Source organism: Lactuca sativa, chromosome 2, assembly GCF_002870075.4.
Source record: "Lactuca sativa cultivar Salinas chromosome 2, Lsat_Salinas_v11, whole genome shotgun sequence".
NCBI lineage: Eukaryota > Viridiplantae > Streptophyta > Magnoliopsida > Asterales > Asteraceae > Lactuca > Lactuca sativa.
Window position 1 is genome coordinate 2,828,672 of NC_056624.2, and position 72,089 is coordinate 2,900,760.

At 38.1% G+C, this 72,089-nt stretch overlaps 3 protein-coding genes and 1 long non-coding RNA gene across 4 annotated transcripts; 2 read left to right on the forward strand and 2 right to left on the reverse strand.

Annotated features, from left to right (window-relative positions):
• Positions 1-21,073: 21,073 nt before the first annotated feature.
• LOC111887476 (uncharacterized) lies at positions 21,074-22,524 on the reverse strand. Its single transcript, XR_002848781.3, has 4 exons — positions 22,436-22,524; positions 21,733-22,244; positions 21,537-21,595; positions 21,074-21,233 (listed from the first exon to the last, which is right to left on the reverse strand). It is a non-coding gene; the product is annotated as an uncharacterized LOC111887476 (long non-coding RNA).
• Positions 22,525-22,772: 248 nt separating this feature from the next.
• Positions 22,773-24,396, reverse strand: LOC111887481 (uncharacterized). Its single transcript, XM_023883655.3, has 6 exons — positions 24,382-24,396; positions 24,193-24,303; positions 23,773-23,891; positions 23,560-23,661; positions 23,431-23,449; positions 22,773-22,964 (listed from the first exon to the last, which is right to left on the reverse strand). Exons 1-6 carry the CDS (start codon positions 24,394-24,396, stop codon positions 22,773-22,775), a joined length of 558 nt encoding a protein of 185 aa, XP_023739423.3.
• Positions 24,397-52,416: 28,020 nt separating this feature from the next.
• Positions 52,417-53,391, forward strand: LOC111887466 (uncharacterized). The gene is made up of 2 exons (XM_023883644.3): positions 52,417-52,559; positions 52,651-53,391. The coding sequence occupies exons 1-2, from the start codon at positions 52,465-52,467 to the stop codon at positions 52,919-52,921; spliced, it is 366 nt and encodes a 121-aa protein (XP_023739412.1). The 5' UTR covers positions 52,417-52,464; the 3' UTR covers positions 52,922-53,391.
• A 1,190-nt stretch (positions 53,392-54,581) lies between these two features.
• Positions 54,582-70,718, forward strand: LOC128132138 (uncharacterized). The gene is made up of 2 exons (XM_052768202.1): positions 54,582-55,205; positions 70,497-70,718. The coding sequence occupies exons 1-2, from the start codon at positions 54,582-54,584 to the stop codon at positions 70,716-70,718; spliced, it is 846 nt and encodes a 281-aa protein (XP_052624162.1).
• The last annotated feature ends 1,371 nt before the right edge of the window (positions 70,719-72,089 follow it).

Genomic DNA, 72,089 nt, shown 5'->3' on the forward strand with positions numbered 1-72,089 from the left:
TCCAAGCATGTACACTATCTTTTTCTAAACACCAGTCATGCCATACACCAAGTATGTATACTATGTTTGTCTATTATTTTTACTTTGTGAAATAGATCAATTGAACATAACTCCAATGATTCTCATTTCACAGTCCCAAATCTTACTACAAATGCAAGAATTCCAAATTCATGCCATTTACTGAAATCTGTTAGATTCTAAACTTATATGCATTGATCCTCTTGTAATGATTATGCACAAATTCACAAATACTTGGCAACAATCATTACAGAGTATTCCAAAGGAGATCAACTCCTTGGAAACATTCTTCTTGCATTAAGTTTCCTAATCATACAGATTGAATACTTTCTAACTTTGAAGCATTTCCATATTCCATTTTGACTATCACTTCTGAACAAGAGTTGCCTCCTTACAGATTATGTCAATATGGTCCTTCCAGAATTAATACTATACTTCCAACTATCCTTGAGCAACCAATCTTTGGTAAACCTTAGATTATCCTCAACAATTGCTTAATCATTTTAGTCATATCAATTTCTAGACCTTTTTCCCTTCTTCATGCCCTAGGCATTTGGAAAAACTTAGAAAGAGTAAATATAGCACATGTAATCGATCCTATATCCGAAGCATATGGGACACGATTCATGATGTCTCACATAAAGACTAAACCAGTCTTTTGCTATAATATTTCCATTTTTATTTGCCAAGTTCTCATAATTCAGATTATGAAAAGGGATGTCGTAATCATAATTGAATTTTAGAACGCAAATAATGAACCCATATATAGAATTTCAATATGTTGAGTCATCCCAACATGAAATTCATATATATTCTTGACTAAATACGATTAAGACCTCAATCTAAGCTTTTAGATTTGAGATGAAGTATAATTTCCTCTCCGTTAATTATAGCAAAACGACTTTTTCAACCCCTGCAACCTCACGAATTGAAACTTTTTGTTTTCTATAATTAACATTGCTGACTTGCAATACTTATCATAATTATCATGCTCCTACTAACATCATGATTATTAGCATAACACTTATGCTCCCACTAGCTTTGACATGTACCCAAAAATCAACTGAACTTCTAGAAATCAATACTTTATTGACTTTCTTACCAAAGTTTAGATTTCTGATACTAGATTGCCTTGATAAGACTTTATCAATATCATACACCTCTCTTAGATAGCTCACATGTGTGTCTAAACAATTATGAAGAGGGATGCCACAATCATAATGTTTAGACCTTTTGTCATCACCACAATTGCTATCTACTCAAAATCTACTTAGTGAAAGAGATTCCTTACCATCATTTTCATGAATCGAAGAGAAACTTTATGACACTTATATTTAATGGTGTATGTGTTCTTATCCATGTGAATTGTCAAAACCATAGTCACAAGACAAGGATAATGAAAAATCCAAATTCATATGGATTGAACTTGTGCAATCTTAACTTCTTGCCACCTGGCAGCTCAAGGGCCTGTCATTGCTTCCAAGTAGTTATACAAACAATTGAGGACATGTAGAACTCAAATGTATATCCAACTTAACTAGAATGGGCACAGAAATGTCAGAATGATAGGTTATAAACCCCTACTTGTGTGCTAGCGATGAAATACAAGTTTTATTCTTGATTACTTCTTGAAACCTTTTTCAGGATCTTTTACACTCCCACTGTCTCCTTGACCTATATGACTTTCTTGCCAAATATTCAAGAGATAGTGTGGATTATAATCAAGACAGACACTTAACACAATTAGCCTTAGTTGGTCTTTGTTTTATCCAAAACATCACAACTTACCAATTTCAAATGTACAAGAGTAGAAAACTTTTACTGTTACATTTGAAAATTGTTTTAAACCTTCTTTAAGACATGTCACTCAAGTTACAATCTTAGAGTATAACTCTATGAATTGTTTTGGAATGAAGTATGAATCATCTTCTTGATTTAACCACTTCAAAAATTCATAACTCCCCTTCTTAACTATCAGAATGTACTTAGAGGATGAATTGTGATAAGGTATCAAAATCATTTAGATGACCTTAAAACATGATACTAATGTACTCTCCAATCTTTTCAGATTTGAGAAACTTTTATCCTTCTGCCTAATTTGATTCTTCTTATTCGTTCTGTCATACATTGAAAATTTTCCAATGTTTCAGAATTATACTTAAGCTTGTAAGTATAATCATATTTACTAAACCTTAGTAAATCATGATGAATAGTCTTATCTATCTTTTGTGGTGGACTTTGACAAGTGCACAAGAAAGTGAACTTGATCCCTTACTCCTTCTCTTGACTCATACATCCATGTGAACAAGTAGTTAGTCTTAATTTTTCAATGCTCGAAAGTTCTCATTCATCATACTATACAACTTGAATGATTCCAAGTTTCGGTCCAATTGAAACTTGGGTGATGAGAATCTTTCCTTATTTGGTAAATTTAGACACTACCACAAATGAACGAATCAAATTTATATTTCCAATATTTCTATAAACATACAAACATCAAGTTTTCATGAATGCCATTGTAAGGAGATAAAAATAAAGTGAAACAAACTTTTATTTATTTTCAAATGCGGAAAAAACTTTTTTTCTTACAATGTAACTTGAAATGAAAACTATGTTATTACTTGTTTCCTAGCAATCTATCGTAACTCCTAAGAGTAGCTCAAGAATCCAATCTTCAATCAAGCAATAGAAATCCATCTTCGCGATCAGATTCAACATACTCTTTCTTTAAGTTTCCTTCACTTTTCCTTTGATTCTTAAACATCAACATGTGACCCAGTCACATCTTGTAATAAGAATCTCAGAATAGAAACTTAACCGAGTTAGATAGTGGACCTTACTTGAAATAGAGTCAAACTTATTGACTTTACTAGCCTTATGATCTTTTAGGTAAACTTGACAGCTTCGCAACCAATGTCCTATCCTTTTGGCAATAGGACCATATGGACCCTTAGGTAATAGTACATAGGACTATCTTAGACTTAGCCTTTCTCTTTACCATTTGGTCAACCGATTTGACTATGGCCGATCCCTTTCCATTGGGAGGAGAATGCTTTTCTGGATTTCCTGTGTTACTATTGTCCCTGTCCATAAAGTTTTGGGAAGTTGATCTCCAAATCAAATTTTCTTTACTAGTACACTAAAACATTTCTGATTTAGTATCACCAAGCAAATAGATAAGATCATTAAGGGTCTTGTCATAGTCTGTTTCATAGGAGTCCCAAGGAACTCACTATGTGACTTAGAAAGTGATTGAACCACTAACTTTCTTAAGACTTTGAAACCCAACTCTCTCGGCTTGTCAGTATGTGACTTCATCTCCAAGATGTGATCACACCTAAACCTTGCCTTGCTAATAGGTTTTGAGTGACCTTGAACTTGTGGGTTAGGGAGAATAATTGGAGGAGGTGGAGGAAGTGAAGTTCCAAGATATTTGGGAAGATCATATATGTCTGAAATAGACATCTTTTGGGAGATATTCAAGATAGTTGATTTAAAGCCCTTAATATAACACCCAATATGAAATATTAACGCTAGGACCCAACAAACTATTTTATAACTTGGAAGATGGATGCCGTAATCCAAGCTATAGAATATTTGAAGGTAGGTGAATGACGATTCACCAATTTCCACCATGAAAAACAAAATAATTTATTAGGTTTTAATTGGATTTGAACCTCCTAGATCTTTTGAGATTCATTGAACTTTTCAATGGCATGTTTCAATCTTGAGTGTACCCTTCAGGTTTTGTGACTGGGATGCCGAGGATCACAAAACAAGGTGTGAAGTAACCATGCAAATTACCTGGCACCCTTAAGTGTTTACCCCTCAATCGATGTGTCGGTTAACCACACACGCTTCATCGATACCATGATAAACATTAAGTTACCCTTTGCCTACCTTGTTAAATACGTGTTAGTGTGCCGGTTAACCACACACGCTCCACTAACCGACTTAAACAAAGTGCAAAGTGTAATTTCATGGATTAGCACCTTAATCACATTTTCCTAAGTAACTAAGATTGGGTATTTATAAAAGGTTTAGTTACTTAGTATTTATCATTAATACTTTTAATGAAGGGATAATTATAGTCCTTGTCCTACCCGTTCGGCTAACGACCCTCCACCGGTCAAGGATGCGGTGGGTGAGAGTGGACACCCATTAAACTACCATTTTATAGGCAGTAACCTTATACCCCCTTATAGACCGGCTTCGTGAATGAGGCCTACTAACGGTAAGACTGACTTTACTCTTACACATATATATATATATATAAATATTATTAACTTATAATATTATAAACTATAAGGGTTGAATTTTAACTTTTAAAATTCTAAGGTCTAGTTTGGAATTAAAGTATACATGGGGGGTAACTTTACAAATTCCAAAACTTGAGGACAAGTTTTGAAACCTTTCAAAACTATTGGCTTTTTCATAACATATGAGTTTAATTAAGGTTTAATGAAAAAAAATTCAAGTTCCATAACTTGAGGACAAGTTATGGAAGACATTAAATCATTTAATGATGACATTGAAAATAGAGACTCTTCTATTTTCATAACCTATGAGACTTAATGACACTTTGAAAAGAAAAACTCTTCACTTTCCATAACTTGAGGACAAGTTATGGAGTTCATAAAAACCATTAAGATCAAATATTCCAATTAACACAATAATCAAATAATTTTTTTATGATCTAGATTAAACTCATAAGTAAAGATAATTCACATCAACAATTTTCAAGAAATTAGATAATCATATAAACTAATAAAAATCTTGGAACTTTGACAATTATCCTTTGAAGACTCTTGGACTTCATTACCTAAAGAGTTAATAAATGACACATTTCACATCCATAACTTATGGAAGTTTCAAAACTCTTAAGATCATAACTTTTAAAACAAATAAAATAATCATATCATTCTATCTTTTAGTAAATTGACTTAATTCAACTCTTGTAGTAAAGTGACTCAAATTTTACAAATAATTAGTTTTTCATAAAATCAAGTAATTATAATAAAATTTGAAAAACTTAATGTTTTTTCTTCTTTTTTTTCATCAACTTGAAAAAAATACATTTGCATCAAATATAGTAGAAAACAACCCATGGCTCTGATACCACTGTTGGGTTTTGGTATAATACAACATCCTATGGTGCACATACAACCCTAAATACCTTGGATCTATGTTTTTACTAATTATACATGCAAATGGTTTCCAAGGCATTAAACCTATAACTAGCATGCATTTGACATAAACCATATAATATACTAGTTAGGGAAACATACCTTTTATGTGGCTTGAAGTCTTGATGTATTTGGCCTTAAGAGCTTAGCACCAATAGTATGAAATGCTCAAATGGAATCACAACACACCTAGGACAAAGGTGGCTCTTGAGAGAGAATTCCATGCACCAAAACACTTCCATATTTCTCTAAGAAAAGAAGTGGTGACTATTTATATGTAGGATTCCAAGGGTCATGGGTATAACCCATAATCCATACCCATGGGATTTATGATCCATGGTTCATGTGGCCCAACTCTTTATGTATCCATACATAAACTTGGTCCAACATGGGTCATACGCCCAACACATATAAATATAACTAATTATCATAATTAGTCCCCATAGATTTAATTAATCTCTTTTGATCACAAATTCACAAATTATGCACAAATTCACAAATTCACAAATACTTGGCAACAATCATTAATTTGAAGGTAAGTGAATGATGATTCACTAATTTCCACCATGAAAAAAGAAACAAAATTAAGTTTTAAATCTATTGAAAAATTCCTAGATCTTTTGAGATTCATTGAACTTTTCAATGGCATGTTTAAATCTCGATATGCCCCTCGATTTGTGACTGGGATACCGAGGATCACAAAACAGGGTGTAAATAACCATGCAAACTTACATGGTGCCCCCACATGCTATAGTCACCTATTCGATGTGCCGGTTAACCACACATGCTCCACCGAACTATGAAAAACATTGAGTCACCCTTTTCTACCTTTGCTTAGAACCATTTAGTGTGTCGGTTAACCACACACACTCCACTAACGTCTTCGTTAGGGTACAAAGTGCAATTTCATGGAATTGCATCAATTCACTTTTGCCTAAAGTAACTAAGATTGGGAATTTGTAAAAACATTTAGTTACGTTTGTACTTCATTATACTTATAATGGAAGGTTTCTGTCATATCCTACCCGTTCGGCTAACGACCCTCCACTAGTCAAGAGTGCGGTGGGTAAGAGTGGATATACATTCAATCACCATTTTATAGGCAATTTCCTTAAACACCCCTTATAGACCAGCTTCGTGAACGAGGGCTACTAAAGATAAGACTGACTTTTACTCATACATATATATAATGTTAGAATTTTAATGTTATATATAGTATAGGGTGTATTTTACACTTTTAAAATACTAGGTGGTCTAATTTAATAAATTACACTTTTAATTTAACTAAATGTGAACCTAAACTTTGTGGATTTATTAAATCTCCTTTAATTATACACCTTAATTAATTAATAAAACCATAAGGGTGTGATTTGAACTTTTCAAAACTATACTAGGGTTTTAGAATTTAACATTTCTAAATTAAACTTTCAATCAACTTTTAAATTCCAAAACTTGAGGGCAAGTTTTGAAACATTTCAAAACATTAGGGTTTTACCTATTTAAATTTCAAAACAAAACTTTTAAGTTTTAATTTAAACTATAAAACTTACATGGGCATAATTGAAACTTTTTGACAACATAAGGATCAAATAACAAATATTAAAAATTAAACAATTAATTTTTTCATTATCTATATTTGATCTAATTTCAATTTCTTGCAAGATAAGTTACCCAATTAATACAAATAATCAATCTTTAATCATATAAGGAAGTTATTATCTAATCAATTGGTAATTATCTTGTGTTTTGGCAAGGATAATCTTTTAGAAACATTAAAAATCGTATATTATCAATTTAAAATAAATATGGTAATTATCCTTAAGCAAAACAACAAGTAAATCCGAAATTTCCTGTTTGACGCTCCGACTCACCGAGTCACACATTGGAACTCGCCGAGTAGGGCAGACTCACCGAGTCCATGTACTGACTCGCCGAGTCAGTTCGAATAGAAGGCCAAAATTCAATTTTCTGTAAATAATTCAACATAGCATCACATACAACAGAAACCAATTAAGGCTCTGATACCATTGATGGGTTTTAGACATAAGAACAATCCTATGTGCTCATACAAACCCTAATGCTTGGATCTAGGTTTCTCTATTGTACATGCAATGTATCCAAGACTTACAATCTTAGATCTAACATATTATAAACTGAAATTAGGGTTTAGAGAATTACCTTTGATTGTTATGTAGCAATAACAATCTCAATTCCTCCTTACAATGACTTTAGAAAGCTTAGAGTCACAATTGTCACTCCTCTAATGGCTCACAAACACCAAGAGCAAGAGGATGAAGAATAAGGAGAGAGGAGGCTACCCAAAACCATCCAAAACCCTAAGGAGGTACTTCCACACGTTTTTGGTGCTCTAGGGATCTTTAAATAGTGAGGCTATTAGGGTTATCTAACAAGGAAACCCTAATTTGGATGCTTAGGCCCTAAGCAACCCATGGACTCCTTCCATAAAGGCCTAGGACGATTTCTACTGGGTTTCCCCATAGAATTCATCCACCCCTCTAATATGGAGTCTATTAGCTCAATATTCAACTATCATAAAATTGAAAATTCTAGTGCCTTAAGTTTAATTAATGTCCTTTAGCTACAAAATTAATTCCTAATTAATTATTGACTAATATTAAACAATATGATTTCTCCTTTAATATATTATTCTCATAATATATTAATAAATCATAATTAATCCTTTCTCTCCATAATTCATCCTATCAAGTTGCTTTGGTGAAGGCAACCCAAAAGGACCATGCACCATCAGGTCAAGTACATACCAAAATAGTTATGGACTTAGACACTAATCCAACAAAACTAAATCAGACATAGTTTATATTATTGACTTTGAACGAAGTTTGAATCCATAAAACAAGTAACGACGATCCCAAATAATTACCATAATAATTTGAATGATTTGGTAAGTTATAATTGGAATGATTTGATAAGTTCCCACATTTTTTGAAAACTATGTAATTACATTCCGAAAATCTCCCTTATGCTCCGCATATTACAAAAGGGATTAAGTATTTAAAAGTTTGTCAGTAAATCGTATAATTACATTAGTTTTAAGTTTCGAAAACATTTATGATTTACTTGTATTCTCCCCTGAAAACATGAAAAACTCAGAAAAGTGTAGGGGTATGAACTCACCAGACGAGAAATGTGCCGGTTAGGATGCTAAGTATCAGTTTAAGGCATGAACACGCGATGTGACAACCCGAAATTTCCATTCGGTCAAACCCTAAAAGTCAACCACTTCGTATCATAAATTAATGTAATTATTTCTTATTTTTAAGAAATATAAAGTTCGTTTGATTATTTTAATATTATTTTTAAACGAACGGGTGAAAGAAAGTGTCATCTCGGGTTTTGAAATTTAAAAACCGCAAACACTTCGCATCTTAGAAACACCCGACCAAACTTTTATATTTGGGTTGAAAGTTCACCCAAAAACCGTGAACTCATACCTATGTATGAGTTTACTCTCCCAGAAGTCTAGTTATTGTGTTTACTCCCCAAATGTCAAATGAGTAAACTCCAAAAACTCTCTCAAGTATCATCCTAGATTTAATTCCAAATCTTCAAAGTTGTAAGTGTTCTAACCATTTCAAGTTAGTAAAACACTTAATCTAGTGTTTGTACATCTATTCATCCATTCATATTTGTATTTTGACTAGATTTCCAAAACACCAAGAACACACACTAAGTGTTCTTGGCCTTTTAGCTCAAATCAAGCCTTCTAATAGTAAGTGCTTCCATCCTTGAGTGACTGTAAGCTAGTATTTCATTTGAACATCAAGAAAATGGGTCAAGAACACATGGTTAAAGGTGTTCACGGTCCAAGAATGTTCTTAGTCCGTAAACACCATAAATGGCACCAAAGTGTGCCTAAGTCCCTTGTTTAGCCCTAGTTTGATGTTTAAGCCTTCCATGAATTGATTAAACCTTCCTTTGATGTATCTAAGCCTTGAAAAACACCAAAATCCAACATTTATAAGTGTTTACGGTTTGGGGATCTCCCAAAACCGTAAACACCCTAAAGTGTGTCTAAATGGGTTATTTTCCTTCCTTAGGCTTAGAAACTAGCACATACACTTACCTATATGTGTTAGGGACTTGAAAACATGGCTATACACTCCTCCATATGGGTTTACGGTTTTGAACCAAAAGGAAAATGCCATGAGGCCGTAAACTCCTCAAAGGAGGTGTTTTGTTGCCCTAGTTCATTCCAAAGGCCAAACCACTTAGTAGAAATGCTTCAAAGGGCATGTTAAACCACAAAAAAACACTTCGTCATTGGGACTAGAGTTTACTGCCGTAAACTCCTTGAGTTATGACCATCAAAATCGTAAACTCCAAGGGAGTTTACCCTTGAACACCAAACACCCTAGCCTTGCCCTACTAACACTTGGATGCAATCCTTGTGATCTTTAACACTTGAAACAAAGTGTTTTCATGTTCTAGGGTGCCCCAACTTAATTTATTAGTTATAAATTGGCTAATTAGTTATATATATCTTCATTATATGATAACTAGGCTCGTACGTGTGTACAAGTCTTTATTTGTCACCTAGCACCGTACCCGACACTTCAATCCAATCCACTCACCACAAGTGAGTTCATACCCATTTAATTAACCTTTTAAATACTTTTAAATGTTTTAAATGCTTTTATGGGGGGAGGGGGGAATAAAAGTTGAATACTTACGGTTATTACATCAATCACATGTGATTAATAACTACAAAACCAATGATTTTACTACTATTCAAACTGTTTATCAAAGCTGTTTTACAAACTGTTTTACTTATCCAATGCTTTTACTTAACCCTTGTTATACTTATTATAAATTGCATGCCCGTATATGTATAGTTATATAATGTTTAAAAGACTTAGGAAGGCCGTCCGCCCTATTTCCTTTTCCTCGATTTGGATGTGGTCTGGTGGATTATCGGGTAGCCGTCCAAAGGTCATTTCAATATTAATTATATATCATGTGTACATATATAGTCATAAAAGTTCTTCCATATTTATATGTACTAGTTAGATCATTAGTAAGTTACCATCCGGGTAACACAGAATCATACTTATACTATTGCTAAATCATTGAGTTAGTTCATTCATGAGTCAATACTTATTACTATGAGAACATATACAACTATACTAGAAAGAGAACATATAAAACTATACCAGAAAAGATAACATATACAACTATACTAGAAGGAGAACATATACAACTATACTAGAAGGAGAACATATACAACTATACTAGAAAGCGAACATATACAACGATACTAGAACGAGTAACATTACATTACATATACATGAATACATTAACCATTGTGATCCGTATCGGAGCATGACTTCAATGTCATGGTCCGTGTTGTAGCCAGAGTCTCTTGAAGGGAGAGCGTGAGTTTGCATATAGATCTATACTGGATTGACTATCCTACACCTTGCTGCTAGCTACAGCCGGACCTGCAGGTCTGTGGGTGCCAAACGTCATTTCGTTTTACGACCTACATTTGTCGTTGTTTATCCAGTCGATAGTATTGTACAATTAATCACACTATACCTTAATATAAATCCGGTTTAAGGTATTTAGTACAGCAGTAGTTCCTATAATACAACACTACAGTACTACATTAATTTACCCTTTACATATTTAGTGATCTTTTCACTTAAACATTAATGTACAAACTATATTTTGAGAATGATAGTTACACTTGGGAAAATTGCACACTTTTACAGTAAACGAACATACAAAATAGTTACGCCTTGGTAGAAGGCTACTTTTAAAAGAAGATATAGGTTTTTCTAGGAGATTCAAGCATTTACAAACACTTACAAAGGTTTACATTGGTGATCATGCATACTTGATGCCTAAACCTTGGTGATCATGCAGACTTGGTGCCTAAACCTTGGCGATCTTGCAGACTTGATGCCTAAACCCTGGCGACTATGTAGACTTAGTGCCCATTGTGTAAACATTGTCGATCATGCAGACTTGATGCCTAACCCATAGTAACTATGCAGACTTGGTGCCTGTTGTGTAAACCGTGGCAACAATTGAATTCATGACGATTCCTTAGGAATAAATGAACGAGGAATAGTTGATTCTTAGGGTAGATCCTTAAGAGTAAACACAAAAAATGGGGATGGTTAATTGGGTTAATTGTTTGATGTTTAAACATAATAATTATATTATTGTGGGTTGAAAATCCTATGTACTCACCAGGTTTCCCAACCTGACCTACTCAGTTTATTTATATCATAGGTGACGATGTGAAGTTACCTTACACTGAGAGATTAAGGAGATATAGATCACTAGTGATAATGAATGTATGTTCTGTTTATGCTTATGTTTCTATATTGACGATGACATCCCAAATGTTTTAAAACGAATTATAAATACTTTTCTTCGGAAATGCTTTGATAACGTATTTATCATGTTTTACTGGGAACAAATTCCGCAACATTTTTATTAAAAGAGGTACTCTGATTTTCATAAAGCATAAATAAAATCGGTCTTTTCTGGACGTGAAAATGGGGATGTCACAGTTGGTATCAGAGCAATAGTTTAAGCGAACTAGGAATAAGGATTTATTTCTAGACTTAAACCTAGAATGCTAAGAGATAATTGTGAGATGAGTGTCTGCTATAATTTAGACACGAGCACTAGTTTATTTTTGGAAAATGCCTAAAATATTTTATGTGCTAAATGATTTATGTTATAGCTATAAAAATGCCTTATATGCTGTTATTTGTTTGGATCTATGGTATGTTGCTGACCGGATCTTTAAACCTTATGTGTTCAGGATTCTAAATGTATGATTACGTTATTAGAACTAGCATGTAACGTTGCAGAGTAATAAGGAGATTTATACATATATCATAAATAAAATCTTTCCTATCTTAAATTCTCGTCTCGGTACACCGAACGTCTGCTTGGGTGTACAAAACAAGAGGAAGATGACAACCTGAGCCTAAGAATGTGATGGATCATACATCGGTCGTTACGCCTGCACCCGAACCTATCACAATGGCAGAAGTTCGAGAAGTGATGCGAACCATGATAGACTGGGAAAATAGAGGAAATGATATGGCTTACGATATTGAATGATACATATCGGAAGATATCATAAGAGATGTATATTGCCTTTAGAATACGTCTGATAAAATAGCAGTACGTCTATACAAGTAAGGTACATCTGAATGTACACATTTGATTGGCGGGATGATAGAACGATTGGTGTAATTCCTAAAATTTTCCTATCATTTGGAATGTCCATCACCAACCGAGTTGAAGCATAATTTATGATTGAACATATGCATGGAAGAAGTCCTAGTCGAGTCTAGGGAAATTTTTATGATTATTTGGACACACTGGTATGTGTTAAATTGTTTTGTGATTTTAGGACTTGGGGACTACGAAACAATACTTGGGACGAGTATGAGTCGGTGTGAAAGGTAGTAGATGCATATACTACCGGAAGCACATGACTTACGCTTGGATCGGGGAAAGTCACAAGGTTACCAAGAAGCTAGTAATTGATTCCGTTTTGTTCATGTATATCATTACCATCGTTTTGGTAGTGACTAAGAAGATGATTATTATTCCGACCCTAGTGGTCATATCAATTTAGGTCCGACTACGCCGAGTATGTTATGTGGTTTAGAGGATCAAGTTCAAGGTATCATCTGAGTTAAGACGGAAGATTGAAATAAAAAGCGATCAGTAGAGGTATCACGAAAATTTTCTTGTAGCTAGAAATGATACATTTTAAGATGTGGTTAGAACATGATGGAAGGTATAGTCTGTTCTGGAATTCGACTCTCAAAGACCTGAGTCCAAGCAATGCATCATACGATGAAAGGTCATTAGAACATGACCCATCAGTCTATTATGGTAATCGAAGGAAGAAACTTATCTCAAGTTTGTTAAAAAAGGAGTCTCCAATAAATATCGAGATCGTGACATGAAGATCTTGATTGGAAGTCTAACATGAGATAGAGAGTGGGTCCAAGATCGGGCACTACCTGCAGTCAGGAAGTCTCAAAGTTAGATACTCATTTGAAGAAACATCAAAGTTATGGTTATTACTTAGGATAAAGAGATAATGTATGGAGTCATCATGTGAGTCCTGTTTCGTTGATGATTCCGAGACGTAATCATCCTAAGGCGGAGATAATTGTAACGCTCGTAGATCCGGGCTAGTAAATTTAGAGATAATAGTGGTCGAAAATGACTTTTTTAGATAAGATTATTTAGAATAAATAATCTTAACCAAGTTGTAGGATATGTCTCAAGGTTTCCTTACATATAAAGAACTTCGAAATCCGAGTTATAACGAAGAAGTTATGACTCGTCCAAGTTTAGCGACGGAACCGGCACTGCACCTCAAAGACGTAAATAGTGAATTTATGATAGGGCTTGTTTTAGCCTTAGTAATCTAAATGAAATTCGTAGAATATGTTAACCTGAGAGCGTCCATAAAAAGAACACCCAAATTTGACTTCTTATGAGGAAGTTATGATTTTTCGAAGTTTCGGCTTAGTGGTGTACAACCCGAAGTTCGAGTATTAGATCGAGTGGTTTTTAGCCGACACAACCCAAATGAGAATTGAAGATCTCGTTATTATTAGCGTAACAATAAAAAGACAGACGATAATGGACATCGGATGAAGAAGTTATGAGATTTTAACAGACCAATCCTATCCCAGTCTGTTAAAAATATAACTTTAAAAATAAAGTCAAAATTAGTCGACGGAGTCTAAACGATAGTTGTAGATTACATCTCCACCTATGCATGGATATAAATAACATCAAAAATGGAGTTTGTTTGAACAAGTTACAAATTATAATATCATATTTACGTATTAAAATAAACTATAAATCATATATACGTACACACACACACACACACACACACACATATATATATATATATATATATATATATATATATACACACACACACACACACACACACACACATCTGTATATATCATTAGAAAGGTGTCGACGATGCGGTCATTATTAGACTAATGTTGAGTTCTTTCGACATTAGTTTAGTACAAATATCATTAAATCCATTTAAAATAGTATTATAGAGGGGTGTTTAGTTGTTTATATAACTAAAAGGTCATTAAGTAATTATGGAGGGTAGTTTTTGAAAATTCAATTAGTATAAATAAGAGCCTTGGGCTCTCATATTTCTTGCACCATTCTCTTGATTCAAGAGTCTTTCTCTCCTTATCCCCCGAGCATTTCGGTCCCTCGTGATTCGACTTCTCTTTCTGTAGTTTTTAGTATAGTAAGGTGAGCGCTGAAGCGCTGCACGAATCTTTCTTAGAAAGATTCAGCGACGAAGTTCTGCCCCTGCAGAGCCTGACTCCTAGCTAAAATCCCCTTGTAAGTTTTGCTAATCCTATTTTAAATATAGTTTATATTTAAAATTAGTATTGTTATTATAAATTTATAATAAATATTTGAGCTATTATTATGACTTATATAAGTGTCGTTATAATATCTTTTTAACTACTCGTGGTACGGGGAATCTAGTTTAAAGGGCCGCATAGGGTTGTTGGATTTCAGAAGTGCCATATGCCAAAATGGTCTTGCCCTCCGGTGTTTTATGTCTGGCCTCTGTCTATACAGAGTGGTTGGAAAGTATTTTTTAAACGCTTATATAATAATAATAATAAGACTAATAATTAGTCACGGTAAATATTAGACTAAAATCTAGTGGTAATAATACTAGGTTTCGTCAAAGGAAATTATTTTAAAGTAAACGAAGCGTTGTCCGAGTACTGAATCACCACCTTCTCAAGTGAGAGCATAGTTACTTTCATATTACACATAGATATGAAGTATTTTATATAAAGTATGTGTTGTGAGTGCATAGTTACTTTCATCTTACACATAGTTATGAAGTATTTTATATAAATTACGTGCTATGTGTGCATATTATCTGAATACTTGCTATCTATGCTAGATGAACGATTTTATACATGTTTTTAATGATTTAAACTGTAGATGTATTTTATATCTACGACAATATTGGGGTAAAACATGGATAGATGTAATAGATGGAGTATGAGTTCGATGATGAGTTGAGAGGTGAAATAGACTGTGAGGTGAGGATGAGAGGTGGACGATGTGAGAAGCCTTTTTCCCAAATGATGGCCCGTCATTCAGCAGAGTATGGATGACAACCACAGACTATTCTAGACAGTCCAGTGGAACACTAGCAGGATCGCAACCTGTAGGTGTTGTGAACGATGTGTTCACCCTGTGTATCTAAACCCTGGCGTCCATGCAGACTTGGTGCCTAAACCTTGGTGATCATGCATACTTGATGCCTAAACCTTGGTGATCATATAGAGTTGGTGCCTAAACCTTGGCGATCATGCAGACTTGATGCCTAAACCCTGGCGACTATGTAGACTTTGTGCCTTTTGTATAAACCTTGGCGATCATGTAGACTTGATGCCTAACCCCTGGTGAGTATACAGATTTAGTGTCTGTTGTGTAAACCGTGGCAACGATGGACTTCGTGACGATTCCTTAGGATGATCCTTAGGACTAAATGAACAAGGAATAATTGATTCTTAGGGTAGATCCTTAAGAGTAAACACGATAACGGTGTCACACCCCCGAACCAGACGGCGGAAACGTCCGGGGGCTGTCGTGACTCAATTGTATACCATAACATTGAATATATATGAAACATAACAACATTCATCACCATTCATTAATATAGTACAACCAGTAGCGTTTACATGAGATACACTGTTTAAATATTACATTCCCAAAAAAATAAATTGTTCGACTAGTACATAAACAAACTGCAAGCCATCACTGAATATGATTTCCTTTGATTCAAGGGTTTCCTGAGAATACAAGTATTTTGAAAAACGTCAACATATGGTATGTTGGTGAGTTCATAAGTTGTATTTGAAAAACAATATTTCGTATCGTTTGAAAACCACCAGAAAATCCGATCTTGTCTGAAAAGAGAAGCTTTTGAAAACGTTTGTGAAGATCCATAAGTATGCTTGTTTGTTTCTATACTTGTAGCAATTGTTCACTAAAATTGTATGCATTTCGAATCCGATATGTATTGAAAAACCTAGGAAAACCCGATGTTTTCCTAATCCTTTGAAATCCATTAAGTTGCGTTGAAACCATTACAAAAATAGTAGTCTCATTCCCAGGCGACGTTGGATTATTTTTGAGCATGATTAATTACTACAAACCCGCATTACACAAACGCCCAGTTTATAGCAATACTAACGATCCCGAAGGCGTCGTCCGTACTAATCACGTTATCCAGCCGCCCTGACTACGAGTCGTCCCACATCCGAAGAGAAAGAGGACACGAAGGCCTCGATGACTCTATTAGCCGGTTGGGGATAATATGTGTACGAGGGGTCCCCGACCCGCCTCGCAAAAATATGTAGACTTTACTAGCAATACCAAAGGACCCTTGGGGACCAGTGGTATACGAGCCATTGAAAGTCCCTCTACGTTGTGCCAAGTCGGTGAAACCCAACACTTCGTAGAAAAATATGTCTTCGGGCCTTAAGATCAGGTCATTGGGCTAGCTAGGCCCAACAAACAAGATTTTACACTTTTGGGGCCCAAAGATGGTGCGTAGACGTCTGTGTACACTCATATGTAAGTTAAGTTCCCAAACGTTATTTGTATGTATCGTAGTGTCGCCATGTTAGTAGTTTCGGATTTTCATTGGTTCGAGACCGAACCAATTCGTTTTACAACGATTTTGGTATTGTAGTGTATTGTGTTTCGTCGATAGTCGCGGTACCATTATTTGGTCAAATTGCATGCATTGAATTAGTCTTGAAAATTTTCTGTTTTCAGCCCCTCCTTGTTGGTAAAATTTACTTTTTCAACCCTTTACTTAAATACTTTCCGGTTTGGTCCTTAAATCAATTTTCTTGACATTTTAACACCAAAAATTATTGAAATTAATATTTTTCAGCACATATTTCATAGAAAACAGTTTAAGTCCCTGAAAATGCAATTTTCTCGGTTATAACCCTTCTTTTTCGCAACTTTGACAATTTTGGCCCAAATTGTAAGATTTTTGCAATTTTGGTCCTTTTTAAATTTAAAAGCATTTTAAACCTTTGAAAAGGACTTGGAACAATTATAGTCCACTGTTTTACAGAAAAATACAGTTCTGACCCTCCAAAACAGGAAATCTCGCATAATGGGCCTCATTGGGCCGAAAATGTCATTTTTAGCCCATTAAGCTTGAAATTTATGTTTTTAATCCTCTAAATGAGTAAATTTCCAGAAATTGTTTTATTGAAACTGTTTTGGCACACCTCATCCATCAGAATTCGTGGTATGTCAATTTGGGCCCTTAATTTTGTATTTTTCACATTTTAGGCCCAAAATTTGTGTTTTTAACCCAAAGAAAATTGTTACTAAACCACTTAACCATTTTTCTTGAAACACTTTGTATTTAGAAATATATTTGAAGCTAAAATCATTTAACACAAGATATATCTCGGTTTTGAGGGGTTTAATGGCTAGATCCAACATTATAACACACAAATGCATACATATAAGCATGGAAATCATACAAGGCATACAAAACACATATAGATCTACACTTTCACTTGTATTCCCCCCCCCCCCCCCCACAAAACTCATAAAAACAGAAAATAAGGGGTATGAAGCTCACCTTGGGTGTAGTTTCGGTTTTGAAGAAAAGATGAAAGAAAACTTGGTGATTTTTGGCCTTAGCACCTTTCCTTGGTAGATCTCGAGTTTGGTATGCTTCTAAGAGGTAAGATCACGATTTTTGCATGGATTAGGAAAGGATTTTGATAACAAAAAGAATCTAAGTCATAGATCCAAGCATAATCTTACCTTAGATGAAGAATTTTGTGGAAATTTCCTCTTGAATGCTTCCTAAAACTCGAGATTTTTGAGTGGAGAGGGAGGGATGTTCTTGAGTGTTCTTGAGAGGGTTTTGAGAGATTTTTGTGGTGTGTGTGTGTGTGCTTGTGGCCGAGAGTGAGAGAGAAGAGAAGAAGAAATGACTTTTGAAGTGATATGCATGGAGATATGGACTAAGGTGCATGGAAACATGTTGGGTAATAATGAGGTGGCAAGCAAATAGTCAACTCTTCCATTTCTCCTTGGGATTGGGCCTTGGGCCGAGAATTTGAAAAGGAAAAGAAAATTTTGGGCTTTTCTCCCTTAAGCCCAAAATTAGAGTTAGTTAGGGTGTGTTTTATACCTAAAAGAATGTAGTATGATTTTTCCATTTTTGTTGAACTAGTTTAGGGTATTCATGGATCAAAGCTTTCAATTCATTTCATTCTAGGCCCAATATGGCCCAAAATGTTGAAATAAATTAGATGTGGGTCCAATTAGAGCCCATTTAGGGTTCTAAACCCAAGATAGTCAAATTGGAAGTTTATTGGTCCATTAGGTCCAATAAGGAAGTTCTAGTCCAAAATGGACCTAAATAAGAACTTCTAGTGTTCCCAATTGTTTGATGACTATTTGTAGTACTTGTATGATGTATTTGATTGAAGTTTTTGATGTCATAATCATAGGAGTTACACATGTTCTTAAGTTTTTGCTTCACATTAGCTTGGATGTATAGATTACATGACACAAAATTTCCAGTTGTGACAAACGGGGTTGGGTAATTAGGTTGATTGTTTGATGTTTAAACATAATAATTATATTATTGTGGGTTGAAAACCCTATGTACTCACCACGTTTCCCAACCTGACACCACTACTAGAAAAAAGGCCTTTTACGACGCTCATTGTGCGTCGTAAAACGCTCAGACGACGCGCAAATGCGCGTCAAGGAAGGCCCTGTCATAAAGAGAGACGACGCGCTTTTGTGTGTCATCTATAGACGACGCGCATTTACGACGCTCATTTATGACGCGCATTTACGACGCGCGGTTATGACACGCATTGCGTATCAAGGAAGGCCCTGTCATAAATGAAGACGACACGCATTTGCGTGTCGTAACCTTACGACGCGCGTGTTTATGACACGCAATGCGTATCAAGGAAGCCCCTGTCAAGAAAGGCCATGTCATAAATGAAGATGACACACATTTTTGCGTATCATAATTTTAAATGTTCTAAAAAAAATATATTTATATATTTATTAATTTTTAAATTAAATTTGCATTTAATGTCTGATAACAAGAAAATAAAATACCATATATAAAAAATACAAATAACAAACTGTATTTTATATTCATACATATGATTACATTATTCATTAAAAAAACATATACATACATCTTCCCCTAAAATGTTATTACATGCTGTTGGCCACTTCATTGATGGATCACCAAGAGGAAAAACAACAACTAACCTAAATGTTCCATGATGTGCCGATACTCATGTCCTGTAACTTTAAATATTAAAGAAAGTAAAATACCTCCTAAAAATAAAAATGCACAAGAAACAACACATCATAATGAGAAATTACTAACATGAATTGGAAGAAGTATACTATAAATTTGTTTTACCAAGAGTGGCATGGACGATCAGGTGCTACAAAGTTTGTCCAAGCTGCCAAACAAAGACTGCATGCAAACCAAAACATACATACACTATAAATTTAATTACCATACAAATCATATTCATACATACGAGTTTGTTTTACCTTTTTTCCTCATATCTTTATCTTTTTTATTCTTATTAGCCATGGAGTGTTGGTGTTTTCTTTTCTCTCATTCAATCAACCCTTTGTTTTACTTTGAAAAATTAACAATTTCCCTACCAATTGACTCTGCATCAAACAGAAAAAAGTAAGTCAATCAATAGTCAATGGTGAATACCAACTACAAGTTTTTATTGAAGTAACCTGACACCATAAATACTTTGGTTTAATAAACAGGAACATGTATGTATAAAAATAGCAATTGAAGTACTTTGGTCAAATACGTCCATTTCTAGTAAGTGTCCAATCATTGTTTGTGAAGGTTGAAGACCTTCAAACAAAAAACTCCCAGCAATGTCATTAATGTGCATCTTAAGAACAGGAAACTATTGTAGTTCATGCACTAGACAACTATGGGTGATCTGAAATATTTCCCAAATATTTATTTATTCTGAATTATAAAAAAAGAAAAAGAAAAAGAAAAAAAGATAATACCTTTACTAATTCATTGTATACAAGTCTAACACATTGAAGACAATGATCCAACAACCGAGCTATTTGTCTTCGAACCAAAACTTGAAGTGGAACCTATATATATATATATATATATATATATATATATATATATATATATATATATATATATATATATATATATATATATATATATATATATATATATATATATATATATATATATATATATATATATATATGTCATTATGCCTTCACAACATTAACATTAAGAATAATAAATTAAATTAGAAAAAAAGTAAGAATGGTGATATATACTTGATGCAGTTCTCATGAACACCACCATGAGATTTATCATTGCTGGTTCCTTGTTTTGAGTTTCCATATACACCAAACCCAATGCAATTGCTATGAACAAGATAACATCAAACCCTACTTTCGGTTCACTAAGAATTTGACTCAGTTTGTCATGGATCTGAAAACGAAAAAACACAACTGTCAGCAATGTTTGTGTGTGTGTGAATTGTCAACAATAAGGAGGACCTACCTGTTCATTCTGGGTACCCGCATATGCAAGGCCCAGACCAGTTATGGCTCCAATTCTAATGGAAGCATTTTCTTTATCCAGATAATCAACAAAAATTGTCGACGCCTGAAACAACCCAACCCAAAATAAAATCACAACCAACAACCAACAACTACAGGTCAGAAAAAAAAAAATTAAGCACTCATAGGGTCACAATCATTCATGATACCACAGTTTACAACCCCAACTCCTAACAATGCACCAGCAATCACATGATTATCATTGCTATGAAAGTACTTGTCAATTTGAGCAAGCCCAGCATCAATATCCCAAAGGAGGATCATTCCCTAAAATCAGATCACAACCAACCAATTTCCTTTCTTCATACAACAACATTCAACTTTAATCATTTATATCAATAACAAATCGCTACAAATGAGCAGTTTTTCAAAGAAGAGCTAAATGCAACTTCCAATTATGATATTATAGTTTGAAAAACCAACCCAATCACAACAATGAAACTTGGGTAGATTTCCTGTTTATGTAAACCATAGACAGAATTTCAAACACATGATGATATATGGAATAGAAATCCAAACAATTTCCAATATCAATATTTTATTCAACACTTTATCAAAATTAATACATACAATGTAGATGAACCTTAAGAATAGCTTTCCCAGTTCTATTTAATTGCTTTTTCTACACCCTGAAAAAGACAAACCAAAAAAAAAAAAGCAAACTATACCCTTGTTAAACTATAACATAACGTTAGGTGCTTGAGGAATAAGCAAAACCACTGAAACAATTTGTAAGAGAATTAAGACAAAATAAACATGATTTTACCCTAATGTGGCCCACTCGATTGCGGTCAAAAAACCTGAAAGCCTGTCATGAATAGGAGATATTTTTTTAAATTTAACAAAAGAATTTATAAAAATTCACAAGAATTACACATTTTAAAGATGAAATACCTGCAAGAGTTCCTTGTTAATGGTAACTGGAGCTTCTTTTTTCTTATTCGTGTCCACCTTTTTGTTTTCCTTTTTCTCCTCAACCTGCAACTTGGTGTCTGGATTCACAGTTACTTTAGTAGCAACAACATTCTCTTCTTCAACTTTCACTTTTTCTTCTACATTTTCAGACTTAACATCCATGTCAACTTTTTCTCATCCTCTCCTTTCTCCTATAAAAAGTACCGTAAAATATGAGACTTCACCAATTTTAAAAGCAATTAAATAAAACGCATCAAATTCAGAAAATAAAATTCACTCGTCTCGTTTTTAGGACTTGCATCTGCCATTTCTTCATCATCTTCTTCGGGATCTTCTTCTTTTTCTGATTCGTCTTATGCATATCTGTCGAATTACACATTGCTCAATCAATAAAATTATGAAAGTGTGTTGTGCTTTTCTTTATTTTACATAGATACTAAAACCGATAATTGGAGGAAATAGTTTTTTTTAGACAGACAAAAGGGTATAATGGTTTGCTTACTGAAAAATATTTAAAACACTTTGGAAAAGGGTAGAAATATAATTTTTTTTACCTAAGATGTATTTCTCGTTGAAAAACCTAGCTCCACAAGGATTATAACCACATGTAATCTTTGTAGGGTTTCTACAGCCACATGTAAACTAAGAAAATTTGTAAGTAACAGAGATGGATATTAAGAATAAATATGAATTATATTTTATTAAGTAATAGAGAGAAGCTAATCTCCCCCCTTTCAATTTTAATACTTTTTGTAAATTGTAATAATATTTAACAAGTTAATCATTTATGACATTTAAGAAAATTAGAAATTGCCATAATTATTGGATTAATGTTCCACGAAAAGCTCATAAGCTTTAAGAACTTACTTGGATTAATGTTCAATGAAAAGCTCATAAGCTTTCCAGCATGTTTGTCACCAGAGGCGGTGGTAGTGGCGGCTCAGATGTTTCAATTGTCTGTGCGTGGGAAATCACAGGTGGTGTTAGTTGTTCCAAAGTCTCAGTTGTCTTTCTGCTTGTAACAAGAAGTGAGGTTGAATTCTCTAAAGTTTCAGTTGTCTGTATCTCCATTATTGCATACACCTAGAAAAAATGGTCACAATCATCATTGGGGAACATCTTAACAACATATATAGAACATTCATGTACAAAATGGTCAAAATGGAGAGGAGAGGAATTAAGAACAAAAAAGTATTGCAAGTCAACCCAACCAAATCAGTTGATATAAATGTAAAATGACCTACCTACCTCTAAAACTCAAATAAAACAAAAAGGGAACTGACTGACTTACCAAGTTCCTTATGGATACATAATTGTGTTGAATGTCATTTCTGATCATACCATTCTCTATAACATTTATTCTTTTAGCAGCTTCTGCTCGTGACTCATTAATTCCATCTTCATAAGGAGCATTCACATTTCCAAACAATGAAAATAGTAACTCATATGCTGTAATATTTCCATCTTCAAAACTGTGAACTTGTATGGTGACATATGTTGGACCATCTACCTATCCAGTTCTTAGTTGTTTGATTCCATGCATGCTTACATCAGCAAATATGTTATATCTGAGATCCAAAAAAAACATTTGAGAGGCTTGAAATCTTTGTCTAGGAAAGGACTATTAAATAAAAATAAATTTTCAATAAAATTGATGGCTTAGATACAACAAATATACCTTCTGAGATTAAAATGTTGCACACCCAGGTCTTCATCCCAAAGAAATATATAATCATAAATAGACACTACAGCTGGATGCAGAAATCGATTTGCAAACCACCTGAAATAACTTTGCTATTTAATATATAATTACATACCATAACAACACCCTAATGACCAGATGAGACAGAAAATGAATAATTTGAAACAGAGTCAAATGTAAACTCCTTACCATTTTGTTTGGTTTTGAGCTACAACGTGTATGGCATTATTGCTCCACTCAAGATCTTGCCAACCATCCAACATTCCATCATAATGGAACAACACAATTGTAAAATTTTCTTGAAGAAACTGAAATTATCAGCGTTAGGCTCTGCTATTATTCACAAATTATCAATGTTAGGCTCTGCTATTATTCACAAATTAAATATAACATTTATGTATTATATAACTTTTTATTCATCATTGTACCTTTTAAACAATTGTATTCACATTACGCTTCTATTTCAAACCCACTGGAATTGCCGGTAAGTTATGTGTAGTGGAAATATTCGCCTGTAAGCATAAATTTTACTTTATTTTTACACCTAACCACAATGTACTCATATATTTTTTTACCCAAAACATAAATATACTTAGCTTATTGTCTAACCTCTGACTTTGAACTACTTGTTGACCATGAAGGTTTTAATTCCAAGTCTGATTTAGCTTCAATAATACCATGAGGTAAACCCTTCAAGCTTGTGGAAGCTGACACAGTTTCCTAAACCACACACACCAAAAACCACATTAACACAAATCAAAGAACAAATAAACAAAAACCATGCTTATATTTTTAAACAGATTCGGACACCATAATAGTTTTTGGAAGTAATAAAAAAGAAATACTATATATGGAACAGAAGGAAATACTAATCAAGTGCAAAACTCAAGCATCTGTTGTGCTTTCAGAATCTCAAGCACCGATCCATTCTAAAGAAGGTTCCCAATTGATGACTTTAGCATGAATGCTTCTGAAGGTGATCGGTACCCAGGACTCCCACTCAGATGAAATTGCAAAGAGAGAGAGAGAGAGAGAGAGAGAGAGAGAGAGAGAAGATTTACCAGATGGGCTAATTTTCGTGATCTAGTTCTTTTCTAAGAATATCATCAGAATGAAAGAAGATCAACTTCAGTAGATAGCAGAATGAGTGTGGACGGGTCCGATTTATCATCATCAACAAGCTCTAATATTTATGATACTATAGAATCTCCAGTCTCTTCTAAAAAAACCCTAAAAAGACAAATCACAATCGATCAAATAATCGGTGATTTTGACCCAGGAGGGTTTTAATATTGATGATACAGAGGTGTAGAAAACAGCTTCAAATGCGTCTTCATCTTCAGGGTGCAAAGAGAATTTGGACTCGATTTAACTAGGATTTGAGTTGTATAAATTAATAGGAGAAGAAAAGGACATAGACACCACCGATTGTGCTTGGACAGATGATCATTTGGTAGGAGGATGGTCGATGGGGAAGGACCAGTGGCCAACGACAAAGGTGAGGAACGAGATGTTTGATGAGAACGATAAGAAGGAGGTCAGGAGTAGTAGAGAAGCGGATTGGAGAGGAGATTGAGATGATGAAAGATAGAAAAAAGGTAGAAGGCGGGTTTTCAAAATTTTGGGGATTTTGTTTCCCCCTGTCTAAATGCGCGTTTCATTAAAATTATAAAATTATAAAGCGACATCCATAGAGGACGCGCGTTTAAGATAAAGCGCCCTCCGTGTTTTTAATTTTTTTTTCTTTAGACACTAAGTTAAGGGCACGCAAAAATGCGTGACATAAATCCTTAAATATTTTAAAGAGATGACACTATTTTAAGGTCACTCTCCTTTGCGTAACATAAATCAGTGAGTGTCGTGGCTTGCGCGTCATTAAAGGCATTTATTCTAGTAGTGCACACTGAGTTTATTTATATTTATTTATATTACAGGTGACGATGTGAAGTTACCTTACACTGAGAGATTAAGGAGATATAGATCACTAGTGGTAATGAATGTAAGTTCTGTCTATGCTTATGTTTATGTATTGATGATGACATCCCAAATGTTTTAAAACGAATTAAAAATACTTTCCTTTGGAAATGCTTTGATAACATATTTATCATGTTTTACTGGGAACAAATACCACATCATTTTTATTAAAAGAGGTACTCTGATTTTCATAAAGCATAAACAAAATCGGTCTTTTCTGTCCGTGAAAATGGGGATGTCACAAGAAGACAACTGAATACTTACATTTTCTAATTACTTTCATATTGTGACAGTTCCACCTGAAAGTTAATGCAGACTATTTTCGAGTTAAGATAGTTATAAACTAGGGAAAACTTACATCTTTTCAAATGACAAATAGAACAGTCGAGTCTACTACATTCAGTAGAAAGGGACCAATAATGCTAACTTTATGATTCCATATTGTACACACCAGGGACATATATTAATCAGATCCGACAGGTAGTAGGATGTGTGCTTTTTGTTTCATTTCATGCTCTTTGTTTGGTTGTGGGCTTAGAGCAGATTCACCCAGCCTACTATCTATTCGATATTAGTTATATATATGTATGTATATATATATATATATATATATATATATATATATATATATATATATATATATATGTTTTGTATACACCAAGTCATCATAAGGGGTACCAGGTATGGGTCAGGTGATAGGACACTAATTCAATGCACATTTTTCTAGTACAAAACATACTTTTCAAATAAAAAATTTGGTATAAAAAACTATTAACTTACTAGAAAAGGGTTTAATACATTTTATTAAACCAAAATAACTTAAAGGACCTTAGGTGGTTAATTCTATAATACCTTAATTTATACATCAGGGTTATATATAATTAATACCCGATAGAAAGTTAGATGTGTGCCTTCCGCCTCATTTCATGTTCCTTGTTTGGTTGTGGGCTTAGGGCAGATTCACATAATTAACTATCAGTTCGATATTAGATTATATATAGCTAGTATAAATTAATAGAGTATAGAAGGAACCATTGTGGTTACCAATTTTTACTAAAAGAAATAAGGGTTTTCTTAAACGATCTTTTCATCAAATATGAAGGAACTATCACAGTTAACTCTGTGAGTAACAAGTAAATGCATCAGGGTTATATACAATGAAGAGCTAATACCAATAGGATGTGTACCATCCGCCTCATTTCCTGCTCCTTGTTTGGTTGTGGGCTTAGGGCAGATACACACAATGGATTGTTTGTCTACTATGGGTTTCATATAACTTGTATCCACTTAGTACTCATAGAAAGGATCGTAGAGTCATTTTTACTTATCCTTCATCAAAGCAGGAAGCATAGGATTTTCTGGAGGAACAGACGAACGTTTCTAAACAGAACTTACAACTTACTACAACTTTCTTACAACTTAATTACATCACTAAAATATTGTGAACTCACCAGCTTAAATGTTGATCTACGCTTTCAAAATAGCTTGTATTCTCAGGAAACCAGTAGACAGGTACGTGCACTGGGATTTAGAAGATGGATCATAATAACTTCATGTCTTTTTGGTTATTTACTTTGTAGTCTATGTTTTGTGAACCACATACTTTGTAAACACTTTCTTTCTAATGAAATGGTTTTTTATTACTTTGATTACTATGATGCATGTCTTGTGATACTAAACATGACGTCCTCCACCCCTGAATGATTCTGTTGTTCCAGTTTTGGGGTGTGACAGTTTGTACCCGCAATCGAGCGGGAAAGGTTGGCCCATGAGTTCCTATCTCTTAATTAGAAAACAGAGACAATAACTGAGATCAGCAGGATGTTTCATGAGAGGGCTTTGTTTTTCCCAGAGCAGGTGTCCACAGAGCAGGCCTGTGTGAGTCAATATTTGAGTGTTCAGAAGAGGCTTATCCATGAGTTTGTGGCGAACACCATGTATCAGACATTGGCTTAGCTGCATACCAGTTCTAGGAGGAGAAAGATTGAGTTGAAGAGTCAGGATAGGGAGGAGAAGGAGACCCAGGGAAGAGATAGGAGGCCAGTATAGTCACAACCAGTGACTAAGAGGCCCAAGACCACTAACCAAAGAGTTGGAGGCCAAAAGGTTTGCACGTGTAGAAAGTGCAGGAAGGGACACGAGGGACCCTATCGGGGTGGGTAAGCCTGCTAGCTTTGTGGCAAGGAGTGGAATTGCTACGAGTTTCCCCGAGAGATTTTGGGTTTGTTTTAGCTACAAAAATACTGGCCACATGAAGGCAGATTGTCCGCACCTTGCATCTAGAGCAGTTCAGACTCCCCCCCCCCTCGATCCTACATATAACTAATGGCCGACAAGTGAAGACCGAGGCACAGAGGGTTCGAGGGAGAGCATTTCAGTTGACAGCAGAGGAGGCCTGTGCAGCTCCAATTTTCATGGATGGTATGTGTTATTTTATATTTCTATTGACTTATTTATGTTGCTTATATTATCAATTATGTATGTACATCTATTTGTGTTGCTTATATTATCGATTGTGTAGGTACTTTTCTTATGAATTGTGTGCATGCGCTTGTGCTGTTTGACTCAGGTGTGAGTCGATCGTTTGTTTCATCATTATTATGTCACGATTTTAGTATCGCGAAAGACCTTAAGGAGCCCCTTGAGAGTCTTGATACCTGATGAGCATCCAGTCTCATCTACTAATATCTATTGGGGTTGTGTGTTAGAGATCTTCAGTGTTAGATATCCAATAGATCTCATCCCTGTCATGATGGGAGATTTTTGTGTCATTGTGGGTAGGGATTGCTTGAGCCAGTTTGGGGTTCTGATTTACTGTGAGCATCAGTTGGTGATCGTTCGAGAGCCTAGTGGGGGAGTTCTGACTATCTACGGTGATGGTACTAGATCGGTATCAGCTTTCTGTTCCGGTGCGAGGGCAAGGTAGAGTTTGTAGCATAGGTGTATGGTTATATGTCATATGAAGTTGATACTTGGGTTAAGAAGAAGGGGTCGACCTATATTTTTGATGTTCCGGTGGTATGTGATTTTCCAATGTGTTTTCCTGAGGATTTACTGGGTGTGCCTCCTGGGAGGCAAGTGGAGTGCCAGATCGATCTTATTTTGGGTGCGGCGCCAATTGCCAAGGCACCAAACCATCTTGTACCTCCTGAGATGAAAGTGTTATCGTCTCAGCTACTGGAGTTTTCAAGGAATGGTTTTATTCGGCCGATTAGTTCTCTTTAAGGAGCCCTGATCCTTTGTTTTTCATAAATAAATGATGGTTTACACCGAATATGCATCGATTACCGGGAGTTGAACAAATTGATAGTGAAAAACCGATACCCATTGTCGAGGATTGTTGATCTTTTTGACAAACTTCAGGGGGAATCTTGGTTTTCCAAGATCGATTTGAGGTCCAACTATCATCAGATAAGAGTGCGAGGGGAGGATATTCAGAAGACGACCATCTAAACTCGCTTTGGCCATTATGAGTTCTTGGTGATGCCTTTTGGGCTCACCAATGGAGTTCATAGATCTCATGAATCGGGTGTCCAGGCCTATGTTGGATTGATCAGTGATTGTATTCATCTAAGTGTGACTTTTGGTTGCGTGAGGTTCAGTTTTTGGGATACCTCATGAATCAGAACGGTATCTTGGTCGACCCATCCAAGATAGAGGCAGTGATGCAGTGTGAGGTTCCGAGATCTCCATCTGAGATTCAAAGCTTCCTCAGATTGGCAGGTTATTATAATAGATTGATCAGAGACTTCTCGAAGATTATTGTTCCTCTAACCAGATTGACAAGGAAGGATGTTTCTTTTAGTTGGGGGCGTAAGCAGCATGCATCATTTGATACTTTTCTCCAGATATTGTGATAGGCACCGATAATTTCCCTCCTTGAGGGAGTTGGGGATTTTGTAGTCTACTGCGATGCATCCATTGCAGGATTGGGTGTTGTGTTGATGCAGAGAGGGCATGTGATAGCATATGCTTTGAGGCAACCGAAGCCTCATGAAGCAAAGTACCCCACGCATGATTTGGAGTTGGGGTGCTGGTTTTCACCCACAAGATTTAGTGCCACTATGTCACACCCCGAAACCGATGGCGTAAACGTTCCGGGGCCGAGGACGTCATGTAGTATCGCAACCAATGTACATAGTAAGCGTAGTAAACACAACCATTACATTACATAGAAATATTTACATTGTCTGAAAACAAATTGTTACAAAAGTTATACATATATATCATATGTACAAAAGTTAAGACGAGTCTTCTATATGCTCCGTCTTCTCCAAAAGATCGTCGTGTACCTGTCTAATGTGGACCTGAGAATACAAGCAGTTTGAAAATCAGCATAAAGCTGGTGAGTTCATAAGCGGTTTATGTTTGTAAAAGAACAGGTTTTGGTTTTTCTGAAAATTCGTTATCCAAGAAAATCCCATATTTTCTTATATGTGAGTTAGTTATTCATTTATTCTACGGTTTGATTAGGAACAGTTCATTATCTCAGGAATAACCCTTATTTTCCTATATGTGAATTAGTTATTCGTTTATTCTATAGTTTCGTTAGGAACAATTTGTTATCCCAGTAAAAACCCTTATTTTCCTAAAAGTCGTGGTTAGTTCTTAGTTTGGAATGCTATTCCCTAGTATCTATCATACTTGTCATATTAGTTACCTAACTAATATGCTATTCCTGGTTATCCTACACTCGAATGTCGAATATCTACTTTACTTATCTGTATTTTCGAATGTTTGGAGACACTCAGAGACGTACATTAACTGTATATTCGATGTTCTGGTGACTTCCAAAGACGTACTTTATTTGTATTTTCGAAGCTTAGTCGACATCCAAAGGCGTATGCTTTCGAAACTTTGTCGATATCCAAAGGCGTACTTTCGTATTCGTTCTGTTACTGTCGTATTCGTTCTGTTACTTTCGAGGGCGTATCTTATTAGTATTAATCCTAATATATGGTTAGTATGAATATTTCGTAAGATTATAAAATGAAACATAGATTATACAATTTATAAAGAAATCTACTATTAGTCTGAAGACTAAATCTACAATTCGAACTATTGGTTAATACGGTTTTCGATATTAAAAACATACAAAATATGAACATTTGAACTGAAATAAAAAGTTTGAGTACAAGATTTCCTAGTACTATTTCTTGCATTCCCCCGCATGAAAACATTTGAAAAACACGGAAAAAGAGTAGGGGTATGAAGTCACCAATCGCAAAATGTGTCGGTTTGGATGCTAAACGTCAATTCAGGGCTTGGATGCGTGCGAGGTTCCTATGTAATATGAAAAGATACATATTTGTATCTAATTAGGCATTGTACTACTATTTATTTGAGGATATACACTTCTAGTCGTGAAAACACTTCATTCCAAGTGTTAGGAGTGACCTGGGTGGCATCTAAGGGTGCGTATGGCTTGGATATGGAGTTTACTCTTCAAGAATAAACTCCTAAGGGATTTTACGGCCCTAAGACCATGTCCCCATGAGTTTATGGCCGTAAACTCATGGTGGGGTGTCCTTGGGTGCTTAATGGTCTTACAACTCTTGTGGGGTAATGCTAGGCTTGGTTTTAAGGCATTGGAAGGCAATTTGGACATCCTAAGGACCATTTGAGGAGTTTACGATAGTAAACTAGGAGCTTACGGACGTAAACTCTTGTGTACCCATTTATAGTGTGTTTTGGTGGTCCTAGGTTATTTAAAATCCACAAAGGAAAGTTCTAGGGTTGATTCCATGGCTTAGGAAGTGATTGGGACTTGAATTGACCTTAGAAAGGAGTTTACGGTCTATGAAGGTGTTCTTGGTGAGTTTATGTAACAGCCCAAAATCTCAAGTATTGTTAAATTGCATTTTGGGGTGTTTTAAAGGGGAGACTCGGCGAGTTGGAGCAAGACTCGCCGAGTAGGGTCGCAGATTTGGTCGCGGGTTCGCGACTGGACTCGACGAGTCCAGGTATGGACTCGGCGAGTCGACGCTGTTCAGCGGAAACCCTAGCCGTTTCGTATTGGGTCGTATATAAGGGTTGTTATGTCGTCATTTCACGTCTTTTGGCCGATTGTGGAGAACCCTAAACGACTGTGGCATCTAGAGCAAACTTGAAGGCCATTATTGACTTTGAAGGAATTGTGGTGCAAGAAGAGGAAGGATTTTGGCCAAAGGAAGAGCAAGGGGGTCGAGTTCTGAGGTTTGGGGACACAGAGAGTACGTTTTCAGGTTATGTTTCGGATCATTCCTGTTATTTTGATGTGTACACGAATTTAGGGTTTATGAAACCCATTTGGGATTCGATGGATTGTTGTGTTACTATCCAACGTTTATAACCCTGTATTAGTACCCCTTAGAGGTCCAGAAGGTCCTATGTTTGTATATTCGGGAAAATATGTATCTCAGGAAGCAGTTTGATCGACTGCATGGCGTGGACTCGCCGAGTCGGATGATCAGACTCGGCGAGTAGCTTGAAGATTCACTGGGACTCGCCGAGTTGTTCTTCAGACTCGGCGAGTGGAGTCGGGGTGGCCCCGCGATTCTTCCAGGAGTGACTCGTCGAGTCAAAGAGGATACTCGACGAGTAGAAGGGGAATCTTAGAGGATTGAAGGACGACCAGACTCGCCGAGTCGCCAGGGAACTCGCCGAGTCCAGTCGAGCTGACAATGGACTGTTGACCAGAGTTGACTGGTGTGATTTCTTAGGGTCAGTTAACGTGGAAGATAGAAGTATTAATAAGGGATATATGATGTTACAGGGAGCTTGTAGCTCGGAGGATCAAGTGCAAGGGATTTTAGGAGTTGCTATCTTCCAGTGTCCGCGAGGTGAGTCTTCTCACTATACTTCACCCGGAAGGGTTTGACTGTTAGACCGGAAGGTCGTGTGTGTTATATTCATGCTATGTCTAGAGAGGTAGATGCTTTATATGTGATGTGTGCTTATATGTGATGTATGCTTATACGGGCCGGAAGGCGAGACTTTATGTGATAGAAAGAATGGTATGATGTATGATTTATGTGTTATGAGTATTATGTTACTTGTGTTATGTTTTATACTATCATGGGCTGGAAGGCAAAATGCTATGGGCCGGAAGGCGATATATATTATGGGCCGGAAGGCGATACTATTACGGGCCGGAAGGCAATGTTATGTGGACCGAAAGGTCCGGGCCGGAAGGCAATGTTATGTGGACCGAAAGGTCCGGGCCGGAAGGCAATGTTATGTGGACCGAAAGGTCCGGGCCGGAAGGCGTATGTGCGTAAGGTATATTGGGGAACTCACTAAGCTTCGTGCTTACGTTGTTTATGTTATGTTGTTTCAGGTTCTTACAGTAACGCGGGATGGCAACGGTTCGATTGTACACACCGAAGAAAGAGTTGTGTTTTGGAGGATCCTGGTCTTCTGTTATAATGAAAATGAATCTATGTTTTGTAATTCGAATGTGAATAAGATTTTAAACAAGTGTTTTTAATATTAAATTGATTATTTAAATGAAAATTTTGTTTTTGGAAATCACGGTGTTACAATTGGTATCAGAGCCTTGGTTTGAGGGATTCGGACGCACCTACGGGTAAATCTGGACTCAAACTGAGGAAGTAAGAAAAAGTTTTCCAAATAAATGGTTTTCTAAAAGTGAATAAGAGTTCAAAGAGAAAGCAAGAAAGAGCAGTGTGTACAATCAGCCAGAGCCAAACGGTGATTTCCCAAAATACCCTTACTTTTGTATTATGAAATATCTATTATGCACTTTATGAGACATTATTGCATGCTAGAGACAGGCTAGGTATTTCACATCTTAGGACTAGAGTGGCCTGATTTGTGATGCCTTAGTCTAGGGTTTGCTGTTATATGTGCGTTATGCTTTTGTGTGTATGTGATGAGTGAGAGTATCTAGTTAGAACGCACAAGGGGTAAAGCTACGGGGTACAGAGGTACTTCCGAGGATGAGCCGAGAAGGTGGAGCTACCACAGATGGGGAGTCCTATGTATGCTTCAATGCTCGAATGCTGCTTGCTTTGTGCTTTGTGGAGTTATCGATGATGGGAGTCAGCTACCAAGTGAGTATGACGATACTCAGGAGGTAGAGGGCTGGCATCATTAGGAACTCTTCAGCAGCTGATAGCAAAGAAGTGGGAGGACAGCAGAAGGGACTAGGGAGTAAACCTAGCCAGATGAGTGCGCTGGTAGAGTAGAGGATTTCGCTGGAAAGCGAGCACGCGCGATGAGATGGGTGAAAGAGCAGGTTTATCAGCTACTTAGGAACTCTGGGATGGTCCGTGTGGAAAGTATGGGTAGATGTGGCAGGTAGTATGGGCCCGTACTACTGAAAGCAGAGGACCCATACTTGATACAGGGGGCATTTTGAAGGTCCTAAGGAACAGATTGAGGAGTGATGTTATGGTTCGAATACCATACATCGGAGCGGATACAGAGTGATGTTATGGTCAGGGCACAATACATCGGAACAGTTTGAGATAGATGTTGTGGTTCGAGTGCTATACATTGGAGCAGATTGAGGAGTGGTGCTATGGTTCAGGTACCATACACCGAAGCATGTTGAGGAGGGATGTCATGGGATGAGTACCATGGTTCGTAGTGGATGATGCTTGTGGCTATCTTGTTATCCGGTTATCGATCGGACGAGCACGAGCGAGCGGGATGCGAGGATTCGCGAGATCCGGCGTGATGAGGTTGCTGCATTGTTGCGGGCTGAGTCGCCAGAATTGTTTGGGTCGATCAGGACCACTATGATTGAAGTAGTTTGATGAGCGATATGCGGCTTTCGCAGAGACGGCTGCCGCGGCGGTTACAGCGGCTGTAGCAACGGCAAAGAAAGGGGCTAGTCGGGGTTTTCAGTATCGGGATTTCTATTATGCGAAGCCTCCCACATTCGATGGAGTTCAGGACTCGATTGTCGCTATGAGATGGTTATCGGACATGGAGGGGTGTTTCTCCACGAGTTTATGCCCTGCTGATCAGAGGGTGGGGTGTGCTCTGAACCTGTTGAGGCTCGGGGCGAAGGATTGGTGGAGATTGACCACGAGGTCATTTTCCGATGCGCAGAGGGCTGCGGTTTCATGGGATCAATTCAGAGGGATGTTCAGTACTCGCTATGTTCCGCGGGATGAAAAGGAGAAATTGGCTCGGAAGTTCCTTAAGCTGAAGCAGGATTTGGAGTCGGTGACTGAGAGGACCGGGATGTTTATTGAGAGGGCGATGTTTTGCCCTGAGTTCGCTTCGGAGCAGGCTCAGATGTCCCGATATCCGAGTATGCTCAAGGGGGGGTATCAGACAGTTCGTGCCTGCGCAGAGGCGCGAGACCGTGTTGGTATCGCAGGAGGCCGCCATGTGGCGTGAGTTAGAGGTTGAGTTGCAGTTGCGTGAGATGAGGCAGGCCCCGATGCAGTCGCAGTCGGCGCCGAAACGGTCCATGACCGTAGACGTTAGAATGGGGGATCGGAGCGGTCACACTTGTGGGAAGTGTGAGAGAGATGGCACCGGAGCTTGTTGGCCCAGTGGTGCATGCCGCAAGTGCGGAAAGGAGGGGCACTGTGCACGGGATAGTTGGCAGTCAGTGCCAATTCGGGATTTGAGGAGGACAGGATGAAGCGGAGCCCCAGAGGGCTCAGGGTCGTGCTTATCTGCGTGCGACAGAGGGAGACGGAGCAGTGCCGGAGACAGCTGCGGGTATGATGCTTTCATGATGTCTTATTTGTCTGGCATTGATTTGGCGTATTGTTTGTGCTGGTATCTTGTATGGATTTCGATGCGGTATTCGTTGTTTCGTGGGTCTGGCATGGTTATGGATTGGTGCTTCAGGTTTTCGCTTTGGCATTCGTTATTCCCTGATGGTTGGGTATGGTTATAATTGGTGTTTTAGTGTCAGTAGTCTTGTGCGGTTTTCGATGTGGTGTTCATCCTTTGGGCAGATTGTGAGTTTGGTTATGGGTTATTGTCGAGGATTCCTTTGGTTATCGTTCGTGGGGGTTGTTAGGGGAGACGCGACACTGGGTTGATTGTCGGGTAGCATCTACAGTCGGGGAGTGGATGATTGAAGGGCTAGATTCTTGTGAGTGGGTTGATCAGGGAGGAGGTGTGTTTTGCTGAGGGTTGCTTGTGCTTGTGGGAAGCAGTCAGTGTGTAATTGTTCTCTTTGTACAGGATTGTTCTGTAAGGTCGTTAATGACGACCGGTGGCAGTTAGTCAGTGCTTTAGTGGGGGAGAATTGTAAAATTCTCCGGGAGATCGATGAGTATGTAAGGGTGCTTAGCTGTTGGGATTCAGCAGTGTTTGTCAGCGCAAAGTATAGGCCGACGAGAGCGAGTGCTGAGTGTGCGGGGCGAGATACAGACCTAGGGCATTTGATTGTGGAGGCCTGAGAGGAGGTCGGGATCAAGCTTGAGTAAGTAATCGGAATTTTGCGATCAGAGTATTGGTACGTTTGAGGTACGTGATGGGTTGTACTGCATTAATCCCACGGGATTATGTTGTGCATGTTTCTAGAGCTGGAACCGGAAGGTTCCCAGAGTTAGAACCTGAGGGTTCGCAGAGTTTGGGTGTACGGACCCACAGAGATATAGCCTCGAGTGGCTAGTATGTGTTATGAGAGTCGGTCCAGTCATACTGGAGACTCTGTTGGTATTGCTGGATTAGCTCGGGATTTGCGGATCGCGTATGTTGCAGTGTGATTGCATTGGAAGGTCTGGCCCCGGGTTATTGATCTTGTTTAGTGGAGGCAGTGATTTTGATGAGTGGAGAGAGTGCGTGGGATTGAGAGCCCCTGCAATGAGAACCAGAGTATGTGAATAGCAGTTACGCAAAAAGGGTGGTGTCGCTTGGGGCGAGCACCGTGGCACCGGTTGGAGTGGCATTATGTTCAAGAGAGTTCCGTGGAAAAGGAAAAGAGGAGGGTATGTAACTCCGAAGGGGGTGCAAGTTCACGAAAGTGAAAGCTGCAGAGCAGAGTTATGGTTAGAGTATTTCGAGTATGGTTTTGAGCATCGTGTTCGTGGCAGTGGAGTAGGAGCCCATCCGGTTGGGATGTCTGTTGAGGCTCAGAAGGGATGCATGGAGAGAGAAAATCTTAAATTCTCAGTGTGAATCTGATCAGAGTGTAGGGTGGATGTAGTGGTTCATCTTGGGAGATGTTCGAGGATATCATCAGTGTATCGGGTCTTTCCACCTGCGGGTGTTGGGACTAGTTCAGTAGGTGTATGTGATGGCAAGAGGGAACTTGTGAGAGTTGATCTGAGAGGGAGGACGGATCTCTCAGTCGGTCCGGAATGGGCAAAGTGGGCTTTGGATCGGGGATCCGGTGGTTCAGGGTTTCCTAACCCTTATGGGTTGAGTGATCGTTGAGATTTGGAGCAGAGTGCATCGTGGGTAATTTCCGATTACAGAGAGTGATGAGCAGTTCAGAGTTCGTACTTTAGTTGACAAAGCAGACTCAGCAGGTTAAAGAGAGTTAGTGATCGTCTAGAGTTAACAGGAAAGTTATGCAGGCAGACGCCGTTACGAGCATGTGATTCAGGTCAGCGACTTCGTATTTCTGATGGGGTGCTTCGATTTAGGAAGAGGGGTAAATGGGGGGCCCCGGTATGTTGGGTCTTTTCGTGAAGGTGCGAAGGTAGGAAGGGTGGCCTATCGTTTGGAGCTGTCAACGGAATTGGGACGGATCCATGACACTGGTATGTGTCGCAGTTGAAGAGGTGTATAGCGGATGAGTCAGCAGTGGTTCTACTAGAGAACGATTAGGTGGATGCGAGCCTGTGTTGCGTCGAGAGGCCAGTGGCCGTCGGAGATTGGAAGATCAAGGTTCTGAGGAACAAGGAGGTACCTCTGGTATTGGTTCAGTAGCGGTCTCGGGAGAGATCGGTAGTGTCTAGGGAAGCCGAAACGTGAGATGCGGGAGCAGCAGCCAGAGCTATTTTCAGAGTGAGACTTCGAGGGCGAAGTCTAATTCTAGTGGGGGAGAATTGTAACAGCCCAAAATCTCAAGTATTGTTAAATTGCATTTTGGGGTGTTTTAAAGGGGAGACTCGGCGAGTTGGAGCAAGACTCGCCGAGTAGGGTCGCAGATTTGGTCGCGGGTTCGCGACTGGACTCGACGAGTCCAGGTATGGACTCGGCGAGTCGACGCTGTTCAGCGGAAACCCTAGCCGTTTCGTATTGGGTCGTATATAAGGGTTGTTATGTCGTCATTTCACGTCTTTTGGCCGATTGTGGAGAACCCTAAACGACTGTGGCATCTAGAGCAAACTTGAAGGCCATTATTGACTTTGAAGGAATTGTGGTGCAAGAAGAGGAAGGATTTTGGCCAAAGGAAGAGCAAGGGGGTCGAGTTCTGAGGTTTGGGGACACAGAGAGTACGTTTTCAGGTTATGTTTCGGATCATTCCTGTTATTTTGATGTGTACACGAATTTAGGGTTTATGAAACCCATTTGGGATTAGATGGATTGTTGTGTTACTATCCAACGTTTATAACCCTGTATTAGTACCCCTTAGAGGTCCAGAAGGTCCTATGTTTGTATATTCGGGAAAATATGTATCTCAGGAAGCAGTTTGATCGACTGCATGGCGTGGACTCGCCGAGTCGGATGATCAGACTCGGCGAGTAGCTTGAAGATTCACTGGGACTCGCCGAGTTGTTCTTCAGACTCGGCGAGTGGAGTCGGGGTGGCCCCGCGATTCTTCCAGGAGTGACTCGTCGAGTCAAAGAGGATACTCGACGAGTAGAAGGGGAATCTTAGAGGATTGAAGGACGACCAGACTCGCCGAGTCGCCAGGGAACTCGCCGAGTCCAGTCGAGCTGACAATGGACTGTTGACCAGAGTTGACTGGTGTGATTTCTTAGGGTCAGTTAACGTGGAAGATAGAAGTATTAATAAGGGATATATGATGTTACAGGGAGCTTGTAGCTCGGAGGATCAAGTGCAAGGGATTTTAGGAGTTGCTATCTTCCAGTGTCCGCGAGGTGAGTCTTCTCACTATACTTCACCCGGAAGGGTTTGACTGTTAGACCGGAAGGTCGTGTGTGTTATATTCATGCTATGTCTAGAGAGGTAGATGCTTTATATGTGATGTGTGCTTATATGTGATGTATGCTTATACGGGCCGGAAGGCGAGACTTTATGTGATAGAAAGAATGGTATGATGTATGATTTATGTGTTATGAGTATTATGTTACTTGTGTTATGTTTTATACTATCATGGGCCGGAAGGCAAAATGCTATGGGCCGGAAGGCGATATATATTATGGGCCGGAAGGCGAGACTTTATGTGATAGAAAGAATGGTATGATGTATGATTTATGTGTTATGAGTATTATGTTACTTGTGTTATGTTTTATACTATCATGGGCCGGAAGGCAAAATGCTATGGGCCGGAAGGCGATATATATTATGGGCCGGAAGGCGATACTATTACGGGCCGGAAGGCAATGTTATGTGGACCGAAAGGTCCGGGCCGGAAGGCAATGTTATGTGGACCGAAAGGTCCGGGCCGGAAGGCAATGTTATGTGGACCGAAAGGTCCGGGCCGGAAGGCAATGTTATGTGGACCGAAAGGTCCGGGCCGGAAGGCGTATGTGCGTAAGGTATATTGGGGAACTCACTAAGCTTCGTGCTTACGTTGTTTATGTTATGTTGTTTCAGGTTCTTACAGTAACGCGAGATGGCAACGGTTCGATTGTACACACCGAAGAAAGAGTTGTGTTTTGGAGGATCCTGGTCTTCTGTTATAATGAAAATGAATCTATGTTTTGTAATTCGAATGTGAATAAGATTTTAAACAAGTGTTTTTAATATTAAATTGATTATTTAAATGAAAATTTTGTTTTTGGAAATCACGGTGTTACAGTTTACTACCTTAAACTCATGAGTTTACGGCAGTAAACTCATGTTTGTCCATGAATCATGTGTTTTGGTGGTTGTAGGTTAAGCATGCTAAGTTTTAGACCCATTTCTAAGCCATACAAGGTGTTAAGGGCACTTTAACACCCATTGGAGTATTTTATGGTCTAAGAAGGAGTGTTTACGATCCAAGAATGTTCTTGGGCCGTAAATTCAAGTTTGACCCATTTGTGTATGTTTTGGTGCATCTTTTGAAGGATTATAAGGCTCTATACTCTTATGGAAGCTTTTTTTGGAGGTGTTTAGGGGCAAACTAACACCTTAAGTGATGTTTATGGTCCATGAATGAGAGTTTACGGTCCAAGCATGTTCTTGGACCGTAAACTCAAGTGTACTCCCCAAAAGGTAAGATTTTGGTGTTCAAATCTCGTACATGCAAGTCCTTTAGCCTTATGTAAGCACTAGAAGTGATTTGGAAGGGTTTTGGGGCTCCAAAACCCCATTTATAGGTGTTCATGGTTTGGGGAGGTTCCTAGACCATAAACACAAGTCTTTGGTCCTATTTCATGATTTAAACACAAATTGGAAGGCTAAAGATGTTATACTATGAGCTAGGATAGTTATCTTACCGATTTGGGGCTTGAAAGGGATGATTTTGGCTCAATTTCGAGTTTTAGAGAGAGAGAGTGGTGAGAGAAAGATATGAGGTGGTGGTAAAAAGCTAAATTGAAGTTCACTCATCCTTTACATAAGGCTTGAGTTTGTGGCCCGGTGGAAATCTACCCGATACTGACGTTAGACGGAGCTTTTGGTCGTACCCGATTTAATTGTTTATAACCCGACGGAATAAAACTAAAATTTTTCCAAATAATAATTTGGGGCGTTTTCATGTGTTTCTAAGGGGTTTGGATACTTACGAGATCTTAATAAAAATCTTTAATTAAATGACCTAACCCAAAATGTTAGCGGAAAATTTGCTAAAGACGAGTTTTATGGACGGAAACGAGTTACGGCAAGAAACAAACTTTGGGTTGTCACATTATCCCCCTGTTAGAGGGAATTTCGTCCAGAAATTTAAACGTTAGATACAGTTCATGGATTCGGAAAGAAATACAGATACTTCTGCATCCTCGGATTTTCGCGCTCACAAAAGAATTCGGGTCCTCTCAGGGCATTCCAGCAAACCTTCGCTATTGGGATACGGCTTTGTTTCGTACGTTTAATCTCTCGATCTATGATTTCGATTGGTTCCTCCATGAGGTTCAGACTTTCGATGGTTTTGGCCCCATCAAAGGGATTACTAGGGTTTCATTGGATAGTCACTACTTAAGAATGGAGACGTGGAATATCGAATGGATGCTGCTAAGTTTTGAAGGTAGTCGGAGTTTGTAGGTTACGGAATCGATCCTAACGAGGATTTCGAAAGGTCCTATGTACCTCGGGTAAAAGTTTTTGTGCATCCAAAGCGTATCGAGGATTTTCGGGGTAAGGCCTTTAACAGGACACAATTTCCAACACAAGGGGACACCTTTCTGTGTCAAAGTGGTTAGGGTTTAGACGATTCTAGATGAATTCTGGATGAACCTGTGATAGTAGCCAGTGAGACCCAAGAATTGATGGATTTCTGTGGGCTTCTGCGGTGCTGACTAATTCTCTATCTGTAACATCCCAAAATACGACCCATAAATTTTTGTTTAATAATTACTATAAACATTATGTTAATATCATAAAATAAAAACTCGTACCTCAATAACTCATAACCATAACAACGTATCACGAGGAAACTGTATCAAGACTGTATCAAATCACATCTATAAAAAGCTAAAACGACTCCCAAGACAAACTGAAGTTGTGGTGTGTGCAATATCATCAACCCGAGCTCTTCGCTTTACTTGCGGAAGTACCTGAAACCAAAACTAAAACTGTAAGCACAAAGCTTAGTGAGCTCCCCCAAGCTACCACATACCATACAATAACATATAAATACATATTGGGCCTTGCCCATTGCATCGGATCGAAGTCCGGAAACTACATCGGACCGAGGTCCGGAAACTACATCGGACCGAAGTCCGGAAACTAACCAGGGCCTTGCCCTCTGCATTGGAACGAAGTCTGGAAACTGCATCGGACCGAAGTTCGGAACTGACTGGGACCTTGTCCCCTGCATCAAACCGAAGTCCGGAACTAACTGCATCAGACCGAAGTCCGGAAACTGTCTGAGCATAACATGGCATGGCATAAACATATCAACTAGCATGAACACATGAACTACATACTACATCGGGCCGTAGCTTGGAACACATAACACATAAATCCTGTTTGAGCCACGAAGGAATCAAACATGCTAAAAACTACATCGGACTGAAGTCCGAAAACTACTACTAGCTAAACGGGCCGACATTGTGGCCTTAGACCCGTTCCTACTGGAAGGAAACTCGCCTTGTACACTGGCTGCTAAATGAACTACTCTGGAAACCGTCTGGTGCTGCTCCGGTATCTCCCTGGCTACAATTTCCATAAATACATTCAGTCAATTACTGATAATTGTACTGAGGGTAAAATGACTATTTTACCCCTGGTCAAAGTCAACCTCCTGGCCAAAGCCAACCTCCAATTGACCGGACTCGCCGAGTCTGAGGAACCACTCGCCGAGTCTGAGGAACTACTCGCCGAGTCTGAGTAACTACTCGCCGAGTTCTGCCGTGCAGACTCCAACTAGACTCGAATCCGCTCTATGGTTCCTAACTTGTAGATTTGAAATCTTGGAACCATCTGAACACGTAAAGTTTCTAACTTTACGTGTAACTACGAAGGAATGAAGCCATCCTACTCAAACACAACTTCACTCGGGAAAACTCATCCGACTCGCCGAGTTGCTCATACAACTCGTCGAGTTCTAAGGCAAACTTCATCGGACTCGCCGAGTTATTCTTCCAACTCATCGAGTCGACGACTAACTGCATATAACTTGTCGAGTCGCCCTGAGGACTCACCGAGTTCATTCAGCCCTTTTTCCATATAGGTCCGATCTGAGCCATGCAGCTGCTACAAATCATGGATCTAGACTTCTAGGGCATGTTTTTCACGTAAAGTTGCTAACTTTACGTGCATGCATGGATTTAAAGGCTTCATATGATCAAAATAATTTCTTAATGAGGTTCTAGGCTCAATGGGGACTTTAATCACAACCACACTCAAAATTTATACTTCTAGCATGCCATGAGTGTCCAAATCTAAGGTATAACCCGGCCATAAGGCCTAATCACAAGGGATTTGGGGTTTTAGGGCTTAGAAATCACAATTTAGGGACAACATAGATCTATATGATTAATAAGAAAGGTATAGAATTTAATACCAGAAAAGATGGCCAAAAGAGTGTGTATTCTGGATCTACTTCCTCTTCCTTGAACTCTCCAACTTTCTCCTTCTCCTTCTTACTCCAAAGATGCCTTCACAAGAAATAAACACCCACACACTCACTAAGAAAACGGCTAGGGTTTGATAGTTGATGCTCTGGAGGTGAAAGAGACGAGTTTAGGCACATAAGAGGGTTTAAATAGGTGCAAAACCCTAAAATTAGGGTTTCCTCCAAACAGGCAAACTCGCCAAGTCCAGCGTGTGGACTCGCCGAGTAACCAGCTAAGTACGCGAGCTCATCCCGTCTCTACTCGATGAGTCGGGCAACGGAATAGTCGAGTTCCTCACAAAGGAATAAACTTATTTAAATACATACTGGGAATGGGGCGCTACACTATATTCTGGATTTTGGACGGGTCCACGTGTATGCCTTCTTTGCTTACCACATGACCAAGGAAAGTGGTTAGATCAAAGGGCATCACTACGATCTTGTGGTGACCATATCGAGTACTGAATGCTGTCTTGGAAACATCACTCTCATGAACTTAAGGCTGACTGGGTAACTCCTGCATATCTGTTGAAGTCTATCGATACAGAGATTTTACTACAAGATTTGCTCCAGGAATTGGGTCGATGCAAAACTCTACTTGGCGTTCGGGAGGAATTCCCGGGAGCTCTTCGGAAAAGACATCAGGAAAAAAATTGCAGACTCCAGGGATGCTCTCGAGGTCTCTAACTTCTTGTTTCTCGTTGATTACATAGGCTAGGAATTCGTGACACTCCTTTCGCATAAGCTTTTGAGCTTTGATACAAGAAATGATGTGAAGGCTGAAACTAAGTTTATCGCGGTAGATCCTAAGAGTCTGATCAGAGGTGAGATTGGGACGGATGGTTGTAACAAAGGATATTTGCAGAATTGGGAAATGATTGATCTTTCAGAGTAAGGGTGCAATCTATGAATATGTCGTTAGCTCTCTCGTTCTCACTGTTAGTCATCTCGACGTTAGACGTTTCGGTTACTATCTGTGGACTATGTTTATGAAGATGTTCGAACGAGTAGTTAACATATGTTCTTTCAGTACTAGAATCGAAAAGGATTGCAAGCATAAGGACTGTCGAGGAGAAATATACCTGTGGCAACTGTGGGATCGACGGCTGCCTCATCTTGTCCCATAGCTAGGACTCTCCCGGTGTTTCCAATTGTTGCTTCCTTGGGGCAGGTTCTCTTATAATTCCCGACTTCGCTGCAACCATAGCAGGCCTGACTGATGCCCGCTCCGGAAGCTTGATTGGTTGGTGTTCTGTAGCTTCATGCAAGGTGACCCTCTTGGCCACAAGTTTTACAAAACTTTTCACGACAGGGACTAGGGATACGATGGTGGTAACTGCACCGGTTACACCACGGAAGAATAACGGCATATCCGGTGATAGGTGCTTGGGCTGAGGAACCGACGATAGAAACAACAGCAGGGGTAGTGGCAACGTGGACTGCCACTATCTGCTGTTTATTCGAGGACTCCTGTGAAGGCTGACTTTTCTTCTTCGTCTTCCAAAGCTTTCTTTTCTCACCACTTTTCTATTTCGGCTCAGGAGTGGTGGCTGCTTCCTCTATGTCATCACTATGGTCGATCAGGATTTGCGCTAGGCATTTGGCGCTGTCGTATGTGTCTGGCTTTGTAGCCAAGACATTTCCCTTGGTTGGTTGGGTCAACCCCCATATGAACCTCTCAATCTTTTTTCTTTTCGGGGTAACCATCCCCGAACAAAGAAGTGCCAAGTCGTCAAACCTTGAAGTGTAAGTGGCGATATCGGAACCTTTCATCTTCAGGTTCTAGAGTTCATGCTCCAGTTTCTGCATTTGGCCCCGAGGGCAGTACTCTGCGAGTAGAAGTTCCTTCATGACTTCCCAACCCATAGCATTGGCCACAGGTAGGGTTAAGGATTTGACTCGGCCGTTCCACCAAGTCAAAGCTTTATCAGTGAACGTGCAAGCGGCGAATTTCACCTTGTCGGATTCTGAATAGGCACAGATCTCAAAGATAGATTTGATTTTCTCTAACCACCTAGTTAGGGCAATGACACCTCCTGTGCCATTGAAGAATGTGGGTTTCGCATTCATAAAGTCCTTGTAGGAACACTCCTTCTGGTGTCCCTGGCCACCTTCCTGGTTTTGGGGCTGAGTACCACCTCCTTGCCCACCTGAACCAACGAGGTTCATCTGCGATAGGGTAGCAGCCACAACAGCATTGATAGCTGTTTGAAACATGACGGGATCAAATTGAGGAGGAGGTGGTGGTGGAGGAGGAGGATTGATGTTCTTTGAGCTGGGTCTTTTCCTCGGAGGCATCTTGATCTAAAATAGCTAGGAAAGAGAGGATCATAAGTCCTCTTAATTGAATCAAGAGATATTGAATAGGGGACATCTTAATATGACAGATATAGGATTCTATAAGCGATAAACAGGAAAGAGTTATCAAAGCAAATAAACTATCGCTAAAGGAATGATTGAGGAGCAACGCTAGAATGAGGATTTCTATAACGAAGTTGGCTCTAGAAATACTCCCATAGTATTTAATGTTTCGTTGTGACGACGACTCATTGTTTGGGTATTGGGTAAGTTTTAGGCATGCTGGAGACCACAGTCACTCCCAAGCACATGTTGGCCGTGTCTCGAATGAATATAGTTGATCAGGATATATTGACCATAGACACGACTACATAACTGCCCAGGTTTAACTGCAGCGCACAACACCCAATTACATATGTTTTGTTCTACTCGAGGTTACGGATTCCGACAACTAGGTATACTTGTATACTTTTGAAAATACTTATATTTTAAAGTATACTTTTAGTTCAGAGCATTTCGTCCCCTTAGTGTTTATAGTCTTATACCATGTAAGGTTTAGTATACTAGTTCACTATAAACAAGGGCTCTGATACCAATCTATCACACACTGAAACCGATGGCAGAAACGTTCCGGGGAGAAGGACGTCATGTAGTATCGCAACCAATGTACATAGTAAGCGTAGTAAACACAACCATTACATTACATAGAAATATTTACATTGTCTGAAAACAAATTGTTACAAAAGTTATACATATATATCATATGTACAAAAGTTAAGACGAGTCTTCTATATGCTCCGTCTTCTCCAAAAGATCGTCGTGTACCTGTCTAATGTGGACCTGAGAATACAAGCAGTTTGAAAATCAGCATAAAGCTGGTGAGTTCATAAGCGGTTTATGTTTGTAAAAGAACAGGTTTTGGTTTTTCTGAAAATTCGTTATCCAAGAAAATCCCATATTTTCTTATATGTGAGTTAGTTATTCATTTATTCTACGGTTTGATTAGGAACAGTTCATTATCTCAGGAATAACCCTTATTTTCCTATATGTGAATTAGTTATTCGTTTATTCTACAGTTTCATTAGGAACAATTTCTTTCCCAGGAAAAACCCTTATTTTCCTAAAAGTCGTGGTTAGTTCTTAGTTTGGAATGCTATTCCCTAGTATCTATCATACTTGTCATATTAGTTACCTAACTAATATGCTATTCCTGGTTATCCTACACTCGAATGTCGAATATCTACTTTACTTATCTGTATTTTCGAATGTTTGGAGACACTCAGAGACGTACATTAACTGTATATTCGACGTTCTGGTGACTTCCAAAGACGTACTTTATTTGTATTTTCGAAGCTCAGTCGACATCCAAAGGCGTATGCTTTCGAAACTTTGTCGATATCCAAAGGCGTACTTTCGTATTCATTCTGTTACTGTCGTATTCGTTTTGTTACTTTCGAGGGCGTATCTTATTAGTATTAATCCTAATATATGGTTAGTATGAATATTTCGTAAGATTATAAAATGAAACATAGATTATACAATTTATAAAGAAATCTACTATTAGTCTGAAGACTAAATCTACAATTCGAACTATTGGTTAATACGGTTTTCGATATTAAAAACATACAAAATATGAACATTTGAACTGAAATAAAAAGTTTGAGTACAAGATTTCCTAGTACTATTTCTTGTATTCCCCCGCATGAAAACATTTGAAAAACACGGAAAAAGAGTAGGGGTATGAACTCACCAATCGCGAAATGTGTCGGTTTGGATGCTAAACGTCACTTCAGGGCTTGGATGCATGCAAGGTTCCTATGTAATATGAAAAGATACATATTTGTATCTAATTAGGCATTGTACTACTATTTATTTGAGGATATACACTTCTAGTCGCGAAAACACTTCATTCCAAGTGTTAGGAGTAACCTGGGTGGCATCTAAGGGTGCGTATGGCTTGGATATGGAGTTTACTCTTCAAGAGTAAACTCCTAAGGGATTTTACGGCCCTAAGACCATGTCCCCATGAGTTTACGGCTGTAAACTCATGGTGGGGTGTCCTTGGGTGCCTAATGGTCTTACAACTCTTGTGGGGTAATGCTAGGCTTGGTTTTAAGGCGTTGGAAGGCAATTTGGACATCCTAAGGACCATTTGAGGAGTTTACGGTAGTAAACTAGGAGTTTACGGCCGTAAACTCTTGTGTACCCATTTATAGTGTGTTTTGGTGGTCCTAGGTTATTTACAATCCACAAAGGAAAGTTCTAGGGTTGATTCCATGGCTTAGGAAGTGATTGGGACTTGAATTGACCTTGGAAAGGAGTTTACGGTCTATGAAGGTGTTCTTGGTGAGTTTACTACCTTAAACTCATGAGTTTACGGCAGTAAACTCATGTTTGTCCATGAATCATGTGTTTTGGTGGTTGTAGGTTAAGCAAGCTAAGTTTTAGACCCATTTCTAAGCCATACAAGGTGTTAAGGGCACTTTAACACCCATTGGAGTATTTTATGGTCTAAGAAGGAGTGTTTACGATCCAAGAATGTTCTTGGGCCGTAAATTCAAGTTTGACCCATTTGTGTATGTTTTGGTGCATCTTTTGAAGGATTATAAGGCTCTATACTCTTATGGAAGCTTTTTTTGGAGGTGTTTAGGGGCAAACTAACACCTTAAGTATGTTTATGGTCCATGAATGAGGGTTTATGGTCCAAGCATGTTCTTGGACCGTAAACTCAAGTTTACTCCCCAAAAGGTAAGATTTTGGTGTTCAAATCTCGTACATGCGAGTCCTTTAGCCTTATCTAAGCACTAGAAGTGATTTGGAAGGGTTTTGGGGCTTTAAAACCCCATTTATAGGTGTTCACGGTTTGGGGAGGTTCCTAGACCATAAACACAAGTATTTGGTCCTATTTCATGATTTAAACACGAATTTGAAGGCTAAAGATGTTATACTATGAGCTAGGATAGTTATCTTACCGATTTGGAGCTTGAAAGGGATGATTGTGGCTCAATTTCGAGTTTTAGAAAGAGAGTAGTGAGAGAAAGTTATGAGGTGGTGGTAAAAAGCTAAATTGAAGTTCACAATTTAATTGCTTCTACCCGATATTGACATTAGACGGTGCTTTTGGTCGTACCCGATTTAACTGTTTATAACGAGTTTTAGAGAGAGAGTAGTAAGGCTTGAATTTGTGGCCTGGTGGAAATCTACCCGATATTGACGTTAGACGGTGCTTTTGGCCGTACCCGATTTAATTGTTTATAACCCGACGGAATAAAACTAAATTTTTTTCAAATAATAATTTAGGGCGTTTTCATGTGTTTCTAACGTGTTTGGATACTTACGAGATCTTAATAAAATCTTTATGGACGGAAACGAGTTACGGCATGAAAGAAACTTCGGGTTGTCACACACTATCTCTATGGTCTTCAGTGTACCATCTACACAAACCATTGTTTCTACCGATTGTAACCCTAAAAGCCTCTACAACGGAAGTTCTTCATCGAGCTCTGCTGAGGCGTGAATCTATTGAATCATTCAGCTCATTGTTGGTTCATTCTTTTGTTTGTTATTTTGTTTTCATGATTCTGATAAACCAGTGTAAGATCTAAACGATCAAAGAGTATTTTCATCTCATCATGTCTTAAGGGATTAATACATTAAGTTGGTAAATTTTAAAACAGACGGAGTATGTCGTGCATACTCTTGGGTACGCCCTAAATAGCTGGTTCCGGCCCCGACCCTACGTTGTTTGAGTTGTACGCCCTACATAAGAAGAAGTAAGCCCAATGTACTTACTGGGCAGTTGACTTTTGTTGACTTTGAACTTTGGTCAACATTTAGGGTTTAGCTGTAGGATTTGGACTCGCGAATGAGTTTTGGACCATACTTATTAATCAATGTTAATTATTTTGTTGACTAGGTGGAGACTAGATCTGGGAGTTCGGGTGTTAGATTTACTTGTCGTCACAATCAGGTGAGGGTCCTCACTTATTGTTAATTGTGTGGTAAATTAAAATGAAAAATTTGGGCTAAAATTTAAGGTGTTATTAAAATAATAAATTAAAAGTAATAATCCAATAAAAAAGATATATCCGAAAAAAGGAATTAAAAAAATAAGTAAAAGAAATTTTTGCCGAAAAATATCAAAATCTCGCACTTAATATTTGTCGAAATAAATAGGGGGAATTTTTTTTCTTTTACTTTTTTAACGTCCAAACAAGAAATATTTGCTGAAAAATATTAAAATCTCGCACATAATTATAAAGACATCATATCATCTCGCAAGATATTGACGATAAATAATATCTAATATTTACCTTTTATTTGTTCAATCTTACGGTAAGCCCTCGTAGTTTTCACTTATTTTTGAGTTTTCACTTGATATATATATATATATATATATATATATATATATATATATATATATATATATATATATATATATATATATATATATATATATATAGGGTTAAGATTAAATGTGAATTACAAATATTGTGTGAATGTATGATTATTTATTGTCCATTTGATTAAAAACAATAGAAGTTTATGAACTTAACGCACATTTTATTAACATGGATAACAGTTACAGTAACTATATTAATTAACTACAATAATAAATTAGTCAAATTAGTTACCAATATATTATGGAACGTGAGAATATTAAGTGGTAAAAATTAAATTAGATTTAAAAAAATGAAATAATATATTTTATATTTTATATTAATAACCGTATCCTTTAATATGATTAGTAAAACCAAATGAACATTTAAAAAAAGTTTCTTAATGCATTCTTTAAGAATATAGTGTAATGGAATATACATATTGAAAATTCTGTTAAAATACATTTTGTTGATTATTATATTTACACTCTTTTAGAATTAAATATGTTTCAAGAATGCATTAAACTTAAACACGTTTAAAGAATAAGAATAAAACAATATATATTCTATATAATAAGACATATTCTTCGAAGAATGAAATCAAATTTATACAAATTAGAATATAATTTTTTGATGTATTATGTAAGAATGAAGTTATTTTGTAACATGCATTCTGAAAGAATATTGCAACAACAAAGATGAAGAACATAATCACAATTATTGTTTATCTTTTTTTAATTGTTTAAGCATGACTGTAAAATAATTGAAAATCATTCTAAAAGAATATAAATTTTTAGTGAATATTGCACAATGCATTAATAAAAAATATGAATAACAATAATTCCTTTTGATTTTCAAATTGCATGTTTTTGTTGCAACAACTATAAAATGGTTTTGAAGATTTAATTTTTAGTGAGTAATAAAAAAAAAACTAGAATTTTTAAATATTATTAATAATTATGCCACATAGAAATTATCTCCATGCTTCATGAACAAATGAAACTAAAAATCTAGCATTAAGGAAAACGAATACCAATCACAGGTTTTTGATCCGCTTAACAATCCCTAAAATGGTGGTTTTTAATTAAGTATATTAATTACGTTTCCAAAATTATTGGTATTTAATTTTTGTAATAATTAATTTAACTAACCAAATTATTATAATGATGTTAATTATAAAATGATTGGACCACATTTGGTTATACATTCACACAATATTTAGAGGTTATATATAATCCCAACTCACTTACTCTCTCTCTCTCTCTCTCTCTCTCTCTCTCTATATATATATATATATATATATATATATATATATATATATATATATATATATATATATATATATATATATATATATATATATATATATATATATATATATATATATATAATTTAAAATAAACATCTAAATACTTATTTTATAATACGATTTATATATACATCCCTAAATAAGTATTTCATTGCTCAAAATAATATAATATTAAAAAGGCCGAATGTAAATTTTATTTATAACATATATTTTTTTTATTAATCAACAGAGATATAATGTACCTCTATAATAACGTTTAATGTATAAGACATATATAGGTACATCATAGGACTTGGAATTTCACACTCAAAGAGTAAGACAACACTTGATGCTGATCGGCAACACCAACAAAAGACTAATCTAGTCCAATAGTATGAGGTGTTGATCTTCTTTTTAGAAGTTGAGGGTTCAAGTCATGGTAGACATAAATAACATTAAACGTTAGCTTTAGAGTAGATTATATTTTTGGTTAAAAAAATTAAATATAGGCTTTAAAAAAAAGAGTTCTAGATCACTAAAATGAAAACTATAAATTTTCTTTAAAATGGAACAATTCGATGGTTGTGTGTTCGTACGGTGTGGCTTCCACATGTATTGTAATTGCAGAGTAATTACGTAATTAATGTTATTGTTGAATATCAGGTCCTTCTATGTACACCAAAAAGAACCGATGTCCGATACACGTGTACAATACAAAGTGAAAGGATGAAATCAAGGTTGTAAAAATCGTCTAGCGGTAGCTCGGCGGTCGACCGACGACAAACGATTAATCGGACTAGACGGGGATTAATCGGGGAGCCTTAATTATTAATAAAATTATTTAAAAAAAATTAATATTCCCTAAAAAACTAAGTATTTCAACATTTAAAATTTTTAAATTAAAAATTTGAAAGCTTTAGTTTAATATTTTAAATTTTGAAAGCTTAAAAAATTTAAAATTTAAAATTTTGGTGTAATATTTGAAAATTAAATTTTTTTTAATTTTTTAAAAAGTTTCCGCCTATGACCTCCGAGACCGCCAAGGACCACTAAATCCGACTTTGACCGATTTTGACCTATTTCCGCCAAGGACCCTGATCGTAATCGATTTAAGGCCACCAAGCGATTAATCGCCAATTAATCGGCCTCCAAGGCCGATTTATGCAACACTGGATGAAATAACTGAGACTCAAAAAATGATCCAACTCTTATTCTGAAAGTAAAATGCTTAATTTTATGAGAAAATTAAATATCCTTCAACTTTTTGCATCTACAAATACTGTTACCCAATTAAATAGTGACATGTGTAACATTAAATGGTCATTAAATGAATTTAAATGTTATATTAGTATACTAATATGACACATGTCATCATTTAATTGGATGAGAGATTGGTAGGATTAGGAACAAAGAGTAGGAGGATATTTAACTTCTCTAATTTTATAGCCTACATTACCTTATGACACTAAAACAAATTAAACACAAATAAAGGAAAAAAAGCCCACGTTTCCCTTTTTTTTTCCAGCTACTCACCTAAGTTCTAGAAGCACCAAATTATTTGGCCCACATGACAGTGTATCTTCCACATGTATTCTAATTGCAAAGTAATTACATAATGGATGTTATCTATAAATATCATCGATCTTATATCACACATTCAATTCATACATACTACATAATTCATAAAAATGGCTTTGTTTGTTAAGAAATTGGTCGTCTTCCTCCTACCGATCCTTCTTCTTACTTGCTCTTCCTATGCCAACGATAACCTCCCTCAAGTTAGGTACCATAAGGTTTTTTCATCACTGTTGTAGTTTTTGATATTTTATTATACATTCATGCTTAAAATAAATGTCAAAAATACCAATGTACAGGGTAGGGGATCCTAAATTGCTTCAAACAATGATCAAGGGTGTTGGAAAGCAGTTGCATAAACGTACGTTTGATTCGGGATGGCCTAAGTTACCCATATCTACCACTACAATGTTGGCTGGCAAGGCAAAAGTACTAGAAGATAGCACTCGATTGGAGAATTGGATAAAAGTGAATACACAAGCTGAAGATGAGTTATCTGAGGTGTCACAGAAGGTAGCAGAAACTATTGTGATGATGATAGGAGATAAGTTAATATTTGGCCAATGGTAGAAAGAAGTTGAGTGTCGGTTGGACAGTAGGAAAATGGATTTACAAATTGGATAAAAAGTGTGAAAAGGTTGAAAAATATTTAAACATTGCATGTGAGCATTCTACGTTAACAGATGACATCCCTGGAATGAGTTGCATCTTCTTAGTTGCTGGCGATGAGACACAAAGTACTATTTGCAACGAGGGCATCTTAATACAAGAAAACATCCCTTTCTATTATTCTCAGGGTACTGTTTCTACGACGTTGTCTGTAACCAAAAATCCTCTCAATGATTGTGTCGTTAATCAAGTACCCTAGCTGCCTAGCAATCATCAAATGTCCTAGATGGTCTTGTTTTTGTGGTAATGTATTTTTATTCTGAGGAATTTACAAGTGTTGTCTTTTATTGTATTTTCACAATTATGTATTTTTTGGAACTTTCATATAAATGTGTATGTTTGTATCTTTACATAATAAAAGTGTCGTAATTAATGTATTTTTGGTAACTTAAGAACTTCAATAGTAGATATGCACCAATATGTCGTATAATAATTAAAGTCTTGTATTTTCATCCTCCATTCTACTAGAAAAGTGGGTCATTTAGTTTTTCACGGAAACCGATTTGTCGTATTTCTACTCGTGGGTAAATGTGGCTAAAATGGTACTGAAAGATTACATTGAATTGAAGGTGAAACTACAAGGTACAAACATAAATTACCAATACCAAATTAGTAATTAAAATGTTACTAAGATTCAAAACCATGACCAAAGTATATCATATTTTGATGATTAAAAACTACATAATAACATACATTCCGCCATATTGTGGCCATGTGGATTAACCTTTAATAAAGTATCAAAACATCTCAGACCGTTGTGCATAAAATTCAAGGGCATTTTCGTAATAAAGACATATTTTAATACTAAAAAGGCAATTCTACGGATTTTGGAAGTTTAACTAATAAAAATTGGGTCCAAACTATACAGTATTGTGTTGGTGATTTGTTTCACTAATGTGTTTTAAGTGTAATGGGATTACTTTTGTTGACCAAAAGTGATCTTGATAAATATTAATCAAGTAAGGAAGGTGTGGAGTGCACACTTGTTTAAGTTTATTCAAGATTAAAAGTAGACTATCATTTAGGGGCGAAGCCCCTAAACGAACGGGGATCCAGGGGCAGCGCCCCTGGGAGCGGGGTCCAAGGGGTGGTAGCCCCTGGCGGGGTCGAAGGGGCAGAGCCCCTGGCTGGGATCGAGCTGTATTAATTCTTATAGAAATCCAAATTTAGAATATTGTTGTATTGAAAATGCATCAGAAATCCAAATTTAGAATATTTGACCCGTTCTTGACTTGGTATTAATTCTTATAGAAAACCCGGATTTATGACAGTTTGTTGACTGTTGCCTAACTGTTTTATGACAGTTTTGACAGTTTTCAGACAAAGAAGGTATTTAACCGATTTTGGTTAGTTTTTTCTGGTACTTACTAAAATTCATACACTCATTATCTGTTCTTTTCTCTTCTGAGTCTTATCCAATCAAAGATTAGGGAGTACCACCCAATACTTTGATTTGATAGTGAAATCACAATTCTCAGAATTTCCAAGGCTATTTTATCCCTATTATCTTACAAAAATCAAAGTATTTTGTGATCATGGCAAGTGGTGATTCTGTGAAGGAATGACAAGTAAGTTTGAAAAACGGAACAAGTTTGAAGGGCAAGATTTTCGTAGATGGCAGAAGAAGATGAAGTTTTTCCTTACCACTCTGAAAGTGGTGTATGTTCTGAGTACACCCATGCCAGTCTTACCAGAATATGTTGAAGATGAACCTTTGGAGGCAACAAGAAGAAGATCAAAGTGGGAAAATGATGACTATATATGTCGTGGTCATATTCTCAATGGTATGTCTGATTCTCTTTTTGACATTTATCAAAATTTTGAATCTGCAAAAGAACTATGGTATTCTCTTGAATCCAAGTACATGGCTGAAGATGCTTCTAGTAAGAAGTTTCTTGTTAGTAACTTTATGAGTTACAAGATGATTGACTCCAGAACTGTTATGGAACAATTCCATGAAATGTTGAGGATTCTGGGACAGTTTGCTCAACACAATTTAAAAATGGATGAAGTCATTTCTGTGGCTGTGATAATTGACAAACTGCCCCCTTCCTGGAAGGATTTTAAACACAATTTGAAACATAACAAAGAGGAATTGACTTTGACTCAACTTGGAAGCCATTTAAGGATTGAAGAGTCCATAAGGACTCAAGAACTTGATAACAATCCTAAAGGCAAGAACCAAGTTAGTTCCTCTTCTATGTGTTGGGTTTTGAGCATTCTAACACTCCTAAGTGTACATGCAACCCTAAATACCTTGGATCTATGTTTTGTCTATTATACATGCAAATAAGAACATCCAAGGTATTATCCTAATCTAGCATACAACACAATGAGTGTAACAAGATAGAATACATACCTCTTTGATGTAGAAAGTCTTCATGAAGCTTGAGTGCCTAGCCCCAATAGTGTGGAAGCCTCAAATGGAATCGCAATCATCAAAACACTTAGAATAACTTGAGAGAGTTCTACACTTCATGAAATCGGCTAGCCCTTTGTTACTCTCTCTATTGGCCGATTTTTGTCAAGAATAATATCATTATATAGTGTTACAATTACGGTAAATCCTTAATTGTCATGGCTTTCCATTTCCTTGGATCCATGGGTTCAAATACACCATGGAGCATCCATGGACCATCCTATGGGTTTTAGCCCAACTTGATTATCCATGGAGCATTAGCCCACTATATAAGTATGGATGATTTACACAATCAACCCATATATTTAATTAGTCTTCTTTTGATCACTTAATTAATCCTAGATTAATTCTTGATCAATACTAATTAAATAATCTTATTATTCTTATTATTAATATACTAGAACTTATAATATATTAATAACCATAAGTGTCTTATTTCTCTCATTATAGTCTATCCAAGTGCATGATGGTATGCAACCCAAATGGACCATGCCGGGTCGGGTCAAGTCTTACCAATTATAGTTATGGACTTAGACATTAATCCAACAGTCTCCCACTTGGATAAGTCTAAAACTATTATTGCGTATGACTTCAAGAACCAACTGGCAATCGTAGCTCTCAAAAGCTTCTGTCGAACTCTGACCTTGTAGATGAACTCTGACCTTGTCAATGACTTGTCCATTAGATAAGGGATCATATAATCCTCTGTTCTCATGATATCAGCCGGACAAATACATGGAACAACGTCGTACTTATTGTCCAGCAGTTTGTTTCCCGATTTTCGATTTTTTTGACAAAGAACTTAATCGAACACATCAATTCAGTTATGACCGGCCGGTACATAGGTCACAACAAAATCATCGAGGGCCCAGATATCGCTTCTATTTCTAGAACGAACATATAAACTTTGACTCATATGCTTGTTCTACTACTTGTTGAATTGTACACAAAGGCACGTTTTATAACATCAAGTTACTGATGCGTTTACGTGCAATCAATGCACAACCAACTCATAGGTAACAACTCATATCTCTAGGTTTGAAGATTTATATGATATTATCGTCTCACGATCACTCGAGATAAATTCCATGAAGTGATACAAGTGAGTGTGGGTTTATTCCAATACTCATAACTTATGAGCACTCATGAATGTTGTAGCACCATTGCCATGACTAAACCCATTTAGCCATCTACAAACCCGATTCATGACAGTCTTGATTCATACCTACTTCCAACATATGAACGACTGTGGAGTGTTTAAATAACTTAGTCATTCGGAAAGAATAACCTAGCTATTTTGGAAGTCAAAACATGCAAAGTGAAACACAATAATAATCGAATCTAATATGGTCTCAGAACCCTTTTGAATATAAATAAAACCAACTTTTATTTATCACCATATTGATTACACATTATTCAATGTTTCAAATAATCAACTTAAGACTTGAATAAAAACAACAGTCGTCCCATGCTCCTAGCATGCACACTTTGTTTTCTAAACAATAGTTATGCCATACCCCAAGTATGCACACTATGTTTGTCTATGATCCTTACATTGTGATGTAGATCAATTGAACATGATTCCATTGATACTCATTTCACAATCCCAAATCCTTATTGTAAATGCAAGAATTCCAAATTCATGTCATTTACTGAAATCTGTTAGATTCTAAACTTATATGCATTGATCCTCTTGTAATGATTATGCACGAAGTCAGAAAGACTTGACAACAACCATTACAGAGCATTCCAAAGGAGATCAGCTCCTTGGGAACATCCTTCTTGCATTAAGTTTCCTAATCTTACATAGATTGAATAACTTCCACCTATGGAGACATTTCCATAGTCCCATTTGACTATCACTTCCGAACAAGAGTTACCTCTTTTCAGAAAATGTCAATATGGTCCTGCTAAAATTAACACTATACTTCCAAATGTCCCTGAGCAACCAATCTTTGGCGAACCTCAGATTGTCCTCGACAATTGCTTAATCACTTTAGTCATATCCAGTTCTAGACTTTTCCCTTCTAAATGCCTTAAGCATTTGGAAAATTTAGAAAGGATGAATATTATAGCACGTGAAATCGATCCTATATCCGAAGCATATGGGACACGATTCATGATGTTTGACATAAAGACATGATACTAGACCAGTCTTTTGCTACAATATTTTTTATTTTCCATGTTTTCAAAATTTAACTATGAAGAGGGATGCCGTAATCATAATCGAATTTTGAAAATGCAATATATATAGAATTTCTTCAAGTTGAACCATTCCAACACAAAATTCATATATATTCTTGACTAAAGATGATTAAAATCTCAATCTAAGCTTTAGAATTGAAATGAAGTATAATTTCCTCTCCCTTAATTATAACAAAACAACTTTTCAACCCCTGCAACTTCACGAATTGAAACTTTGTTTTCTATAATTAACATTGCTAGCTTGCAATACTAATCATAATAATCATGCTCCCACTAACATGATGATTATCAACATAAGACTTATGCTCCCACTAGCTCTGACATATTTTCAGAAATCTGCTGGACTTCTGAAATTTAGATTCATACACCTTTCCGTAGATAGCTCAGCTGTGTGTCTAAGCAATTTCAAGAACTATGAAAAGGGATGCCGTAATCATAGTCTCAATTGCTTAGGCATTTGCCATTTCTCACAAGTCCATGTTAGCGTGTCGGTTAACCACACACGCTCCACTAACGACTTTTGAAAAATGCAAATAACACAATTGCTATCTACGTAAAATCTACTTAGTGAAAGCGTTTCCTCACCATCATTTTCATGAATCGAAGAGAAACCTTATGAAACTTAGATTTTATAGTGTATGAGTTCCTATCCATGTGAATATGTCAAAACCATAATCACAAGATAAGGTTAGTGACAAATTCAGCCTTACATGGATTAAACTTGTTGAATCTTAGTTTCTTGTCACCTTGGTAGCACAAGGCCCACCAATGCTTCCAAGTTGAACTCCGATAACTCACATGCAAACTCAACTTATTTGAAGTAGGTACAGAAATAAGAATTATGTCGACACGATAGGTTGTAAACCTTAAGTCGTGTGCTAGTGATAAATTACAGGTTTCACTCTTGATTAAATCTTGAAAACTCTTTCAGGATCTTTAAGGCTCCCACTGTCCCCTTGACATATAAGTTTTCCTAGTCAAGAACTATTCCTTGAAAAAACAAATATTCAAGGGATAGTGTGGATTCTTATCAAGACTAACACTTCACATAATTGGTCTTAGTTGGTCTTTGTCTCATCCAAGACACCACAACTTACCAATCTCAAATGTACAAGAGTAGAAACATTTCACACTACATTTGATAAGTGTTTTAAACCTTACTTTATGTCACTCAATGTTACAATCTTGGAGTATGACTCTAAGAATTGCTTTGGAACGAAGTATGACTCATCTCCTTGATCTTAACCAATCCAACAATTCATGACCTCTCTTCTTAGCCATAACAATGCACTAAGACGTCCTTAGAGTATGAATTTGTGATATGGTTTCATAATCATTAAGATGATCATAAAACTGATACTAAAGTACTCTCCCATCTTTTCAGATTTGAGAAACTTTTATCCTTCTGCCTAATTTGATTCTTCTTATTTGTTTTGTCATACATTGTAACCTTTCCAATGTTACATAATTATACTTAATCGTATAAGTATAATCATATTTACTAATCTTTAGTAAATCATGACAAATCAATCTTTGTGGTGGACCTTGACCAGTGCACACTCAGTGTACCTAATTCCTTAGTCCTTCAATTGACTCACATATACATGTGATCAAAGAATTAGTCTTAATTTTTCAAAGATGAAAATTCTCATTCATCATACAATACAACTTATATGATTCCAAGTTCTTGTCCAATTGAAACTTGGGTGATGAAAAACTTTCTTCATTTGGTAAATTCATACACTACCACAAATGAAAGAATCAAATCCACTTTCCAATATTGCTATTATTGGAAACATATAAGCAATTATTTTCCACCGATGTCATTGTAAGGATATTTTTTTTTAAAATAAATAAAATTAAAACCCCTTTTTTTTTCTTTTATTTTAAAACTTTGCGGAAAAACTTATCCTTACAATCCACATGAAAACCTTGTTGTTATCTATTCACAAGCAATATATTATAACTCTTAAGCAACAGCTCAAAATTCTGATTACCGAACCATGCGATCGAAACCCATCTTCGCAATCAAAATCAGCATATACTTCTTTAAGCTTCCTATCTTTTCTTTGATTCTTAAAAGACATCAACATGTGACCCATTCACATTATGTAATAAGAATCTCCGAATAGAAACTTAGCAGAGTTAGATAGTGGACTTTACCTGAAGTAGAGTCAAACTTATCGACTTTAACATCCTTAGGTAAATTATGGCAGCTTTGCAACCAATGCCCCTTTCTTTGGCAATATAAACATATGGACCCTTTGATAATGGTACACAGGACTATCACAAACTTAGTTTTTCTCTTTACCATTTGGTCAACCGAGTTGACTATAGCCGATCCCTTTCCATTGGGAAGAGAATGCTTTTCTGGATTTCCTGTGTCACTATTGTCAATGTCCATCAAGTTTTGAGGAAGTTGATCTTAACAAATAGATAAAATCATTAAGGGTCTTGTCATAGTCTTTTTCATAGGTGTTCCAAAAGAACTCACTATGTGACTTAGAAAGTGATTGAACCACCAACTTTCTCAAGACTTTGACACCCAACTCTCCCGGCTTGTAAATATGTGACTACATCTCCAAGATGTGACCACACCAAGACCTTTACTTGCCCATAGGGCTCGAGTGACCTTAAACTTTTTCAAGAACTTGTGGGTGAGGGAGAATAATTGGAGGAGATAGAGGAAGTGAAGCATGATGTTGAGGAACATCATCTTCAAGAGATTTGGGAAGATCATAAATGTCTAAACCAGACATGTTTTGGGAGATATTCAAGATAGTTGATTTAAAGTCCTTAATATGACACCCAATATGAAATATTAAGGCTAGGACCCAACAAACTATTTTATAACTTAGAAGAGGGATGCCGTAATCCAAGCTATAAAATATTTGAAGGTAGGCGAATGACGATTCACCAATTTTGTAACAGCCCGAAATTTCAGGTATTGTTATAATATTGTTTTGGGGTGTTTTAGGAGGGGACTCGGCGAGTTGGAGCCAGACTCGCCGAGTAGGACCACAGACTTGGTCGCGGGCTCGCGACTGGACTCGACGAGTCCAGATATGGACTCGGCGAGTCTACGCTGTTCAGCGGAAACCCTAGCCGTTTGGTTTTGGAACGTATATAATGCACTTATAGGCCGTCATTGTCCGTCTTTAGTCGACTGAGAAGAACCCTAATCGGTTGTGGGCATCTAGAGCAAGATTGAAGGCCATTGGTGATCTTGAAGAAGTTGTTGTGCAAGGAGGAGAAGAGTTTGGCTAAAGGAACAGCAAGGGAATCACGTTTTGAGGATTGGGGACACAGAGAGTGCATTATTCAGGGAGTCTGTAGCTCGGCGGATCGAGTACGAGTGATTTCAGGAGTTGCTAGCTTTCGATATTCACGAGGTGAGTCTTCTCACTATACTGTACCCGGAAGGGTTTGACTGTGTGACCGGAAGGTCGGATATGATATGTGTTATACGTGCTATAAATGGTAAGGTATTTACTATGCGTGCTATGTATGTCTATATGGGCCGGAAGGCAATATGTTATATGACCGAAAGGTCAGATTTGCTATATGATATATGTGCTATATGTGGTAAGTTAAATGTATTATGTGCTGTGTATGTTCATGGGCCGGAAGGCATTATGTTATGGGCCGAAAGGCAATATGTTATGGGCCGGAAGGCGAATATGTTATGGGCCGGAAGGCGAATACGTTATGGGCCGGAAGGCGTTGCGTTGTAGACCGGAAGGTCAGGGCCTGGAAAGGCGTATATGCGTAAGTAGTATACTGGGGAACTCACTAAGCATTTATGCTTACAGTTGTTATGTATGTGCTTCAGGTACTAGCGAGGACCGTGGGAAGGCGCCGGCGTGATGCGTACACACTGTTGTTATTTTGAGATCTTGGGGATTTTATGATTGTATTTTGATATGAAACTTGGAATAATTATCTTTAGTTGAATAAAATCACTTTATTTTAAATGAAAATTTTGTTTGAAAATTTGCGTTGTTACAATTGGTATCAGAGCCTTGGTTTGAGGGATTCGGGTGTACCTTCGGGTGTAACTGAACTCAAACCGAGGATTTGAGGAAAATATTTTAAAAATAATAAAGGCATAAACTTTTATAAATGATAATGTGGTAAACAAGAAAGAAGCAGTGTGTACGATCAGCCAGCATCCGAACGGTAAAGATCCCCAGAATACCTTACAATGTTACGTTATGCAATGAATTATGAATTGTTATGCATGTTAGAAGACTAGGTATTCATGATAGGACTAGAGTGGCCTGATTTGTGATGCCTTAGTCTAGGGAGTTTGCCTATATGAGATATTTGATAGCGTGCAGGTAGATAGTGCATATCAAAAGTAGAGTACTCACTATTCGGGGTTTGGGGAGGAAGATTTGGGACGAATGCTGATACGGTGTGGTCGGTAGTATTGGGCCCGTACTACCGAAGACACCGGGTCGGTGGAAGACCCAAGTAAGAATCCCTGGATATCGGAGACTGAGTAGGGTTGCGTTATCGAGTACAATTGTACTTGATGGAGTCTCTGATAATTTTATGTTGTATTTCAGAGACATCATGGTTACCACACGCCACGGGGCGACTTCGAGCAGTGTGAGCGACGAGGATATTCGTCAGATGATTCAGGAGGAGGTAGCTGCAGCGATCCGGGCTGAGATCCCGGAGATGTTTGGGTCTATTAAGACCACCCTGATGGAGACGTTCGAAGAGCGGTACGCCGCACTGACTGAGGCTGCAGCCGTGGCCGCTGCCAGGCCGCAAGGGGGCGATTCGTTGCTATTCCGGGAATTCAGCAACACGAAACCCCCTGAGTTCGATGGGACGCAGGATCCGATTGCTGCGATAAGGTGGATCGCCGACATTGAAGGGTGCTTCTACACTTGCTCATGCCCGGAGCACCTGAGGGTACGGTTCGCTTTGAACCAGCTCCGTCTGGGAGCGAAGGATTGGTGGAAGTTCGTGACGGCGAACTTCACTTTGGCGGAGATTACAGCGGTGACATGGGAGAGGTTTACTGACATGTTCAGGGATGAGTACGTTCCCCCAGTGGAGAGGGAACGATTGATTCAGGAGTTCTTGACCCTTAAACAGGGTACTGATTCGGTTGCGGTGGTTACGCGGAAGTTTCATGAAAGGGCAATGTTCTGCCCTGAGCTGGTGTCTACAGAGCAGTCGAAGATGAGCCGGTACTTAGGCGTTTTGAGGAGGGATATCCAGGAGTTTGTGTCAAACTCCACCTATCGTACTTTTACTGAGCTTCAGGCGAATGCCAGGAAGCGCGAGATCGAGTTGGAGACCCAGGCCAGGGAGGAGGCCGAGTCTCGGCAGGTGGACCGGCGACTGGCTCAGTCTCAGCCGGCAGCCAAGCGGATCAAGTCCGCTGATTTGAGGACGGGAGGTCAGAAGGGCCGCACTTGCGGAAAGTGCGGCAAGGGTCACGAGGGGGCGTGTCGAGCTGGTGGTTGCTACAAGTGTGGCAAGGAAGGACACATTGCCAGGGATTGTCCTATGGGGTTTATGGTTTGTTTTCATTGCAACCAGACAGACCATCGGAAGGCCGAGTGCACGCAGCTTCGTCAGGGATCTGCACCTACTACTAGGACTACTGAGACTCGACCGGCGAAGGTCGAGGCCCCGAGGGCTCGCGGGAGAGCCTTTCAGCTGACTGCGGAGGAGGTCCGCGCTGCGCCCGATGTTGTGGCAGGTATGCTGTAATTCACGTATTTATTTAAAGTCAAAATGTTATGCTTATGTTAATATATGTGTAGGTACTTTTCTTGTGAACTCTATGCCTGCTCTAGTGTTATTTGATTCGGGTGCGAGTAGGTCCTTTGTATCTTTAGCTTTTAGTCAGCATATCAGCATTAGTCGTGAGCCGTTAAGTCGGCCTCTGAGCGTTTCTATAGTGGCCGAGAGGGTGGTTTGTGCCACGGAGGTTCTGCGGGGATGCATACTAGAGATTTTCGGGGTTGAGTTTCCGATTGACCTAATTCCTATTGCGATGGGTGATGTCTGTGTCATCGTGGGCATGGACTGGTTGAGCCGATTCAGCGCTGTCATCAACTGCGAGCGCCAGCTGGTGACTATACGAGACCCTAGTGGGGGAGTTCTTACGGTGTACGGCAAGGGTACCCGTTCGGGATCAGCTTTTTGTTCGGCCGCTAGGGCGAGGCAATGTCTACAGCAGGGATGTAAGGGTTTTGTGGCGTATGTGATGGATACGCGGGAGGCTTCCAAGAGACCGAGGTCAGTGGAGGAGGTTCCAGTGGTGCGCAAGTTTCCAAATGTTTTTCCCGAGGAGCTGCCGGGAGTACCTCCTGCGAGGCAAGTAGAGTTTGGTATCGACCTGATTCCGGGGGCTGCGCCTATTGCGAAGGTGCCTTATCGTCTAGCACCTCCAGAGATGCAAGAGTTGTCCTCGCAACTCCAGGAGTTGCTGGGGAAGGGATTTATTCGGCCGAGCAGCTCGCCGTGGGGAGCACTGATTCTGTTCGTCAAGAAGAAGGATGGTTCACACCGGATGTACATTGATTACCGGGAGTTGAACAAAGTGACGGTCAAGAACCGCTATCCGTTACCGAGGATCGATGATTTATTCGATCAGTTGCAAGGGGCATCTTGGTTTTCCAAGATCGATCTGAGATCAGGGTACCATCAGGTAAGAGTGCGGGATGAGGACGTCCAGAAGACAACATTTAGGACGTGATATGGGCATTACGAGTTCGTGGTGATGCCTTTCGGGCTCACCAATGCCCCGGCAGTGTTCATGGACCTCATGAACAGGGTATGCAGGCCGATGCTGGATTGGTCTGTGATTGTATTTATCGACGACATCCTAGTGTATTCGCGATCTAGAGAGCAGCATGAGGGACATTTGAGGGAGGTCCTTGAGGTACTGAGGTCGGAGAAGCTATATGCAAAATTCTCCAAATGTGACTTCTGGTTGCGGGAGGTCCAATTTCTTGGACATGTTGTTAATCGGGCAGGGATATTGGTCGATCCGGCCAAGGTTGAGGCAGTGATGAGTTGGGAGGTACCGAAGTCACCTTCCGAGATCAGGAGTTTCCTTGGGTTGGCAGGGTACTATCGGAGGTTTATTAGGGACTTCTCCAAGATCGCAGTACCACTCACCAGATTGACCCGAAAGGGTGTTACATTCTCATGGGGACCCGAGCAACAGATTTCTTTCGAGACACTTCGCCAGAGATTGTGCGAAGCCCCGGTATTGGCTCTTCCGGAAGGGATGGAAGATTTTGTCGTATATTGCGACGCATCGATTTCGGGACTGGGTGCAGTGTTGATGCAGAGAGGTCATGTGATAGCTTATGCATCGAGGCAGCTAAAGCCTCACGAGGCGAGATATCCTACGCATGACTTAGAGTTGGGAGCGGTAGTGTTCGGTCTCAAGATTTGGCGTCACTACCTGTATGGAGTTCGATGTACGATATACACGGACCATAAGAGTTTGAAGTACTTGATGGATCAACCCAACCTAAATATGCGTCAGAGGAGATGGTTGGATGTGGTCAAGGATTATGACTGTGAAATCCTATACCACCCGGGCAAGGCTAATGTGGTAGCCGATGCATTGAGCCGCAGGGCGGAGAGCACTCCATTGCGCGATGTATGTCTGAGACTGACGGTGATGACTTCGGTATTGGATGCTATTCGTGGGGCACAGGCCGAGGCTGTGAGATCCGAGATGCAGAAGAAAGAGCGGGTCGTTGGGTTAATTTCAGAGTTCGTTAAGGATGGACGAGGACTTCTGACGTTTCAGGGTCGGATTTGGGTACCGTTCGTGGGCGGTACACGTGCTACTTTGATGGAGGAGGCTCACAGATCGAAATTCTCGATCCATCCCGGTCCTACGAAGATGTATTTGGACTTGAGGAAGGAATACTGGTGGCCCTGTATGAAGAGAGACGTCGCCTGGTTCGTTGAGAGGTGTTTGACCTGTCGTAGGGTTAAGGCCGAGCACCAGAGACCGCATGGTAAGTTGCAGCCTTTGGAGATTCCTGAGTGGAAGTGGGAACAGATTACTATGGATTTCATCACCAAATTGCCGAGAACTGCCAGGGGAGTCGATGCAATTTGGGTGATTGTGGATAGGTTGACGAAGAGTGCACATTTCCTTGCCATCAGCGAGAGTTCATCAGCGGAGAAGTTGGCGGAGATATACGTGAAGGAAGTAGTATCTCGGCATGGAGTGCCGATCTCGATTGTTTCGGACCGTGATGTACGTTTCACTTCCAGGTTCTGGAAGAAATTCCATGAGGAGCTGGGTACTAAACTGCATTTTAGTACCGCATACCATCCCCAGACAGACGGTCAGAGCGAGCGGACGATTCAGACATTGGAGGACATGCTTCGAGCGTGTGTGTTAGACTTCGGGGGTAGCTGGGATGCGCATTTACCCTTGGCAGAGTTTTCCTACAACAACAGCCATCATTCGAGCATTGGTATGCCACCTTTTGAGTTGTTGTATGGTAGGAGGTGTCGGACCCCCATTTGCTGGGGAGAGGTGGGACAGAGAGTGATGGGCAGTACAGAGATCGTACTTCAGACGACAGAGCAGATTCAGCAGGTTAGACAGAGGTTATTGACCGCCCAGAGCCGACAGAAGAGTTATGCGGATAGACGTCGGTCCGAGCTTGAATTTCAGGTTGGCGACTTCGTTCTCCTGAAGGTTTCTCCTTGGAAAGGAGTGATCCGGTTCAGGAAGAGGGGCAAGTTGGGGCCCCGATTTATAGGTCCATTTCGTGTGATTGCGAGGGTAGGCCGGGTAGCTTATCGGTTGGAGTTGCCAGCAGAGTTGGGACAGATCCACAATACTTTTCACGTATCACAGTTGAGGAAGTGTATAGCCGATGAATCGGCAGTGGTTCCATTAGAGGATATTCAGGTGGATGCGAGCCTGAATTACGCCGAGAGACCAGTAGCTATCAGGGATCGGAAGATCAAGGTTCTGAGGAACAAGGATGTACCTCTGGTGTTGGTTCAGTGGCAACACCGGAAAGGATTGGAGATGACTTGGGAGCCGGAGCGTGAGATGCGGGAGCAACATCCGGAGTTATTTGCAGAGTGAGACTTCGAGGGCGAAGTCTAGTCCTAGTGGGGGAGAGTTGTAACAGCCCGAAATTTCAGGTATTGTTATAATATTGTTTTGGGGTGTTTTAGGAGGGGAATTGGCAAGTTGGAGCCAGACTCGCCGAGTAGGACCACAGACTTGGTCGCGGGCTCGCGACTGGACTCGACGAGTCCAGATATGGACTCGGCGAGTCTACGCTGTTCAGCGGAAACCCTAGCCGTTTGGTTTTGGAACGTATATAATGCACTTATAGGCCGTCATTGTCCGTCTTTAGTCGACTGAGAAGAACCCTAATCGGTTGTGGGCATCTAGAGCAAGATTGAAGGCCATTGGTGATCTTGAAGAAGTTGTTGTGCAAGGAGGAGAAGAGTTTGGCTAAAGGAACAGCAAGGGAATCACGTTTTGAGGATTGGGGACACAAAGAGTGCATTATTCAGGGAGTATGTAGCTCGGCGGATCGAGTACGAGTGATTTCAGGAGTTGCTAGCTTTTGATATTCACGAGGTGAGTCTTCTCACTATACTGTACCCGGAAGGGTTTGACTGTGTGACCGGAAGGTCGGATATGATATGTGTTATACGTGCTATAAATGGTAAGGTATTTACTATGCGTGCTATATATGTCTATATGGGCCGGAAGGCAATATGTTATATGACCGAAAGGTCAGATTTGCTATATGATATATGTGCTATATGTGGTAAGTTAAATGTATTATGTGATGTGTATGTTCATGGGCCAGAAGGCATTATGTTATGGGCCGGAAGGCAATATGTTATGGGCCGGAAGGCGAATATGTTATGGGCCGGAAGGCGAATACGTTATGGGCCGGAAGGCGTTGCGTTGTAGACCGGAAGGTCAGGGCCTGGAAAGGCGTATATGCGTAAGTAGTATACTGGGGAACTCACTAAGCATTTATGCTTACAGTTGTTATGTATGTGTTTCAGGTACTAGCGAGGACCGTGGGAAGGCGCCGGCGTGACGCGTACACACTGTTGTTATTTTGAGATCTTGGGGATTTTATGATTGTATTTTGATATGAAACTTGGAATAATTATCTTTAGTTGAATAAAATCACTTTATTTTAAATGAAAATTTTGTTTGAAAATTTGCGTTGTTACAAATTTTCACCATGAAAAACGAAATAATTTATTAGGTTTTAATTGGATTTGAAATTCCTAGATCTTTTGAGATTCATTGAACTTTTCAATGGCATGTTTCAATCTCGAGTGTGCCCTCTCAAATTTTGTGACTGGGATGCCGAGGATCACAAAACAAGGTGTGAATAACCATACCAATTCACTTGGTACCCTTAATATTATCACCTAATCAATGTGCCGGTTAACCACACACGCTCCATTGATCTATGACAAACATTAAGTCACCCTTTGTGGTCCTTACTAGTCCAAGTTAGTGTGCCGGTTAACCACACACGCTCCACCAACGACTTGGTAAGGTACAAAGTGTGAATTCCATGGGCTAGCACCAAATTCACATTTTTCCTAAAGTAACTAAGATTGGGAATTATTAAGATTTTAGTTACTTAGTATTTATCATTAATACTTTTAATGAAGGGAGAATTTAAAGTCATTGTCCTACCCGTTCGGCTAACGACCCTCCACCAGTCAAGCAAGCGGTGGGTGAGAGTGGACACCCATTAAGTCACCATTTTATAGGCAACAACCTTATACCCACCTTATAGATCGGTTTCGTGAATGAGGCCTACTAACTGTAAAACGACTTGTTCTTATACATATATATAATAATTAACCATTAATGTTATAAATAGTATAAGTGTTGAATTTTAACTCTTTAGAATTCTAAGGGCTAACTTGGAATTAAAGTATTCATAAGAGAAAACTTTTCAAATTCCAAAACTTGAGGGCAAGTTTTGAAACTATTCAAAACTAATTAATTCCATAACTTATGTGTTTAAAGTAGCTTTAATCCAAAAACTCTTCAAGTTCCATAACTTATGGAAGACTTTAAACAAATAAAAGAATTAACTTTTCTTTATTTTTATAACTTATGGAATTAATTAAGGTTACACTTTATTTATTTATTTATTTATTAATGAAGTGACTCTTGAACTTCCATAACTTGAGAACAAGTTATGTAGTCATAAAAAAAAATTCAATGACACAAGACTCTTCATTTTGTAACCATTACCAATTTTTATGAGTTTTATGAGTCTTTAATGTGACTCTTCATGTAACTTGAGGACAAGTTACACAAACACATTTTATACTCAACTCTTAGATTAAAATGGATTGAAAACAACTATTTCAATTAACTTTTCTATTAATCTAAGCAACTCATAAGAACAAGATAATTCCTATCAAACTTCTTCATGTAATTAGTCTAAACCTTAAACTAATACAAAACATGGATCTATTGACAATTATCTTTAAAAATGGATTAGCATGAACATTACCACATTAAAAAAAAAACAAGTTTATAAGTTTAAAAACAACGTAGGGTAATGTTCCTAGTCCATTTCTAGCCAAAAACCTCGAAAATATGTTGTATGGGGTCCAACTCGTCGAGTACATGAACAAAACTCAGCGAGTTGGATGCATTTTGCCTTGGACTCGTCGAGTCCCTTCATGGACTCGGCGAGTCTGCTGGACTGACAGCATCAAAACTCGATTTTTCAGCTTCTATTGCAAGTATAACAAGAAAACAAGCCTAGGCTCTGATACCACTGTTGGGTTTTGAGCATTCTAACACTCCTAAGTGTACATGCAACCCTAAATACCTTGGATCTATGTTTTCTCTATTATACATGCAAATAAGAACATCCAAGGTATTATCCTAATCTAGCATACAACACAATGAGTGTAACAAGATAGAATACATACCTCTTTGATGTAGAAAGTCTTCATGAAGCTTGAGTGCCTAGCCCCAATAGTGTGGAAGCCTCAAATGGAATCACAATCATCAAAACACTTAGAATAACTTGAGAGAGTTCTACACTTCATGAAATCGGCTAGCCCTTTGTTACTCTCTCTAGTGGCCGATTTTTGTCAAGAATAATATCATTATATAGTGTTACAATTAGGGTAAATCCTTAATTGTCATGGCTTTCCATTTCCTTGGATCCATGGGTTCAAATACACCATGGAGCATCCATGGACCATCCTATGGGTTTTAGCCCAACTTGATTATCCATGGAGCATTAGCCCACTATATAAGTATGGATGATTTACACAATCAAACCATATATTTAATTAGTCTTCTTTTGATCACTTAATTAATCCTAGATTAATTCTTGATCAATACTAATTAAATAATCTTATTATTCTTATTATTAATATACTAGAACTTATAATATATTAATAACCATAAGTCTATCCAAGTGCATGATGGTATGTAACCCAAATGGACCATGCCGGGTCGGGTCAAGTCTTACCAATTATAGTTATGGACTTAGACATTAATCCAACACTATGAACATGGTGGAAGGAGAAAGTTCAAAGAATCCCAAGAAGTCTAATGGAAAAAAGAAGTTTAAAGGAAAGGATGACAAGTCTTCCAACAAAAAGGCTAAGTTGGTTTGTTGGAATTGTAACAAACCTGGTCACTTCAAGAAATATTGTCGTCTTCACAAAGTGAACAAGGATGGTGCTGGACCAAGTGGGTCCAAGGATCCGGAAAAGCAACAAGGTCAGATTTCTGTTTTCATGCAGAATCCTAAATATATTCAGAATTATATTTCTGTGATTTCTGAAGCATTTTATGTGCAGGATGATAAAGTTGCATGGTGGGTTGATTCGGGAGCAACAAGTCAAGTTTGCAAAGATCTATATTGGTTTAAGAACTTTCAACCAATTGAAGATGGATCTGTTGTGAAGATGGGAAATGTTGCAACTGAACCAATTAAGGGCATAGGATCTGTTTTACTTAATTTTACTTTTGGGAAATGTTTGTGTTTGAACAGTGTTTTATATGTTCCATGGATTCGTTAGAATCTCGTATCTGAAATTGTATCAAATAATTGTGGTTACAAACAAGTGTTAGAAAGTGACAAGTATATCTCGTCAAGACATGGTTCTTTTATGGTATTTGGATATATATGTAATGGAATGATTAGGCTTAATATTAATTATCCTTCTAGTGATAATTCTATTTGCATGGCTTCTAGTAGTTGCAACAATAATTTTCATAAATCTGATTTATGGCATGCTAGATTAGGACATATTCATTACAAGAGATTAAAAGACATGTCTAAAATGAGTTTAATTCCTGCTTTTGATATGCAAAATAATAAAAAATGTAAAACATGTATGCTAACTAAAATCACTAGACAACCTTTCAAAGATGTTGTTAGGGAAAGCAAGGTGTTGGATCTTATACATAGTGATTTATGTGATTTCCATGCAATACCTTCCCTTGGAAACAAGAAGTATGTTGTTACTTTTATTGATGATGCATCTAGATATTCTTATATCTATTTGCTACATTCTAAGGATGAAGCACTTGCTAAATTTAAAATTTATAAACAACAAGTTGAGCTTCATAAAAATGAATCTATAAAAGTATTGCGTACTGATAGAGGTGGTGAGTATTATGATCAAAATTATTTTGAATCAACTGGAATAATACATCAAACCACAGCTCCATATACACCACAACAAAATGGTGTAGCTGAAAGGAAGAATAGGACTTTGAAAGAAATGGTAAATTCCATGTTGTCATATTCTGGTTTAAGTGAAGGGTTTTAGGGTGAGGCAATGTTAACTGCATGTTACATCTTGAATAGAACTCCAAATAAAAGGAGTAAGAATACTCCTTATGAAATTTGGTGTAAAAAGGTACCAAATTTGAGTTATCTCAAAGTTTGGGGTTGTAGAGCAGTTGTAAGGCTTACTAAACCCAAAAGGAAAACATTGGGTTAGAGAGGTATAGATTGTATCTTTATTGGATATGCTGAGCATTCCAAAGCATATAGATTCTATGTTTTAGAATCTAATGACTCTGTGTCTGTAAACACAGTAATAGAGTCAAGAGATGCTATCTTTGATGAAGAAAGATTTACATCTATACCTAGACCAAGGGACATGTTCATCAATCTTCCAGCAAGAGTACTACTCAAGATGAAGATGTTTCTGGTGGTGCAAGTTTTGTACCTGAACTTAGGAAAAGCACCAGAGCTAGAAAAGCTAAGTCTTTTGGATTTGATTTTCAACTATATTTAGTTGAAGGAACAAGGAATGAGACTATTTCTCAACATCAATATTGTTTTAATATTGAAGAGGATCCAAATACTTTCAGTGAAGCTATAGCTTCTAGGGATGTTCATTTCTGGAAAGAGGTAATTCATGATGAGATTGATTCTA

Excerpts from the sequence above, each read along its gene's own strand:
- LOC128132138 (XM_052768202.1), top strand. The coding sequence starts at position 54,582 with ATGACAAGTAAGTTTGAAAAACGGAACAAGTTTGAAGGGCAAGATTTT. Across the intron at positions 55,206-70,496 it reads ATCCTAAAGGCAAGAACCAA|GATGATAAAGTTGCATGGTG; the intron begins GTTAGTTCCTCT and ends TTTTATGTGCAG.
- LOC111887466 (XM_023883644.3), top strand. The coding sequence starts at position 52,465 with ATGGCTTTGTTTGTTAAGAAATTGGTCGTCTTCCTCCTACCGATCCTT. Across the intron at positions 52,560-52,650 it reads GATAACCTCCCTCAAGTTAG|GGTAGGGGATCCTAAATTGC; the intron begins GTACCATAAGGT and ends ACCAATGTACAG.
- LOC111887481 (XM_023883655.3), bottom strand. Across the intron at positions 23,892-24,192 it reads CAAGTAGTTCAAAGTCAGAG|TTTCTTCAAGAAAATTTTAC; the intron begins GTTAGACAATAA and ends TGATAATTTCAG. Across the intron at positions 23,662-23,772 it reads GCTCAAAACCAAACAAAATG|GTGGTTTGCAAATCGATTTC; the intron begins GTAAGGAGTTTA and ends AAGTTATTTCAG.